The sequence below is a fragment of the Miscanthus floridulus genome, chromosome 8 (genome assembly GCF_019320115.1).
Source record: "Miscanthus floridulus cultivar M001 chromosome 8, ASM1932011v1, whole genome shotgun sequence".
NCBI classification, from domain to species: domain Eukaryota; kingdom Viridiplantae; phylum Streptophyta; class Magnoliopsida; order Poales; family Poaceae; genus Miscanthus; species Miscanthus floridulus.
The window spans coordinates 41,943,920-42,015,446 of NC_089587.1; the positions used below are offsets into that span (position 1 = coordinate 41,943,920).

The following is a 71,527-nucleotide window of genomic DNA, read 5'->3' on the forward strand; positions in this document are numbered from 1 at the left end:
TTATCCTGAGCACATACTTGCTTATGGGAACAAGAAGGCTTGTTGTGCTCTTGTCGTGGATTTCGGCTCTTTCTAGACCGACTGACTCGAGGCGGGGAAAGGTGGAGGTCTAAGCACCACACTGAGACCAGGTCTCAAGTGTGGGGGCTTGGAGTCCAAGTTTGGACGGGTACCTGGACCCCTTGATAGGAGTGGAATGGGTTGGTCTCGTTTGTGCCTGGGGTACAAGCGAGGCATGAGTTTTGGGGTACCCAGCTGGGATACATTGGTTCACGAATCACCATTTCTATGAGACGGTCTGACTTGGCTATGGTCTAGCAGCATAGTAAGAACTAGAATATGAAAGATGGTAAAATGGTTCTGATTGCTCAACACTTGCCTGAAGGTAGAACAAGTGCTTACCTAGAATGGTTAGCTAATAAAGTAATCATGACTGCTAATAAAACTTGACCTTAAGGACACACTAATAGTAATGCTTTTTGTAAACAAAAGAAACCAGCAGACCATATTGCCTATCATATCCTTGAGAGTCAGGAAATTATTCCCACTAGTCGGGTAAGTCTTGTGAGTACATTGTGTACTCAGGGTTTGTTTTACCCTATTGCAGGTGCAGCTTGAGTTAGCTCTTGTGTGGAGGATTCTTCTTGTGGGCACAGATGGATCCATGTATCGTTTCCGCTAGATGATTATTACATTTTCCGCTATTTAATTATCTCACTATAAACTCTGGTATTGTAATAAATAATTTCCAAGACTCTATGTTGTATGAAATGGACTAAGTATTGTAAGTGCGTACTCATTATTGATTCTAGATGTAAAACATGGATTGTTTTGAGTTCTCCCTTAGGGTGTGCTCGACGGAATTGTCTGTTTTAGCCCACTTTTGGGGTGCTTTGTGTCTAGTGGAAGACGAGCGCCTCCAAAAGTGTGTTATTGCAGGCGGTTCTGCCACAATATATATCCACCATATATTCCACACAAATGCACATCTTGATTTGATTGTATGACTCAACTCTCTTTGGATCCATTGTTTGACTTTATAATATATGCATTGCAAGTATGCTCTAGCTTTCTCCTAACCTATGAACTCCACATAAGCCTTAGTGGTAGGAAGAGAAAAAAAGTGTCGGGTTCATAAACCCGGGGTCCCTCGGGGACCGGCTTCCACGCCAGGGCTCGGCCCAGGAGGACGACCTTCTTTTTCTTTTAGACCGGCTCGAGAGTCTAAGTTCAATAGATCGGAGCACTCGCTTCAGGCCCTGGCCGCCTTCGGCCCATCTTTCCAACCGGAGCACTAGCTCAGGCTCTGGCCAACTCCGAACGGCCTCTTTGATCAGAGCGCTAGTTTCAGGCCCCGGCTGCCTTCACATGGCCTCCACTCGGAAAGCCTGACCCGAGGACCGCTTCCAACTCTAACCTCGTGTCTCCGACCGGGGTTCATAGAAAACCCTGCCCATCGCTATTCTCTGACTGGCGCGCCAGAACCGACTGGGGACCATCCGACCAGGGACGCCTGCTTGGAAAGAACCAGAAGGCGTACGAAGGAAGGCAAGACGGGGCTCGCAAGTCAAACCACGGCACCAGGGACCATACCCTATGGAACAATACTTCACAACCGCCCTACCACGAACAGTATTCTAGGTGCCAATATTTACCTCTACAGTATTGTAGGCGCCGATCAAAACACCCATACGGTAAGACCCCCCATGTGCCTCTGGGCATCAATAGTATTGTGGGTGCTGGATTCACAGTACCAGGTGAACGTGGTACAGCCATGCCTCTAGTCGGTGAGACAGCATTTTTGCAGGTACCGACATCCTCTAGTCTTGAAGAAAGCAGCTCAACCTCCCACATATACCTGACATTCTGCAGTAACATCAACAGTATTGCGGGCGGCCACCATTGTCCCATCCCCGTCGGCGTGGGCAATAAGGCTTAGAAACGTCCGTACTCTCTCTCTCCCTCTCACTTGTAAAGCCATCCCCTTCTTCTATAAAAGGGGATGTGCTCCCTCCAAACACAAGGGGTTAACCCAAGTAGACTTCTTCAAGCTTAGACTCACTAGATCGACATCAACACCTTACAACTGCAGGACCACCAAGTTCTGACCGCAACCCTTCCGGTAGGAGCCAACCAAACCTCTTGTACACCCCCCCTTCTTTCTCCTTCTCGTTTGTACCCCCACTACAGACTTCGAGCACCTAGGCTCAGGAATAAAGTCACCGACCGACCCCGACTGGACATAGGGCACGTTGCCCGAACCAGTATAAATTCTATGTCATTGAGCGCTAGGCCACCTCCGATCACAACGTACAGCAAAACTACAAATATTTACTAGTTGGTCACTTTCTGCACCGATAGTTAGCGTCGTCCGTGGGGAAGACGTTGTACGTTCAACACTTTTTTGGTAATCAGATGGCCCATTTCTCTGCCACCCCTGCCATGGCGGGCTCGGGCGATACGATTCACTTTGGCTCGATGGAATTTCCCGCACTCTCGCCCGTCGGGATGCGGGTTCCACCCGTCTTTGAGCCTTCCTAGGCCTTCTGCTTCAGAAGCCTAGACTTCGCCGTCGACCGGCTCGGTGTACTCCACCTCCGTGAGGAGACTCGCAACCCGGCACCCGTTAGAGGGACGTCCTCCATCGACTCTGGGACGCGCGACTCCAACAGCTCGGCATCTGTGCTTCATTCCGAGCAAACTCTCTGCTCAAACCCTGCTGTGAGTAATATACATGCTGTTATTTACTTACTATGTTCTATCTTCCACCGAATACCCGGTGGATTACCATTGTCCCCATTGCAACCGCCGTATGGCTGGTCCCCCTATGGACTCATGTCTCCTGTGGACGTGTACGCCTGGGGGCTCTAGCGGATGCCGGCGCCGCCCCCTCTCATGTCTAAACTCGTGGGGATGGCGGACTATGGTCCTAGCTGTCTCGACTTCATGGACGACGACGTTGGGAGTGACGACTCCAGCATCGGCGACATGGCACCAAGCCACCATCCATCCCGTGAGTGTGCTATGACAGACGCTCTGGAACGACCGCCAGGGGTAACGGAGTCCGCATGGACTCACGCCCCTCCGAGCCCTCATACGGAGACCCCCGAGCTCACGCGCGAGCACGGGGAGGATCTACAACGACAGTGGCCGCATCGGCCACCAACTGCACCAGCGCGCTCGGCGCACCACGCTGTGCCCTGCACGCATAGACCGGCGAACGGCGCCCGGGGTCACGCCCGTCGGGTCTAGCGCAACACCCCAAATAGGGGAACCGATCCCCCATAGTTCGCTCGGGCCAGCCAGAACATTGCCGCCGCAGCAATGCTCCTACGCAGCTTGTCCAAGCCGAACGACCCTCGCGAACAGGCGATCCACTGGAACCTCCAAGCACTAGTGGAGACCGCCGCAGTTCAACAAGCGGAGAGCTCCGTATCGCGACGCCGAGTCGCGACCTCGCTCCCCATCCGGGGAACAGAGACACAGCAGATGGGGCACTACGCCCTATCACCACCACAACCACCAAGTATGGCACAGGAAGCCGCAACGCCACCTCATCTTGACTTGACGACCGCTCTGTGCCAACTGCCCGTCTACGCATGCCTCGGACCAAACCGAGGCACATGCGGTGTCGATCGAAGTCCCAGCCCTGATAGCCCGGGGCCACCGACCTTCGCCCAACACCTCCAGCAAGTGACGTTCCCACCGCGCTTCAACAGAGGCCATGGCAAAGGAAAGGCCAAGCGCCAGGATCAAGACAAGGGCCCCTCCACTCAGAGGGGAAAAAAGAATAGAAAGAATTGCCACCAACCGGCCAACTCTGTGTTAGTCGCCATGGCTGATCATGTGGGCACGCTGCCCCAGCAGGGCCCCTCCGACCACTTCCACGAGCTCATGGAGAGTCCATGCACCAACCACGACTACCCCATGAACCACCTCTACAAGGACTGCCTGCTCCTCAAGCGCCTGCTGAGGTAGGCTGGCAGGCCAAGAAAAAGAAGAAGGGGGCGTAGCGGACAAGGATCCAGACGACTGAAGTGATCCGACCGGACACCTACCGACTAAAGGATAACAATAACGACGCTCTCACCAACAGTGTTTTCCTAAATGCTAAATGGTAAACAGTCGGTCACCTACCATTTAGCCATTATTCGGGCAAAACATCCCATTAAACGGGCTAAACGGCCAATTAAACGGGGTAAACGGGTGATTAAATGGAAACGGCGCACCACCGTGTAGCGTTTACACGGTGTTTAAATGGGCTAAACGGCCGTTTAGGCAAACAGTGTTCACCAAGCACCTTGGAATAGCTAGGTCATTTTCTTTTCCCCTAAGTTTCAGTCTTACCATTATTTACTTAACGTATGCTCCTGTAGGAGCACCCCGACCCGAACATTTTTTGGCTCGGGGCGCTCGGGGGCTCCACTAGGGGCACTACTACCTCTCTGTTTTGTTTACTGATGTATGGAGAAATTCCTTCCTACCCTAATGAAGGGGTAGTTCATTCCTTTAATTTTCCTTACGTAGCTTTGCTTTAAAAATTCTGACTGATCACACCCCGCTCTTTCCTACGATTACGAACAGCTGAGCCTCACGGGCCACACCCCAGGCTCACAAGGTTGCAATCTATGGAACAAATGGGTAGGTACAAGAAAGAAAGAACTAAAAAACAAAATTATGCTAAGGGAAAACTAAGGAACGAAAGGGAACAAGCTTCCCCGAACGGAGTGACTCCATCACAGAAAACAAAATACCATTATAACTATTAAGCACATGAACGTTTTATACGGAGGTTTCCCCCACAAACTTAAAACTATCTACTTCTACTAAACTACTATTATTTTTACATGCTACTGGGCCAGCCCGGCGACATCCGACGACGGTGCAACCGATGAAGGCGCGAGCTGCTCACTTCCCGAAGCCACGGCATCCGGCTCGGCCAAGACCGGGGCAACATTCACCACCGACCCAGGCTCTTCACCATCTGAGAGCTCTACAGCATCCTCTCCACGTGCGCTTTTGACTAGGTCTTCACGACGGACGTCCATCACCCACTCGATGGAGACTTGGTCTACCACCGACCGCGCGTACAGCAGCAAGCTCTCCCCAATGGACTGAATGTTCGCCATGCTCATGCCTTCAGTGTATCCGCTATAGATGGTGGCAAAGTCCAGGTGCGGATGGTATGTTCCCACCACGGTCAGCACTCCCGATGCTCCGTAGAATAGCTCAGACTTGATAAGATCCCAAACCTCCCCCAGGACCTCCGCCAGCTGAACAGCGGGTGCGCTGGTGCTTGGCACCGACCCAAAGATCTCTAAAACAATGTGTTCAGCAATGTTGCGGATCTGGTCAAGATCCCCCTCAAGAGCAAGATGCTCCTCACGGGACTTGGCCAGCTCCTCCGTATTCTAGCCAAGCATCACCTTGGTCGTCTCCAGGTTCTGCTCCAGCACCTCCACTTTTCTGCCCAACTCTACGAGAAGAGCGACGAGCTCAGAAACAGGCTGAGGGAAAAGCCAACACAACAAAAAACAAAAAGGGTACGTACCGATGTGAGAAGCCTCAAGGGTGGAGAGATCCTCTACTTGTCGAGCCACCTGCTCGCGTAGCTGGGCCACCTACTCACGTAGCCGGGCACTCGCATCCTCCATCTCCATCACCCAGCCCTGGAGCGCGAGCACCTCTCGATCCACCTCCGACCGGGCCCTCCGCTCCACCTCCAGGGCCTTCTCCATCGACTCCAAGGCGGCGCGCTCCAGATCAAGGGCCGCCAAAGCCTCCTGAAGCACCACTTGGTGTTCGCCAGGGATACCTGCAACTCCATCTCAGTCTCCGCCTAATGGGCCCTTGCCACCTTGAGCCCTTGCTCGGCCATAGTCGCCTGCTCCTCCGCACGCTACCCCTCCACCCACGCCGTGGCTACCTCGACCATCTGGTCTCGGGCCTCACAGCAAGCGGACTCCGCCTGACGCTTGAGCTCGGCCATCCGGGTGTACTCCGACCGGAGGAAGTGGGACTTGTGGGACGACATCTTCCTTATTTCCTACAAAAGGCAAGCACGCTAAAAACAACCGACAAAGGATGCAAAGGGTAAAGGACAAGCACCAAAAACTAACCTCCGTCGCGAGCTACATGTTGCCCTCAACCAACTGCTAGGCAAACAGAGCCTGCTTCCGGGTGCTTTCAAGCTGCGCGGTCAGCTTGGTGAGTTCAGATACCACGATGTGCCCTTGCCCCTTGAAGATGTCCCAGAGTTGATGCTTCTGGGAGTCCCGGAGGACTAACCGTGTGTTCGCTATGTGCTCAGGGTAGGGCCACTCCTGATCACCCTCTGGCACCTCACAGGAGGGCCCAGCCTCCAATCATACCACTGCTAGGTCCCGTGGTGACACCACCGGCCCGCCAGAGGTCCTAGCCACCGATTGGACCACAGCTAGGCCCCACGACGGCACCAATGGCTCCACCATGACATCACCGGTGGGTTGCCGCAATGGCACCGATGGCTCCGCCAGGACATCCACCTCGTCATCAGACGAGATCTCCACCACCTCGTTGGCCTAGGCCACCGCCGGACATCCCGACCCCGGCCCGGCCACGTCTTCCCCCGACGCCTTCGGCTCTGATGGCAAGGGTGAGCCGTGCAACCCACCACCTAGTAAGGCAAGAAGCTCGGTATCCCTTGCCTCCATCACAAGAGTCACCTCCGACGCCACCGTCGCCATCGGCACTAGGATCGCCGCCAACACCGACGCCATAGCCACCGCCTCATCAACAGCCGAACTGGAGGGCGCCATCCCCGGAACGGAAGGTCTTACCACCGTGACACGCTGTAGAACGGGCTTCCAGGTCTCTTGCAGAGCAGTCGGGGCAATACTCATCCCCGGCATCCCCAGGACACTAACGGAAGGCATGGGTCAGTCACACTCCAACAAAAACCTCAACCAGCAAAAAACCAAAAGGAAACGGAGAAAGACATACCGGGTGGTGAGCGGCACAACTCTGAAGGCCGACCCCGACGTCGACGGGCCTGCACATCGAGGACTGCTTCCAGACCATGACCCGCACTCCTTTACTTCGGCAGGGGGCAAAGTCGTCCCTACCAGCTCCTGCCCAACCTGCGGGTCACCTGACCCCTGGCTCGGGAATCCTCGACTGGAGCAACAGGCGTAGTATCCTCCAACTGCGACTCACGTGGCACATGTGCTCCGATCCGCCCCTCAGATCACCCGACATGCTTGACTACGCCCACAGTAGGCAGGTCCTCCCCCCACCATGAATCATGCATTGGCACCAGTCTGAGCGACGCACGGGTGTCAGTCCGCCCCTCAGCAGACCGCCCGCCTTGCTCCACCACGTCCACGATAGGTGGGGACGGGGTCAGCGACGCTGCCAAGGAGCGCCGTGACCATGTCTGCTTCAATGCTCGCTCACCGACGATGTCCACGCTCGTTGCGCGCTTCTTCGATGAGGGATCCACCCCACGACACATGGCCACCAGCTCGTCACTAGCAGACGACATCATGGTATCACGATGCTCCGCCGAGGTCGCAACGACCCCCCCCCCCCCCCCCCCCCCCCCCCCCCCGCTCTCCTCCTCGCCGGAGAAGACCATATCATCTAGATCTGTAGGATCATCCGATGCAAGTTCTGACTCAACATCGCTCCTACGTTCCCCGGCCCTCGTGCGCCGGACGATCTCCTGCTCCTTCTCCCACTTCTGCAGGATCTCCTTATTCTTTTTCTTCTTCCGAGCCTCGGTCGCCTTCTTCTGAGTGGTCTACTGAGCCACGCCCTCTGATCCCTTGGGAAGGTGCGGTTGGGACTTATACCTCCCAAGCCCCTACGGAACGGATGAACCAGATCAAAGAAATAGGAAAGAGCAGAGAAGAAGCACGAACAAAAACAAGGGAACATACCAATGTGGACGCGATTGAGGCATTGAGCGGTATGGGTTTCCCGCAACTGTCTCCCTAGGCCTCAGCTACAGCACCCGGCCGATGTGACTCCAAACCTCATCATCCGGCAACTCCTTCGGCGACGCACGGTTCGGGTCCGACCGGCCGCCGTACTCCCACATCGGCTGCATCCTCTCCGCCAACGGCGCAATCTAGCGATGGTAGAGGGTGTAGAACACCCGCACTCCATCAAGGCCGCGCCTCATGAGCTTCCGAAGCTCCTCTTTGATGGCCTCCACCTTGTGCCTCTCCTTACGGCCGCAACCCACGACCAGCTTTCCCACTCCTTCGGCCTCCTACCGGTAAACTCTAGGAACGGCGTAGCCTCTAGGTTCCTGATGTAGAACCACTCCCTGTCCCACCCCCGGTTGGAACTACAAGGGGTGTACATGGGGTACGAACCTCCTATGCTCGGCTTCCTCTGAAGGGCAAAACCCCCCATCGGCGTGACCTCAACCGAGCTCCCCACCGTTAAGGTCCTCCTAAAGAATAACCGCCGGAAGAGATCCGCGTGCAGCTCCATCCTGAGGAAAGCCTCACAGACGGTGATGAAACCAGTGATATGCAGCACCCCCGTCGGATTGAGGTGTTGCAGCTCCAAATCCCACTCATTAAGGAGCCCACGTAGAAACCAGTGCGCGGGGTATCCTAGCCCACGCTCAAGAAAGGTATGGACACCACTTCACTAGGCCGAGGTCATGGGAACTCCTCTCCCCTAGGGACCCTCCTGTGTGCCACCTCCTGTGGCGGCAGAAAACCCTTCTCGACGAAAGACTCCAGCACCGACTTCCTCATGGTGGATGACCTATAGTCCGACATCTTGCTCCGGCTTGCAAAAAGGATCAGTGAGTTGTCCTCTTCCCCCTCGCTCTCTCCCCCTTCCTTTCCTAGAAACCTCCACAGCTCTCCGGGATGCTCTCAATAAAGAGGAGAAAGAAAGGCGGCAGCAACAGGCGATGAACAGGCAAAAGAACGAGGCGAACACCCTCTCTCTTCTCCTACTTAAAGGAAGGGGAGTAGCGGTTAGGAAAGGACATGCCGATTGGGAAGGCGAAGCGGCGGGGCGAGAAACTCTCTCTCTCTCTCTTTTCCATTTAATGCAGATGGGACGTCCCCTAACCGATGGGACGTGCCCAGCACGATGAAACGGCTCCTGATCAGGCGGGACGTGACCGGGACATGGCCCACCACTATCGCACGACCAACCACTACCTCACGTCGGGCACAAAAACCGAAGCACCACTGCACGCGGACGACTCCCCATCTCCCTAGGCTAGACCTAGAGAGATCCAACAGTGAAATCTCTACCGGGAGAAATCAGTTGGCCCCCTGAGTGGATCGATTCACTCAAGATAAGCACCTGAGATACCGGTCCTGGTCGGACATTTCTGAACTGAAGCTATCCGAACCCCATCTCTCAGGTCACCAAGGTGAGCATGTGTTCATTAAAACAAAACTGTTCACACAAGGGCTAACCCACGATTAACAAGCACAGGTCCCAGTCAGATTTCTCTGACAAGAGCTCTTTGAACCCCGTCACTCTAGTCGACAAGGCTAGACCTAGAGAGATCCAACAGCGAGATCTCCACCAAGAGAGATCAACCGGCCTCCTGAGTTGATCGATTCACTCAGGATAAGCACCGGGACACAGGTAGGAAGTGAAGGGACGCCCCATGTGGGCCACGCCGACTCTGTCACCAATGACAAGCTCGGGTCTCGGTAGGACATTTCCGACTAAAGCTCTCCGAGCCCTGTCACTCAAAACTATCAAAGGTAAACACTGTAAAACCCCCTCTATTTCAATTTAAAACATTCATATATCCATATGCGCATTTCATTCCATACGCCTGAACCCCCCAGACGGTTAGGGCATGAACTGCCCGGGGGCTCGGGAACTAAGCATCGCACGTGCAGCGAAATGCACCAGAATGCTCCATGTTGCGCCATGAAGCGGTGGCTTGCCTCATTTGATATGAGCAACCCAAACAGAGCTTGGGGAGAAAACCGTAGATGAGCACCATGCGGCCTTTGCCCGGTCTGGCAAATCGGGTCACCTCAACCTTCTCATTCGATCTTGAACCTCTCGCCAAGCCCATAGAATCTCCATCGAGGGGAAACCATTAGGCCACCCGGGTCGGTCTCCGGAACAACCTAGGCATCTGTCGAGCTACATGTAAAGGAGTAGTGGAATGCCACAAGAGGGCTATGCTGACCCCATCATGAATGACGGACCTAGATTCCGCTCGATCACACCCGTTAGCGAACTCACCGAGCTAGTCTTCGAGCCCGAGCGACCGGGACAGGCGATGAAACTCAGCCCCTCCGGTTGTGAGGAACCAGATAGGGTAGCGCAAAATGACTCACACCAACCACCACAAAGGCTCAACAAGGCCCGGGGGCTCAAATGCCAAGGGACCACGACTCCGAACTCGCGTCAACAGGATCGGCGACATCCGACTACGGCTCTTGAGACCGTGACTCCGAACTCACATCGATAGGATAGGCAACATCCGGCTATGGCTCTTGGGACCACGACTCCTAAACTCGCGTCGACAGGATCGATGACATCCGGCTACGGCTCTTGGGACCGCGACTCCTAAACTCATGTAATGGCTTCAAATGGCTTCACTGCGCTCCAAAGAAACCCTAGGACCGTGACCCCGAACTCACGTCGATAGGATCGGCGACATCCGGCTACGGCTCCTGGGACCGCGACTCCTAAACTCACGTAACGGCTTCACTAAAACTAACTCTCTCAATCCATGGTGTGCACCGATGCCATGGTCCGTTCATGACTCTGACTCACTCAATCCTATCTACGGCGCGCACCGACGCCATGGTCCGTTCACGACTCCAACTCATCTGATCCCACGGCACGCAACGACACCGTGGTTAAACAAAATTTTGTCTCAAAACTAAAAAACACGCATACACGCCTACTGAGATAACACCCCCAGCCGGTTTAGCTCGAACCGCCTGGGGCTCGAGGGCTACACCCGCGGGTGCGCTCGCGCGCACCCGCCGACAAAATAGAAAAACATCCCTCGTTGATAAACTCAGAAGCACCCCCTAGCCGGTTCAGCACGAACCGCCCTGGGGCTCGAGGGCTACACCCATGGGTGCGCTCGCGTGCACCCACCAGCAAGACAAATATCCCCTGGACGATTCTGCCTGAATCGTCCGGAGGCTCGGGGGCTCCTGTCAGGTTCATAAACCCGGGGTCCCTCGGGGACCGGCTTCCATGCTAGGGCTTGCCCCAAGAGGACGGCCTTATTTTCTTCTAGACTATCCCAAGAGTCTAAGTTTAACAAACTGGAGCACTCGCTTCAAGCCCTGGCCGCCTTCGGCCCATCTTTCTGACCGGAGCACTAGCTCAGGCTGAGGCCAACTCCGAACGGCCTCTCCAATTGGAGCGCTAGCGTCAGGCCCCGACTGCCTTCACATGGCCTCCACTCAGAAAGCCTGACCCAAGGACCGCCTCTGACTCTGACCCCATGTCTCCAATCGGGGTTCATAGAAAACCCTGCCCATCGCTATTCTCCGACTGGCGTGCCAGAACCGACTGGGGACCATCCAACCGGGGACGCCCGCTCGGAAAGAACCAGAAGGTGTATGAAGGAAGACAAGACAGGGCTCGCAAGTCAAACCACGGCACCAGGGACCATACCCTATAGAATAGTACTTCACAACCGCCCTGCCACGAACAGTATTATAGGTGCCAACATTTACCTCTACAGTATTATAGGCACCGGTCAAAACACCCGTACGATAAGACCCCCCCATGTGCCTCTGGGCATCAACAGTATTGTGGGCACTAGAATTCACCATACCAGGTGAACGTGGTACAACCATGCCTCTAGTCGACGAGATAGCATTTTTGCAGGTACCGACGTCCTCTAGTCTTGAAGAAAGCAGCTCAACCTCCCACATATACCTGACATTCTGCAGTGACATCAACAGTATTGCGGGCGCCCACCATTGTCCCATCCCTGTCGGCGTGGGCAACAAGGCTTAGAAACATTCATACTCTCTCTCCCTCTCACTTCTAAAGCCATCCCCTTCTTCTATAAAAGGGGATGTGCTCCCTCCAAACACAGGGGGTTAACCCAAGTCGACTTCTTCAAGCTCAGACTCACTAGATCGACATCAACACCTTACAACCGCAGGACCACCAGTTCTAATCGCAACCCTTCCGGTCAGAGCCAACCGAACCTCTTGTACACCCCCTTCTTTCCCCTTCTCGTTTGTACCCCCACTACAGACTTCGAGCGCCTAGGCTCAGGAATAAAGTCACCGACCGACCCCGACTAGACGTAGGGCACGTTGCCCAAACCAGTATAAATCCTATGTCATTGAGCGCTAGGCCACCTCCGATCACAACGTACAATAAAACTACAAATATTTACTAGTTGGTCACTTTCTGCATCGACAAAAAGCATAACATATTTATTGCCTTGGTGAGGATCCACAAATACCACTTATATTGAGAGACATGAGAGTGTCATACAATGGAATCTCTGAGTTTTATTTTGAAAATTTATAAAAACTCTAGAATAATGGTGGAACAAAGAACTTGAGACATAGTGCTTGACTTGATCATTCTGTCTTTCAATTGCTCAAGACCTAAGTGAAGGCTAAGAAGCCCCATGGTTGAAGGTAATATGTGTAAGTTTGAAAGTCATATCAGTTTATTCTAATCCGGAGGAGAATTCTTGATTGAACGCCTGTGTACTTTTGAGGCGTGAAATCGTAGTAGCAACTCCTGATCCATTACTAAGTTTGACTTTGCTCAGAGACTAGAAAAGGTTTAGAGTGGGGGAGCTTGTTGATGGTGATGAGGACATGGCACCTTTGGATATGAACAATGATTATAAGGTGCGCTCGTTCCTACATTTGCATAGTGGCTTTGGTTATAATTCACTTGGTTCCACATGTACATGTCACTATTTGATTGTAGGTTCAAATGTGTTTCATAATGGAAGTTCATAAAAATTGAACTTTCGGTTCGTCGGCAGCCCGACAGTGCCTCATTGGGAAGGCCATAACTCATCCATCCGGAGTGCGCTCGAGATCAATGAGCACTTGATGGAAAGCTTGTTTGATAAGCTTTCAAATAGATCTGGTTCCATCTCAATATCACATCGGCAAGGCCTCCAAATCACCAATATATTCTGTCGCTGTTTCTGCTGGGAGCTACACTGTTGTTATGGGCTTGTTATTCATCCTTGGGACCCTGGCCCAAGTGGGAGCACACCCCAAGGACTTGGAGAACCCACCAAGAAAGCCCTTGGACATCCTCCTCCTTGGCCACCACCTTAGGAGCCCAGCAAGGACGTCTAAGCCAAGCCAGAGGCCCAGTCCAATCCGAGTTCGAGTCTGCCTCGGCCGTCAGGACCAGTCTGCAATAAAACGGACGCCCAGGACGTATCCGCACTCCGTTTTCGATGATCCACATATGGATGGAAAGATAATTTGATAAGGAAACCAATCCAAGTGGTTTCAAGTCAAAATCTCTTCAGAATCAATGGGAATCATTGAAACAAGTCAGCATCCAGAATCTGCCAGGGTGCTGCGACACCTTCTTTTGGTCCGTTGGACCGTGTATCGTGTTTGGGCCCATTAGGGGCCGTGTCTAGGGTAGGCGATGACCCTAAGACCTTTATAATCATATGCCGCCGCCGTCATTAGGTTTTGGGTTTTGCTTAGATTATTCTGTCAAGAAACAGTTTCGCCGTTCTTCGGTTTGTGAGACCCCAACTCGTGAGATTAATCATTCATCTGCAATTTGGTTGCTTTCTTTCTCATTCTTGCTTGTGTTCTTCGTTGCGCAGGCAGGGATTAGCCTTCTTGGTGAGGTCAACCTGGTACGTGACTTGGTTGATAACTAGAGGAGCTGTGGTGCTAAGATTGCAGGGTTCGATCTTTCGATCTGAAGCCGGATCGGTGTGTCACTCTCCGCCACAATGATAGTTACCATCACCTGACGAAAGATCGGGATCCCCATCTCCATTAAGTGGTATCAGAGCTAAGGTATACCGTCAGGTTCACTTGTTATTCCCTAGTTTGAGTGTTTCGCATTCATCCCATAGTCCAGTGCCATACTTGTTTTTCCTGTCCTAGAACCTTCCGCGCCATAGCCTTTGCATATTTCAGTTTCAGAGTCTGTCGTGTTGAGTTTGTGTCCTGGTCGAGGTCTTGTTGCTGGTTAGGCCGTGTTAGAGTCCAGTTCGTGTGTTTCCCCCCATCGTTTCCATCAAATCTTGGCTGTTGTGACCAATTTTGCACACATTGTTCCCGTTTTGTCCTCTAATTCGGAGCCAATTCTTAAAACTGATCTAGTTTTCGCATACGAACTCCGTTTTCGACATTCCATATATGCAAATCGATCAGAAAAAATTTTTGGATCCGTCCATCCCCCACTTTGTTGGGGTTCGGAATTTTTAGATTGGCCAAAAAGTGGTCACAAGATCCTCGTTTCGTGGTCACAAGGTTTTTGTCAATTTTCATCTAGTTTTCTGAAAATTCCACAGGCCACGTCTTACACTTGTTTGAGCTCATATTTTCTGTGGTTACTGCTTTTGTGCTCCTAAGTAAAGAAAAAATATCAAAAAAATAAAATAAAAAAGTCAAAATTTCCCAAAAAAACAACGACAGTCCAAAAAATAGAAAAAAAGAGAGGGGCAAAAGAGGAACAATATCTAGAGGAGCACATAGAGAAGCCCAAAGTGAGCTGTGTTTGCGTGTGCTGTCTGGTTCCTTGTTTGTGTTGCTGTTTCCATCCACCATACTTGTTTTTCTCATACCTATCACCTTGCTATCCACCATACTTTTGTCACAACCTAGTACTTGCAACACTTTAGACCAGCAACGAGAACAAGTACTTTAGACTATAATTCAGTATTACTTTCTGTTACTGACTTGTGTGCCAAATATACATATTACTCTTTGTTTGCCTTCCAAGCTCCACAAATTCTTTAGATCAGTACAGACAAAGGGCCTTGCAATCTCGGTACCACTACCTCACAGGTATCACGAACCAGCCGCCGGTTGTACCGCCCACTGCTCGCGTTGGTAAGAACTTGGTAAGAGCTTGGTAAGACGCTTCCACTTGCTGTGAAAAGTGACACCACTACAACCACGTAGTCATTTGGTAGGGATAACTTTCACCTGTTTGTTCCTGTTTTTGTGTTTTCAATGGCAGGAGGTGAACAGACTGCAGATAACAATCCTAAGGGTTTCAGCGAGTGTGTCAGCCAAGAGCAACTACAAGCTGTTGTAGATGATGCCCAAAAAAGGATGAATGAGGCCATCAGGAAGGCCATCACTGACGCACTCATTGAACTCAACAATGGCAATAGCATGGAGAGATTGGACAAGCGAATTTCCACGCTAACCGACAAGGTTACTAAGTTGGAAACCTTCGTGGCGGGCAACAACGATGTTTCCGGCAGCAACACTGATGGTCAAGACACGGTGCATGATGCCGCTGGAAACATAGGTCGAGCATCTATCCGACAAGAGAGATTACGGCAACGTCTACGCCGCAACACGACAGGTATGGGTGGTGTCCACCACCACCGTCAAGGTAATAATCACCGTGTGCCCGATGATCCTTATGCTAAGATTAAGTTCACACTACCATCTTTTTCGGGTCATTATGATGCTGAGGGATATCTTGATTGGGAGATGACGGTAGAACAAAAGTTTAGTGCCCACCTTGTACCTGAGCAGCATAGAGTTAGACAAGCTACTAGTGAGTTTAAGAATTTTGCCATTATTTGGTGGAATGGGCTAGCTGCACAGGATGCTTTACCTGGTACATGGGAAGAACTTAAGGTAGCTATGCGTGATCGTTTTGTTCCTCCTTCTTATCATAGAGACTTGCGTAAGAAATTGATGTGTTTAGAACAAGGAGATAAATCTATACAGGATTACTATGGTGAGCTCCAAAAGGGATTGATGCGCTGTAGTATTGTAGAGGGAAACGAAGATGCCATTTGTCGTTTTTATTCTGGTTTGAGGCGTGACATTCAGGACATTGTTGATTATAAAGAATTTAACACTGTCAACCAGTTATTTCAGTTTGCTATGCTTGCAGAAAAGGAATTGCAGGGGCGTGAACAGCAGGGTAAGAGCAAGGTCAGCACCAGCACATACACGCCATGCTCGGCACCATCTTTGGGGCTGACCAAGCCAACCACTTTTCGGACGCCTCCACCAGCGAGCAAGCGACCAACAGCCTCTAGAGTTTTCGCTACACCTAAGACACCTCCCGCACGACCTTCAGATTCAGGTAAAAATTCTTTACAGGTGCCTACCAAGAGTTCCTCATCCGTTGCATCGACGGGACGCACTTCGGGTATTCAGTGCCACCACTGCCATGGCATTGGCCATGTGCAGAAGGACTGCCCAAGTCAGCGGGCATATATTGCTACAGAAGATGGTTACATCAGCACCTCTGACATTGAGGATGAAGAAGACCAAGATGCAGATGAGGAGGATGGCGAAGTCCTTGGTGACGAGGCCATGGCGTCCTATAGGAGCATTATTGTACAGCGGGTGCTCAGCTCACAAGTCCAGCAGCCTGAGAAGCTACAATGCCATAACTTGTTCCAGATTTTCTTCGTCATCAGCGACCGTCGAGCACGTGTCATTATTGATGGAGGTAGCTGCAACAATTTGGTGAGTTCTGGTTTGGTCAAGAAGCTTAGCTTGACCACACGCCCACACCCACGTCCATATCATATTCAGTGGCTAAATGATTCTGGTAAAGCAAAGGTAACACAAACTTGCAGAGTTTTATTTTCCATTGGTTCTTATGCCGATTCTGTTGATTGTGATGTGGTACCTATGCAAGCTTGTTCACTTTTATTGGGTCGTCCTTGGGAACATGATAATGATGCTACACACCATGGTAGAAGTAATAAATACACTTTTGTGCATAAAGGAAAGAAAATTACTTTGGTACCTTTGACCCCTGCTCAAATTGTACAAGTTGATAGAGAACGCGCTGCTAGTTTGAATTATATTCAATCTGAAAATTAGCAAGTTGCTAATTCTATTTTCCCACCTAAAAAGGATAAGTCTACATCTATTTCTAAGGCTGAGGGGTTTTGCTTAGATTATTCTGTCAAGAAACAGTTTCGCCGTTCTTCGGTTTGTGAGACCCCAACTCGTGAGATTAATCATTCATCTGCAATTTGGTTGCTTTCTTTCTCGTTCTTGCTTGTGTTCTTCGTTGTGCAGGCAGGGATTAGCCTTCTTGGTGAGGTCAACCTGGTCTGTGACTTGGTTGATAACCAGAGGAGCTATGGTGCTAAGATTGCAGGGTTCGATCTTTCGATCTGAAGCCGGATCGGTGTGTCATTCTCCGCCACAACGATAGTTACCATCACCTGACGGAAGATCGGGATCACTTAATGGAGACGGGGATCCCGATCTTCCATCAGGTGATGGTAACTATCGTTGTGGCGGAGAGTGACACACCGATCCGGCTTCAGATCGAAAGATCGAACCCTGCAATCTTAGCACCACAGCTCCTCTGGTTATCAACCAAGTCACGGACCAGGTTGACCTCGCCAATAAGGCTAATCCTTGCCTACGCAACGAAGAACATGAGCAAGAACAAGAAAGAATGTAACCAAATTGCAGATGAAAGATTAATCTCACGAGTTGGGGTCTCACAAACCGAAGAACGGCGAAACTGTTTCTTGATAGAATAATCTAAGCAAAACACAAAACCTAATGACGGCGGCGGCATATGATTATAAAGGTCTTAGGGTCATCGCCTACCCTAGACACGGCCCCTAATGGGCCCAAACATGATACACGGTCCAACGGACCAAAAGAAGGTGTCGCAGCACCCTGGCAGATTCTGGATGCCGATTCCCGTTGATTCCGAAGAGATTTTGACATGAAACCACTTGGATTGGTTTCCTTATCAAATTATCTTTCCATCCATAGTGGATCATCGAAAACAGAGTCCAGATTCATCCTGGGCGTCCGTTTTATTGCAGACTGGTCCTGACGGCCGAGGCAGACTCGAACTCGGATTGGACTGGGCCTCTGGCTTGGCTTAGACGTCCTTGCTGGGCTCCTAAGGTGGTGGCCAAGGAGGAGGACGTCCAAGGGCTTTCTTGGTGGGTTCTCCAAGTCCTTGGGGTGTGCTCCCACTTGGGCCAGGGTCCCAAGGATGAATAACAAGCCCATAACGACAGTGTAGCTCCCAGCAGAAACAGCGACAGAATATATTGATGATTTGGAGGCCTTACCGACGTGATATTGATATGGAACTAGATCTATTTGAAAGCTTATCAAACAAGCTTTCCATCAAGTGCTCATTGACCTCGATCGCACTCAGGATGGATGAGTTATGGCCTTCCCAATGAGGCACTGTCGGGCTGCCGACGAACCGAAAGTTCAATTTTGATGAACTTCCATTATGAAACACATTTGAACCTACAATCAAATAGTGACATGTACATGTGGAACCAAGTGAATTATAACCAAAGCCACTATGCAAATGTAGGAACGAGCGCACCTTATAATCATTGTTCGTATCCGAAGGTGCCATGTCCTCATCAGATGGTCATTAACATCATTTATAAACCATCAATATAACCTGCATATTGTAACACCCTCGATGTTACATCATAAATCATTTACTCAAACATGCCATGAGCATCATGTTTATGTTTTAATGCATGTGATAAAGTGTGTAGATCAATTTCTGTAACTCGAAACGATCAACAAAAATGTGAAATGAAAGTTGATTCAATAGTCATGTTATATCACTTAGGGTTTAAAACTAATTTTTATTGAATAAAAATACTATAGAACATGTATGTGACACCTTGATAAAGTTTGAAATGTGAGATTTATAGATGACAGTGAAATGCATGGTGTTGAGAGATAATGTTGTTAAGTACTATATTCAATAGCTTAAAAGTGCAACTAGAAATAGAAATCCATTTAACACTTAGAAAATTTCATGAACTTTTGGAAGGCTAGGCATTGTGATGTTTAGCAACTTTTGTATAGAAATTGGGTTAAGGAGTGGGGTAGTATTATGGCCACCATGCCACGCAAATGTCCTGTCCCGCTGCCATGCTATGTCGCTATCACTCGCCATGTTGTGCTGCAGGCCGCCAGCCGCTGCTACTCTGTTGTCCCTACCGCTCTGCTGCGATGCCGCCGCTGCTGATACTAAGCTATGGTGTGCTCATCCCCTCATTGTGCTCATGAGGGCTTTCCCCCTCCTCTACTGCCCGCACTGTTGCTTTGCCATTTATGGCACAGCAGCCCCGTAGGCCGTGTCGGTCGATGGCGTGCGTGTGTTGTCCGTAGTAGCGATGCGCGGGTCGGCCGGATCACGACAGATGCATCCTGCCAAGGCTGGTCATGTCGAGCATTGATTCTTTCTCTGCTCTCCCTGCCATGGCCGACTGAGACGCGTGAGTTAATACGGCTGGGAGGAGCCATCTTGGGTCATGGCGTCGTGTCTCTAGTGCCGCCATTAGGTCCTCTAGTCGACCGTCCCCACCCTGCCTTAAATGGCGCCTGACCAAGCTCTAATTTTGGAGTTTTGGCCACACCACAATGCCATTAAGACCTAGCCCACCACCACCATAGCCAGCCACCAGCTCACCACCTCAAGCCAAATTGGGTCCACCACCTGACCCGCCTTGCACCTCTTCTCGCTATGCACACCTAAGCCATACCCCTACGGCTACCCTCGCGGCACTGACACGGCCGTGCCACCACGGCCCACCATAACGCTTGCCGCATGCACTGTTTCTATCACCTCTTTTATGCCAAGGCTCACCAAAACATGGTTACCGCCGCCGTAGGGTGCCCGCCATCGAGGAGAGGCCATCCTACTGCGTCTTGACTTGTCCCACTGTTGCCCAAAGTTGCGTGTTAGCCCATAGGTAAGGGTCGACCCCTAGCTAGGTCTACACGGTTCCTAGTTGGCCGGCATGGCAGCTCAGTGCTGGCTAGTGTCGTGCTGACTAGCGCGGAGGCACCGGGGACCTCTCCGATGTGAAGATGAGATAATACGAGGGCTTCCTTGCAAAGTCGCTGTCTATAAGAATAGTACGCATAGTGCTCGCGCTAATGCCTGGTAACACGATGGTGTTTTTGCAAGAGTGCCAATGTGTGCAGGCAGCCCCCGTCATGGGTCGGCTCGTGTGGGCCACGTCCGCGTGGTGGGCCACGATGGGCTCGTCGCCTTTTCTTTTTAAGTGAATTAGTTAAATGGTTTTCTAATTACATTTCTGAGTTGATCTTTGATAAATCATATAAAATCATGTTGGTATCCAAGAATTGTGAAACCGATTTTGTTAGGTTCCTAAAATCATGACCTATCTGCTAATGTATTTTGTTCATGTAGTTTCATAGAATTTTCAAGAGTAGACTAATTAATTTGAAGCACATAAAATGGGTAAAACATGAACTTGTAGGAATTATTGTGATGAATTGGTAGTAGTACTAGCCCTGAAATTTTTATAGTAGATTCCTAACAATATTAAGTGCTCACTGTAATTTTTGTAGCTCCATAGGAATTAGTTTGTTAAGGTAACTAAATGAGCCCTAGTACGAAAATATATATTTAATCAATCAAATGTCAAAAATAATTGGGGTTTGTAGAACGAAAACATTTTCTAGAAACGAGTCTCACTTGACCACGTGGATACATGGCTTAGTATGTTAGTCGTTAGAGCTAGCTCGTTAGCTGGCGAGACGTAATTGTATTTAGAGTTGCGGTTGCCATTGATCATTTACATTTCTACGTTGCATCCATGTATATCATAATAGGAACAACGATGGATCGCGAAGACATCTGGAGTAGCAGAAGCAGATGGTAACATGATGATCATGCCACCATGATGAACAGCTAACTTGGTTATATTTTACCTAGGCAAGCCCCGGTGCATAACCCCTATTATTTTGCACTTTACCTTATGCTTGTGCATTAAGTTTTAAGGAGTTGAATGAAAACCACTTGCATATATGTATCATTATCCTATGAGTCCTACTAGTATGACAGGATCATGTAGATTGCTATGCTACATGACTCTGATAGAAGTCGAGTGATTACCTGTCACTCGTGAGAGATTGGAAAGATATTACTATTGTTATTATATTACTATCACATGGAATATATATGAATGATAATTGGAGACCGGACGGAATGGTACTTTAGATCTGGACTTAGTTAGGCATTCGAGCGAGGCTTGGATTGCACTTGTTTCGCCTGTGTTGATTGAGGATCGTCCGTTGCATTGGATTCTAGTTAGGTCACAGACTTATTATCCTAAGCACATACTTGTTTATGGGAGCGGGAAGCCTCGTTGCTCTCTTGTCATGGGTTTTGGCTCTTTCTAGACCGGCTGATTAGAGGTGGGGATGGTGGAGGTGTAAGCACCACACTAAGTCTAGGACTCAAGTGTGGGGGCTTGGAGTCCAAGTTTGGATGGGGACCTAGACCCCTTGATAGGAGAGTGGTGGGTTGGTCTTGCTTGTGCCTGGGGTACAAGCCAGGCATGTGTTTTGGGGTACCCAGCTGGGATACATTGATTCGTGAATCACCGTGTAATACAGTACGACTTGTCTATGATCTAGCACCGTAGTAAGAACTGCAATATGAAAGATGGTAAAATGGTTCTGATTGCTTACCACCTGCTTGAAAGTAGCATAGGTGCTTGTATAGAATGGTTAGTTAATGAACTAATGATGACTGCAAATAAAATTGAATATAAGGATGCATGCTTAGTAATGCCTCCTGCAGATACAATAAACTCACAAGCCAGATAGCCTTGCATATCCTTGGAGTCTTTTCTTTTCTTCTGACGGGTAAGTCTTGCGGAGTACAATTGAGTACTTAGGGTTTGTTCTACCCTATTGCAGGTAACAGGTGGATGTTAGAGCTGACACTTGTGTGCGGGAATCTCCTGGTGGGCTCAGCGAGGATTTCCTTAACATTGCGAACATAGAGTTTATTTGAAAATGCCACCCAAAATGTTTTACAATGGAAAAACTTATAACCTATTATGATGTATATAACGGATCATCGTGTTAATATTTAACTTGTCATTAAATCATTTTGTTTCCGCTGAAACTCTGATAACATGGTTATATTCTGTTGTTATAAACAATAAATATTATACTCTGATGTGGCATGGAAAGTGATGTAAGACATGACTTAAGAATGTTGTAAGCTTTATTCTCTCATTTGTGATCCTGATGGAAAAATATGGATTTTTGGGTTCTCCCTTGGGGTGTGCTCGATGGAACTGCATAATTTAGTGTCCTCCCTTGAGTACTTAGTGTCTAATGGAAGTCAAGTACTCTAGGGAGGCATTAGATTAGGAGCTTCTACCACATGTGGTATCAGAGCACAAATGAGGAAATAAAGCTTCAAAATCATTTTCTAAAGTAAAATTTGACAACCTATTTTTGCAAAAGTTAGGGCATTTAACTACAAAATATATAAGTAGCCCTATTGCTATAGTTAAGCATCCAGAATAGGTTTGACTAGGCTTTCTCTAGTGGACTGACTCTCGCGTAGTGTATGATCTTTAAGTCAGTCGTGCTAGTAATGCCTTAGTCATCGTGACCATATTGCTAGTAGATGAGCCCTTTATAAATGTCACATGTGTCATATTGTGCATGACTGACCCATCCTTGTTCTAGAGTTATTACTGCACTGTGACTTCATGCTCCGCGTTCGCCAGTGGTTCACACCTACCATGACCTGTCTTCCCATACTCCTTTCTGTGCTCTTGTCGGACCCTTGCCCTACAGCCATATTAGTCAGTAATGGTCTCGGACATCACTCGCCTTAAACGCATGAAAAATTCAGTCGATTCATTTGTACTAATCCCACGTAGGAACCTTGGTGGACTGCGCCAGGACCACTAACCGCTCTACCATTATAAGTAGGGCTTGGCCTAGCCATTGGTACCACCACTCGGTGCACTCCAGCTCACCTAGCCCTTCCTTTTGAGCAAGCTTTTTGCTCAATCCTTCCCTGCAACCACCACCAGGGATGGCAGGAGCCTATGTTAGCATTTATTGCCTCAACACTGAGGGTTTTCCCAAAATCCTATATGCCACCCTACAAAAGCTCAGAGTCAAAGATTGTCCCGAGTATGAGGGCCGTGAGTATGGAAAGCATGGGACTGAGCGGTATGAAGTTACCATCTATATTGGGAAGAGTGAGGAGTTCCCTAGCATCACTGAAGCCTAGAATGTTTCTACAACTGGGTTTCGCTTTGTCGACACCTACCAAGTTGTGGCCCACAAAGCCTTGTGGTACCTTTACTAGATCTATGAAGAGCCCATTGCTCGTACCCCCATGAGGTTCTTTCCACCTTTGGAAAAGAATCAACGGGCATGGAGGGCTCGCATGGAGGCTTTGCAAGGGTGGGATGCACAAGAAGATAGTCCAACCATGGTGCACTTGACCACGTACCTGCTTGCTCTATAGGAGCAGTACCACCGTCAAGCCTTAGAGCTAAGGAAGTGCCTCCGACGAGTTGAGGAAGCCAAGATCTTCTCCAGGATGCTCCAGGTGCAGCTTGTCGAAGCACATGCCAGTGCAGCAGCCGCAGAGAGTAGAGAGACTGCCATGTCCGAAGCCCTAAAGGAGGCCAAAGATTGGCATGTCCATCAGTTGGGAGAGGCCTACCTTGTCACCAGGGCCAAGCGTAGGACGCTGGCTGCTAAAAGGTAGGATCCCTTGATCTTGGAGGGAATCCCTATCCACCCGTCGGAAAGAAAGAGAACCGGTGTTGTAGTACAGCCAGCACCCCCACCCTTGGAAGTGTCAGAAGTAGAACCATTGCTTCCCCTCACTCAGCCACTGCCCAGAGCGGAGGCAGATCCATAGCCAGGGCGGTAGAAAATCCGTCGAGCCTAGGAATGGAGATGCATGCTCCAACAAAGTAGATTAGTTGCCTTGGGAAGATGTACCCATAGTTAGTGGTGTCTTTCGTCATTGTCCTCTAGTATTGTAATCTTTTCATTGTATTTCATTCGTAGTTGTTGAGATCGTCTGGTCCTAAGGAAGGCGAAGATGTGCTGAGTGGGAGGGTGAGTGCATGTATGTTGTACCATATAAGGACATTTGGAATGTGCATTTTCTTTAGCTCGTTGTGTTTATTGCATCCATCTACCCTTAGGTCTCGTTAGACGTGCTTAGGGTTCTCAAGGATGATGTTAAGTGGGTTACAAGAGAAGCTACTATTCTGATGCAAGCAAGACTAGCCGTGATTGGATAACATAGGACACTGTATCGACTAATTGTGGATGTCCCAGCAGAACACTTGAATCTTTTAAATCAAATCTGTTGTTGGATTTGAATTCCTTGTCCCTTTTTGTGAAAGGAACCCTTGTTGTCTGAATCTTCTCTTGCAATACTCCTCTGATTCTGTGGTCTATGACCCCACCACCTTCATGGCGTGTAAGTTAGTAATAGTTGCCTAGTTAATAGCTTATGGTGCCATGATGAAACTGAGGGCCCCTGTGGAATAGCTGCCACATGGTGATGCTGCTCAACATGCGCTGGTATCGAGATTGTTGACCAAGTACCTTTACCAAGTTACACCGCCGTACCGCTTTTGCAACAAAATATTCTTCTTGGAAATATTTGGATGTTTGAATGGTAAATCCACAATGGGTAGATGAAATAGTGTTCCCCCAAAATAAACAAGAGAATGTGGTTTTGGTGGAAGCATGTATGTCGCGATCTCAGTTCGTACAAAAGGTTGGCGCCTATTGTAGTCAAGAAAAAGAAGAGCAACAAGGAAAAGTTAGTCCCGGGTAGTCGGGAGTAATCAGAAAGCCTGAGTGAACATCATGTCCCATGCTCTACGTCTAGCTTGACTATACTATGCATGCGGGGTCATTTCGCTGCGTACCCTACGGATGCCATTAGTGTCGGGCTCACTAGCACCCTGTTCTCGTGTGGCCGCGACATCGTGCCGCACTCGCCATCCTCGTGTACAGTGCGCTTCCCCTCCTATCGGCTCTCGATCCCACACCTCGTCCCCATACTGGACCCCCCTTCTTGTTTTCTCTTTTGGGGACATGGCCACCCACACACCTCCTCGTCAAGCGAACCCCTCCTCTCCTTTTCCTTCCTTCACTCAAGCTCGCGCTAGGAGCGCACCATGGCCGACTTTATCCCCAGAGCGTGAACTAGCAGTGTCTTCCATCCATGCCATCTCCACTTTTGGTGCACTGTGCCCCACCTCCGTTCACCACTATAAGATACCCTTGGTCCTTGCTCTCTTTCTTTGTCCCCATCCACTCGAATCCAAAGCAGAGGTACATGATACAGTCATCATTCAAGGAACTAGGTTCGCTAGTTAGAGGCGATGCGTAATCTAAGAAGAAGAAAGGATATGGTTTTCATCAAAGAAGTTCAAGCCTAACTTGGGTTAGTTGGTCTTAGTATTCACGATGTTTGAGTTCTCGGTCTCCTATTTCTGGATCTGATGGACATACGCCACATTTTGGATATTCATTTTCTTGTTGTTCCTCCATTGTCCTTGTCTATCTCGACTTCTAGATTAAGCCTTGGTTGTATTAGGTTGCTCTTAACCATGTATCTCTAAATCCCTATATGGTTTATTGTTCGACATCATGTAATCCTCCATGTAATTTCAGATCTACGAAGTATAATCGCATTTTTCCCTTTCTGATTCTCGTTTTGAATCTCGAGACGAGATTCTTTTAAGGGGGGTAGAATTGTAACACCCTCGATGTTACACCATAAATCATTTACTAAAACATGCCATGAGCATCATGTTTATGTGTTAATGCATGTGATAAAGTGTGTAGATCAATTTTTGTAACTCGAGATGATCAACAAAAATGCGAAACGAAAGTCGATTCAATAGTCATGTTATATCACTTAGGGTTTAAAACTAATTTTTATTGAACAAAAATACTATAGAACATGTATGTGGCACCTTAATAAAGTTTGAAATGTGAGATTTGTAGATGACAATGAAATACTTGGTGTTGTGAGATATTGTTGTTAAGTACTATATTCAATAGCTTAAAAGTGCAACTAGAAATAGAAATCCATTAAACACTTAGAAAATTTAATGAACTTTTGGAAGGTTAGGCATTGTGATGTTTAGTGATTTTTGTAGAGAAATTGGGTTAAGGAGTAGGGTAGTATCATGGCTTGCTTTAGTAGCCTAATATACCCTCTAAGGTATAGCAAAAGTGGTTTGGGGATTGGAGCAACGGTTTAGTCGTGGTCGATGCTTTAAAATTTGTGCACGACACTTGCTTCGGTTGCCTGGCCATGTGTGCGTGGTCACCATAGAATGGAGCCTTGGTGTCACTAGGCTCGAATGTGCACACGCGCATTGCCGCGCGTGGTCGGCCATGACCGCCCTGTCCTAGCTAGCCATAGCTGGCCGTCTAGCCTTATTGTGCGGTGCTGCTACCACCACCAGCCCAGTGCCCTAGCCGCCATGCCACATAGACGTCCCGTCCTGCTACCACGCTATGTCGCTGTCACTCACCATGTTGTGCTATCGGCCGCCAGCCGCTGCTACTCCGCTGTCCCTACCACTCTACTGTGATGCTGCCGCTGCTGATACTAAGCCTTGGTGTGCTCGTCTTGCTCTTTGCGCAGTTGGGCGACCGCCTTGGTGTCCAGTTTCGCCCTCTGCTCTAGGGCCACGGACCTCTCCTTGGCTCCTAGCCTAAGATCCCGCTCCTTCTTGGCCTCGGCCAGGAGGTCGATGATCCGCTGACGGGTCTCGGTATCCTGCTAGAGCAGCTCGTCCCACTCCTTCCGCACTCTAGCGGCCTCCTCCTCATCCCACCATGCCCTCTCCGATAGTTCATCAAAAGACTTCTAGGCATCCTCCGCATCTCAGCGGGCCTCGGCCTCCCTCTGTCGAAGATTGTCTGCCTCTGTGGCAAGGGGAGTCAACTCGGCCACCCTCTATTAGAGCTAGATGGTCATGTCCCTATGCAGCCATGCCTCATCGATGAGGCAGTCCCAGTCCTCCTTATGTTCATGAAGGAACTAGGATTTCTACCGGCTGTGAGCAATAAGAAACTAAAAAAAGATGGTGGTCAGAAAACAAAATAAATGAAGAAAGAAGAGAGCGAGAGGCAAGACTAAGTGAATACCCGGCCGGTGGGAATGATGACATCTTGTAGGGCGCCTCAAGCCTAGTTCAGAGCTTCCAGCGCGGCCATGATCCCCTCGTTGAGACTCTCCCGCTCTATGCCCTCGACGGCATCATCGAGGGTGAAGAGTTATGACAATGGATCCCATGGACTCACCCACCGAAGCAGGGGCTCATCTAGCATGGGCGGGCAATGGCCCTCTGATGTCAAGACAAGGGACAACTCCCTACCGGTCTCCTTGGCAACCGCCGCGGTGTCCGGGGGTCCCTCGGCCACGACCCCCTCCATCCTACCCACGACGGGCGTCGTCTCTGAGGCCGCCGGTAGCACGAGACACGCCACTACCTCGAGCGCCACCCCTGTAGCTTCTGGCTACGACCCATCCATCATAGCGGCCATCACCTCCGCTTCCATCAGTGGGACCTCGTCCAGCTGTGCCACGCCCTCTGTGGTCGACGCAACGAGTGCGGCCGATAGCTCTGTCCACTCCGATGTCGGTAGCTGAATCGCTTCTATCGCCGGATGCACAGCAACCTTCGAGGGCACCCCCTTAGCCTCGTCGACTGCTTGACCCACTGAGGGCTCGGGCAGCACCTGACTGGCCGAGGAGGTTATGACGCCGGCTCCGCTCCCGCCAAAAATGGGAGCGACGTCAGGCGACAGCCCCCGCCTTACCTGAAGGGCGACGCTCTTCTTAGGCGCCAGCATTAAAGAAGTGCCCTGTCTGACCCATCTCCTAAAGCTACAAAAGAAACAAAAGGTGTGAGTCATGATGAAAACAAGCGAAAGCAGAGAAAAATAGAGAAGCTGGTGACTTACGTTGGCGCTGTTGGGCGGTGAAGACATTTGGGGGATGAACCCCTGGGACCCTACTCCACCTTGTCGAATCAGGACAATTTTGAGCTCGCCCCCTGCTCCTGGGCAGAGGGGTCCGCCTCCCTTGCGTTCGAGGGCATAGTAGCGGAGCCACCCCCCTCCACCGACACCTCGGGCGCGGTGACAGATCCGCCCGCCTCTAATAGCTCTTGAGGTGCGGTGGTTGGGCCGCCCCCTACACTGACACCTCAGGCACAGCAGCAAACCCACCTGCTCCTGCTATCTCTTGGGGCAGGCCGACGGTTCGGCCCGTCTTCACTGGCCCCACGGATGCGCTTTCCCCCGTGTGGAACAAGAAAGGCCCCTGCACAGACGAGTGGATACCTATCAGCGTATCCTCACTCGCTAGGTCATCCCACTCAATGTTGGCAACTACCTCATCATCCCCATCATCGCATCGCCATCGTCATCACTGTCTGTCTCCTCTCCTTGCTCCCGTGCCCATAACTTTTGTTGCTTCTTCCTCCTCTCGTCCTCCTTGGCCTTCTTCTGCCACTTGGCCGCGGTGTGATTTGCCACCACCATGAGTGGGTCCTTTAGCAGCGAGGTTGAGTGATCCATAAAGATGAGTCTCTTTGGCTGGTCCCCCTATCTCAATATTAGCATCAAGGGGTTGGGAGTTCAATTAAAAAGGAGGCATGGGGAAAGAGAACTTACAAAGTCAATGTACCCTGGTTTTGGCCACATTGGGGGATGCCCTGGCACCGGATACACAAAATCAAGAATGGCACTAGCGTCATCCCATGAAGGCTCCATCGCCTCCTTGATATGTTGTGCCACTTCGGAGGGGGAGAGCGCTCCATCGGCGAGCGCCATCCCATCAAGCACCGCCCCAGCCACCATCATGTGCAGGGGAAGCACGCCCCTCATCAGCGGCACCACTCCCTGCATGTGGTGGGCGCTGATGATCCCTGGCCCCTTCATGCCCCTCTCCTTCAAAATGCGGATGGCGATGAGGTGGTCCAGGATTTTCTTCTTGTCTTTATCCGGGACCCCCCATTTCCTCCATGATTCTAGGACCTCTTCGATGAGGCGCCCGATGAATGCTGGTAAGGGGGTGGCTACGTCGTCCTTAACATAGAACCAATGCGAATGCCACCCCTTGTTGGAGGTCGATAGACGCATCGGTGGGTATTCGTTTACCCAGTTGTTGTGGAGCTGGATGTCGGTGCATCCCATCGGCATGTTTAGCTCTTGCCTCTTCTCCCGCTTCTTCAGGAGGGTGATGGTGAAGAAATACTACCACTGGTCGAAGTGGAGACTAATCCCCAAGAACCCCTCACACAGGGTGACGAATGCCACAATGTGCTGGATCCTATTGGGAGTAAGGTGCTATAGCTCCACCTTGTAGTAATGCAGCAACCCTCGAAGGAACTTGTGGGCGGGGGTGACGAACCCCGCTCATGGTAGCGAGCAAAGGACACAACGTAGCCTTCGGGCAGCGACGACGCGTCCTCATTGCCATGCAGCCGCCACTCCTCGGTGGCGGTCCACGCGCAAAGAAAGCCACGGCGAACGAGGCCCTCCATGCACTAGAGGGTGACATTGGATCTACACCACAGCTCCATTAAATGATTGGGATGGATGGATGCGAACTTGACGGTGGCTGAGATGCGAATGTGGGAGGCTTAAGCAATTGGCAGCGGAGGTTGTAGATGCAAAGGCAAGGAGGCAATGTACGAAACAATGGGGGCGAACCCTTTGGTTTTATAGGGGCGACGGATGCGAGGAAGGCATCCGTCCGCCTAGATCTCCGTGCCTACCATGATTTGCCACCATGTCACCACGCAGGATATGCGATCGCAATCCCTACCCTTTCCCTCCGAAGATGTGCTGGGTGTTTCACCTTGCCGGGCAGACTAGGACTCTTTACCAGCAGAAGAGATACGGGTCAAAAAGCATTCCTCTAGCCCACCTAGGCCCAAGAGTTCGAGAGCTGGCCCATCAATGGTTTCGACGACCATCCCAAGGCAGCCTTACGATGAAGGATGGGCCCACGAGCGGCCAAAACCCAGGCACACGAGTGTCACAAGCATCTTGACCCACGATTGAGTCTCAGCCAGGCTGACTCTTGCCAGATCCCCACAAACAGGATACCAGGACTCTAATCGAACTATCCAGTTATCAAAACACCAAATCTCATAGCCATACCCGCGATGGGTCCAAATTACCCTCGAGTGATTCTATCTAAATCACCTAGGGGCTCGGGGGCTACACCCAACGGGTGCGCTCACATGCACCCTCTAGCGAATCAAAATACCCCCTAGGTGATTCTATCTAAATCACTCAAGGGCTCGGGGGCTACACCCGTCGGGTGCGCTCGCGCGCACCCTCTAGCGAATCGAAATACCCCCGGGCGATTCTATCCAAATCACCCAGGGGCTCAGGGGCTACACCCATCAGGTACGTTCGCGTGCACCCTCTGGCAAGTCAAATCACCCTCCAAGCGATTCTATCCAAATCACCCGGGGGCTCAGGGGCTACTGTCGGGGACCGAATACCGGGGTACCAAAAGAGGAGCTAATAACCATCAAACATTGATGCTTTAGAATAGACAAGAACGCAACCACACTTCTTGCCCAAACGATCGAAGGTTGGCTCTGCCTCGCCCGACCCCTGAGGGCTAGCTCTGCATCGCCCGACGTCCGAGGGCTGGCTCCACCTCGCCCGACCCCCAAGGGCTGGACTCCGCCTCGCCCAACATCTGGGGCAGGCTTCGCCTTGCCCGACGACTAAGGGCTGGCTCCGCCTTGCCCGACGTCTAAGGACAGGCTCCGCCTCGCCCAACGACTGAGGGTTGGCTCCGCCTCACCTAACGTCTGAGGACAGGCTCTGCCTCGCCCGACATCCGAGGGCTGGCTCTGCCTCGCCCAACGTCTAGGGGCTAGGCTCCGCCTCGCCCGACGTCTAGGGGCAGACTCCGCCTCGCCCGACGTCTAGGGGTGGACTCCACCTCACCCGACGACTGAGGGCTAGCTTTGCCTCGCCCGATGTCTGAGGGCAGGCTCTACCTCGCCCGATGACCAAGGGCTGGCTCTGCCTCGCCCAATGTCTGAGGGCAGACTCTACCTCACCCGACATCTTGGGGTAGACTCCGCCTCGCCCGACGTCTATGCGCTACTCCTTCATAACTACGCATGCAGATAAGGTGGGCACTCAAGTCAACCGTAATACCGAGGACCATACCCTGCACGCCTGTAGGAAAGTACCATCAAGATATGACCAGATGGGCGCTTTAAGCCCTTCCAGGCATGTCAGAGCCCGAACAGTGTTGTGGGTGCCGATATTTGTCCTACAGTGTTATGGGCGCCGGCATTTTCCCATGGACACGAATCCTGACAGAAACATACGACAACCACTACAGTGCAGGAGGAAACTCATGTCATCTACAGTAATGAATGTGGGGCCTCTATGCCGTCTACTCCCCGTAGGGTCACGACTCAGCACCCTGGTGCGTCGCGCCACCCGTCGGGGCGGGATGGGACGTGACCACTTGCTGAACAAAGCTAGAGCATAGCCCTATCAGGATCACCGAACGTGTTATCCCTAGCACCGTCTGCCGTGTCAGTAGGGCAGGCTCAAAGGAAAAGAAAGATCCGACACCTTCGAAGGACCTTCTTTGCCTCTGGTTTTTCTTCTTTCTCCCATTTGTAATCCCTGCTCTCCCTTGATCTATAAAAGGGAGGGCAAGGCACCCCACTAAAGGGACGGATGAAATTAAACACACCACACATCACATAATACACAGTTGAGCAGCAACCAAGCTCTTAGTGCCCTTTCAACCTTTCTATCAAAGACTTGGGATCTATCCCTCTCTTGACCATTTGTACCCCCTACTATGGACTTTTCAGTGCTAATAACACGAGCAATAGCCACAAACTGGACGTATAGACATTCTGCCCAAACCAGTATAAACCTTGTGTCTTTTAGCACACCATTCGGGCCCAATGCGCAATAAATACAAATTTACTAGTTGGTGTTTATTCGAAACACCGACAAACTCCTTCATCCAGACTCCGAAACACAATGGTTTAGTCCATCCTCACTTCAATGACTTCATAGAATGGACAATTTTGGTTGTCAACAACAATCTCCCCTCATTCTGCATACTCACATTGCAAGACCTGCAATAGTATAGAGATAAGCATCATATTTTCTAACTGCAACAGAGATAAGGTATATGACAACCCTCCAAGTTGCCTACTCTACACAAGCTGCAACAGGTTTCATATTTTCTAACAATAACAGATGACTAGGTAGCGTGCCCGTGCGTTGCTACGGGATAACTAACAATTTATACTAAAAACACACGGATCGCAAGATAAGATAACAATACTGTTAAATTAAATACCAATGTTAAAGTGACATTTAATCCAAAAGGCAAAGTTTATGAATTTAACAAAGTCACGGAGTGCGCGGCGTCGCAGGTTCACAAACTCTAGAGCTTCTAGAGATTGGGTTGAATCCAACCTAGAGCCTCGGAACCCTGCATCTTTTCCTGGACGGGCTTCACTTCGGATGCGCTGGTACCAATATCAATGATCTCTAGTCGATGGACCAAGTCATATGGATCCCCATACAATGGCTCAGACATGTAGATTTTGTTCTCCTTGTACTTGGATACACTTGTTCCACTGAAGCTTTCATTGAAATGTTTAGACACGAATAGTGTCTGATCACCAATGTCCCTCACCCTGGACCACTCCAGCGTACGGTCGTGGAGGTTGCACTTGTAGATCACACTGCTGTAGGTGAAGCTCTATGTCTCGTGGAACGTGCTCACCATGGCACCCACAATGTGCAGCTCACCGTTTGATTCTAGATAGCTACGGTGGCAGAGCCCTGCTGGTGGCGACAGCGGTGGCAGCAGCGTCGCGGTTGGAGTAGCGCCGGTGGCGTTGCTGCTATAGACGGAGATTTTTCCAGTGCAGTCGATCACCAAGAACTTATCTTGTCAGTGGACGATGGACCCCACGGAGAACTCTAGTTTGGTGTCGAGCAGCGTCCATGCGCTGTCGACTCCAACCCGACAGAACACGGCCTCCGTGGAGCACCCAAGCATGGCCATGGCCACGCACTCGCGGTCGGCGGCGTCAGGCGGCGTCGAGAGCACGATCTCACGGAAGAACACGTCCCTCATGTCTTCTAGCTTGATGGCTCTGCCTACGGCATCCACGTCCCCATAGTCGTTGGTGGGATGGAGGACCCACAGGCCATAGACCCTAGACACGTGTTTCGATGAGGACACCGCCTCGACGTGTTCGCCTGCTGGCGGGAGCTCAACACGGGGGGCACGGGCACCGGCGAATGGATTCAGCAGCATCACAGACACCGCCTCGTCCATGAGCGCCAGCCACCCACATGAGGAGCCGCACGCCACCTTGCCGTGCACATCGGGCAGCGTCTTGGACAAGACCTTCTCCGGGATGCAGTAGAAGGCGACGCGGTCCGAGTCGGGGTCGAACGGGAGCAGCAGGAGCGGCCCGAAGGTCGCGAACGGGACGGCGGCGCGCCATGGGGAGCAAGCGGATCGGAACGACGCCGCATCGTGGCCTGATGCGAGAATCTGCCCGATGGACTCGAGGAGATCCTCTGGCAGGCCAGATCTCTAGTCAGGGAGAGGTAGGGACCTTCTCTTGGGATTGGGAGGCTGAGCCATGGAAGACAGATGACATCAACTATGGTTCACACAAGAAACAGCAAGCGAGGGCGTTGGAACACGTGAGCGTGAAACCAAATGAAAGGGGGAAAATGTTGTCCCTTTTGCAAATGCAAAGAAGGAAAGTAAATAAATGTAGGCAGATTTGGCAAGGTTCTTAGAAATGCAAAGAGGTTCCTTTTGTCTTAATTCTCTTTTCTTTTGTGTTAATTCTCTTTCCTTTTGGTCATTGCCATGTATGCTGGTGCATGCAAACATGCAATGTGTATATGGATAGCACAATAATTTTCTACTTCCTATTTTACCGTGATTTCTCTATCACATGACAGGCAATATTCAATCAAGAAGATGTCATGGGATCGCAGTACTTCCTATTTTGCCGTGATTCCTCTATCACATGACAGGCAATATTCAATCAAGGAGATGTCGTGGGATCGCAGGCGTGGGCAGACGGACGAACCAAAACAAATGTCGCACCAAAAAATGTCCACACTTTGTTCTTTTTAGTTGTGTAGGAGATAAGCAGTAAGCATAAGTGTCAAGGCATTACCTGCTGTAAATGAAAACCGAAAAGTATTATGATCCAACAGGAAGCAGTTGACATCAGTGCTTATTAAGCCCTAGGCAAGAACCAGGAAGAACATAATGAAATTGCTTGTGACGTAATGCTCAATATGTACTACTTAATATTCATGGGTAGTGATGAAACAGTGATGAAGTCATGGTGGTCAATCAGCAGAAGGATATAGGATAAGACAAGGGTGTGTCTCGTATCACCATGCAGCAATGAGCCCTATAATAAACTGAAAAAATAAATTGATAGTTGAACCAGAGAACTATGAGGAAGGTGTGTCTCGTACTCTTGTAGACCTAGCTAAACAGAAGCCCTCCAGCAAGCTTCAAGCCTGATGTGAGAGTGCAAGCCTGAAGAACAACACTCCTTGGGGCACCTGAAATTTGTGAAATTGTAGAAGATAAGCTGAAACTTGCTACTTGACCTAAGAAGATAAGCTGCAGCCATGTAACTTATACAACCAATTTAGAAGTTTGTGAAATTGTATCTGCATGTCTGCACGGTACACCCACAAAAAAACAACATGTGATGGGATCAGGGACGAAGCTAGGAAAAAATTTAGGAGGGGCTAAACAACGGCAATTAGCAAGAAAAGAGGTTCAGCAAATCTCAGTCCCTCCTACCTGTACATCTACAGCTGAAATTTCAGACGGCGGCTCTACGGGGCTTCGCTTGCTCGCGAGCGGTAGGGGGGCTGGAGCCCCCCTAGCCCCACCGCTGGCTCCGTGCCTGGATGGGATCGATTTTGTATTTTACCTTGGAGAGGGGGTGTTGGCCGTCACTACGGGTGGAGGAGTTGGCTCTGCTTCGCGATGGTGCTGCTTCCTGGTGGGTGGCTGGAGAGGCCGGCGCTGCTCCTAGCGCTGGAGCAGAGGACCATGACTGCGTCAGAGGATTAAGCGTATGGGGATTGGAGATTAACGGTGTGGGATCTGGTTCAGCAGATGGGGAATTGGGGATCGCCACCATCGAGGTGCAAGGCACGGGGGATACCTTGATGTCGCATAAATCCAAGGAGAACTTGACCGGGGAGGACGCCATGGCCAGCCCTGCGCGCATCACACCGCCCGAATCCGTGCCAGCGGCAGCGCTGGCATGGCCTCCCTCGAACCCTAGCTTTAGGGGGCACTCGACGTGCGACCCACTCGAGGGAATCCCTGTGGAGACGGCAGCGGCATCAGGTTGATGAACCACCATGCAGTGGAAGGCCCACCTCCGAACCCTTCTAGATCTAGATCTGAGAGGGGAAGCGACGATGGAAGAGGAGGGGGTGGTGGCCGCACCGGTGGAGGAAGGGGTGGTGGCCACGATGGTGGAAAAGGAGGGGGGCGGTGGCCGCGACGGTGGAAGGAGGGGGGCCATGGTGTCGGAGGAAGAGAGGAGGGGAGACGACGGGAGATGTGCTGTCGGTGGTAGAGAAGAGAGGGGGCGAGCGACAAATCGAGGGGGTGGGAGGCAGACGCGGACTTGATGTGAAGTCCATGGGATTGGATAATTTTTTCGGGTCTGGGAGCTTAGTATGTGTAACGCGTGTTTACGAGACACGTCTCCCATAAAATATCTTTAACATAGACGCGTCCTATTCCTATATCACAGACGTGTTTTCTTGGTCCACGTCTGTAGTAACAAGTTATCACAGACGTGTGTTGACCCGTCGATATATTACTGACGCTGTAATAACGAGTTATCACATACGCGTGTTGACCTCGCCGATATATTACAGACGCGTGTTGAAACGCGCGTTCGTTCCTGCATCTGTAGGGGACGCTGTTGGATATTACAGTTTTTTACGTAGTGAAGCAACCAGCGTGCATATGCCTTTGCAGAACCCCTTATGTTTCTCTGTGTTCCATGCTCTCTTCTCCCCGTCTTCCAAGCGTTGGTTGCTGCCATGTCGTCGCCACCCAGCAGAATGCCTCCGTGTCCACGTCCACGAAAAGCACGGGCTGAGTACTCCTATGTCCTATATATGGGATCGGTGACACTAGGCAATGTTGCCAAGATCAAGGAAAAAAAAACGCCAAGTACGTCTCTTGACCCCAAGTTTCATAACAAGATCTGCGCCTGCTCTGACCTTGGCAGCCACACACTGCTTTACACTGTCGATGCATCCTAGCATTGTTCTTTTTTTTCCCCAAATCACAGCTAGCTAGGCCCCAACCAATCAAACCTCCTGCTCCAATCCATGGAGTTGGCAGCGATTGATCGAAGTTGAGGTGGTGCACAGGAAAGGAAGGGGACGAACGCAGCAAAACAGTGCGTGCTCTGTGTGGACTCGTTGCTCGCGGCGCTCGTTGCAGGGTCCCGGCTCTCTTTGGTCTCGCACTGCACATGGGCGACTCCGCCTCCATTGCTGTGCTCGTCACCATGTCAGACTACAACACCACGATGGCAATGTACCAGCCCTCCTTCACCCTGCCGCATGCGCCATCTTCCAGCAGCTGGCCTGGTGTCCTCCCAAGGTTCGGCGGCGCCATCCGGCGTCATGAGCAGGGCAGTAACGGTCAGTAGTACACTAGTAGTGGTAGTTAGGAATGGTCCAGGACATCCACTGCATGCCTTGGTCCCGGCCATGTTCCTTCCGCGACGGTTCGGTCACGGGAGCAGGTGCGGACGCCCCTTGCTGGGGCATCGCGCACGCCGTGCTACCGTCCTCGCCGCAAGCAAACAACGAGCCACCTCCTCCCCCGGTGGCCTTTTGTGCGTGCCCGTCCGTGATCCCGGATAGTCCGCCGCGCTACAGCGGTTACAGTGGTCTCGTGCTCGTGCGAGCATGCATGCTCGTTCAAGCAGGGGCTAGCAGTTACTGGCACTGGCAGGCAGCAGCGTCCGTCTATATATCCGTCTCTCTCATGCACACTACTCACATTCCCTTGTCTCTTGCACACCCCCGCTTCCTGCTTGGTCGTTTCACTTCTTCCGATCCGTGCCACTGCCAGCCAGCTTGCGTTGTCAGATCTATCTATCCACCGTACCACAGTCCACGGCAGCGCTAACAATGGCGGCCGCCGCTCGCCTTCTTCTTCTTCGCGTCCTTGCGCTTCTCGCCGTCGCGCAGGCGGTCGTCGGGAAGAGCGCCGTGCTCTCTCTGCGGGAGTTGGACGGACGACGGGGTGCCGCGACGGAGACCCGGAGCCGGAGCAGCCGCTACGCCGACGCAAAGCTTGCGGAAATGCTAGGTACAGCACGTACCGTACTGGTGCTTTCTCAGCTCTGTGTAACAGAAACTTTGCATGCATTTGGAATGCTTGTTTAGTTCAAAAAAAACTTTCCCAAAAAGTGCTACAGTAACATTGTGTTTAGTTCGCGAATTTTGAGAATTTGGCTACCGCTTTCGTTTTTATTTGGCAATTATTGTTCAATCATGGACTAATTAGGTCCAAAACGTTCGTCTCGCAATTTCCAACCAAACTGTGCAATTAGTTTTTTTTCGTCTACATTTAATGCTACATGCACATAGCGTAAGATTCGATATGATGGTTACTGTAGCACTTTTTGGGAAAGTTTTTTTTTGAACTAAACAAGCATTCAATCAATGAAATGAACTCATGTGTTCGCATGCAGTTGCTGTCACATGCATGCTCACTTCCGCTTCCCCATTGCGTGTCTGTCATCTTCTTCAGGAGAGCACAAGAAAGCAGGGGCAGCAAGAAGAGCGACCACCGTGCTAGAGCTCAAGCGCCACTCCCTCATTGCCATCCCTGACGACCCCGCCGCCCGCGACCGCTACCTCCGCCGTCTCCTCGCAGCCGACGAATCGCGTGCCAACTCATTCCAGCTCCGCGACGACAACGACAGGGCAGCGGCAGCGGCCACGCGGTCCGGCTCGGCAGAGGTCCCGCTGACCTCCGGCATCCGGTTCCAGACGCTCAACTACGTCACCACCATCGCGCTCGGCGGCGGCAGCTCCGGCTCCGGCTCCCCCGCCGCGAACCTCACCGTCATCGTGGACACGGGAAGCGACCTCACCTGGGTGCAGTGCAAGCCCTGCTCCGCGTGCTACGCGCAGCGCGACCCGCTCTTCGACCCCGCGGGCTCCGCCACCTACGCCGCGGTCCGGTGCAACGCCTCCGCGTGCGCGGCCTCCCTCAAGGCGGCCACCGGCACGCCGGGATCCTGCGGTACCACCGGCGGCGGGGGAGGCAACGAGAGGTGCTACTACGCGCTGGCATACGGCGACGGGTCCTTCAGCCGCGGCGTGCTCGCCACGGACACGGTCGCGCTCGGCGGCGCCAGCCTGGACGCGTTCGTGTTCGGGTGCGGGCTCAGCAACCGCGGCCTGTTCGGCGGCACGGCGGGGCTCATGGGCTTCGGCCGCACCGAGCTGTCGCTGGTCTCCCAGACCGCGTCCCGGTACGGCGGCGTCTTCTCCTACTGCCTGCCGGCGGCCACCTCCGGCGACGCCTCGGGCTCGCTCTCCCTCGGCGGAGACGCGTCGTCCTACCGCAACACGACGCCCGTGGTCTACACCCGCATGATCGCCGACCCGGCGCAGCCGCCCTTCTACTTCCTCAACATCACCGGCGCGGCCGTCGGCGGCACCACCCTCACAGCGCAGGGGCTCGGCGCCACCAACGTGCTCATCGACTCCGGCACGGTGATCACGCGCCTGGCGCCGTCCGTGTACCGCGCCGTGCGCGCCGAGTTCACGCGCCAGTTCGGCGCGGCGGGCTACCCAACCGCCCCGGGGTTCTCGATCCTGGACACGTGTTACGACCTGACGGGGCACGACGAGGTGAAGGTGCCGCTGCTGACGTTGAGGCTGGAAGGCGGAGCGGACGTGACCGTGGACGCGGCCGGGATGCTGTTCGTGGTGAGGAAGGACGGCTCGCAGGTGTGCCTGGCCATGGCCAGTCTGTCGTACGAGGACCAGACGCCCATCATCGGCAACTACCAGCAGAAGAACAAGAGGGTGGTGTATGACACGGTGGGGTCCAGGCTAGGCTTCGCCGACGAGGACTGCAACTATGTATAGATAGAGGAGGATGTGGAGAGGATAAGTGAAAATCGGATGATGTCTAGTTATTTGTTGTATAAGCTATGTCCACCTAACTACTGAGTGTAGTTTGATGAAATTCCGTAGTTTTAATAAGACTTATAAATCCACACAATCAGGTGGCTCCAATTAGAATAGGGCATAATATACCGCAGAATATCATGAAAAACTTCTTAATAGACCGAAGGAAACAGCTATAGACATAGAGTGAAGAGAAAGAAATATGTATAAGATGTTACACTATTTAGTACTTGCACTGATATTCACTAAGCTTAGTCCCTAGCCAACATATCCTTTATAAGCTAGATAGAACAGAAGTTTATGTCCATTTGACCCCTTCTCCAGCATCACCCTAAAACAATATTCAGGTAGCCCTTGTGAATTCTATCTTCTTGGCAGATGAACAAGAGGTCTTGCAGATGATGACTCTAAATAACTTTGTCAAAGTTTGGCAGCTGAGAGTGAGGGTTTAACTGAAATTTCAATATCTCCAAATGTCTCTTTCCCTTGTTGGACATCAATGTAGTTGTAACTCTTCAGAACCTATAGGAAAAAACAAATAGATCTTATAAATAAAGTTCCAGATAACAAAAGAGACTACCTGCAGCCGCAACGTAAATGTAGAAATTGCATGTCAGTTATGTTACCGTTGTCTCAAAGAACATCCTTGCAGCTTGTTTTCTTGTTTTCCCTTCCAAAATTTTGTTCAAACTGAATTTTCCAGGCTGCTCATCTGATGATGGTGAAGTCACATGATCCTTAAAGAACAGTGCGACAGCCCTACAATACCATAATGAAAATGTCACAACTTCTACTCAAATAAGAATGGTACGATCAGCTCAAACACATCTTATTACCTTGTCCTAGTAGACATGCTTCCTAATCCGGTGGTTCCAGTACCTACACTAGATACCCCTCCAGGTGTACTCATGAGACCAGGGATCTCTGGTTGGTCATCATCTTCATTGATTGGAAAGAGGAAGGACATATTATCAGAGTCACGAGTACTTTGTCCAGGTAATGAATACTTCCCATCAGTTGATGGTATTTCAGAAACAGCAGTTCCTCCAAGCCTCCCATCAGTTGATGGTATTTCAGAAACGGCAGTTCCTCCAAGCCAAGATGGTGGAGTTCCACCGGGAGTTTTGTAAGGAGTGTCATTTTCTCTTATTGGAGATGGCACATCTATTGGCGAGAATCGGGGCAACTCGGGCAACATATCATCATCTGGTGCTGCACCTGCAGCTCCTGATGATTTTAGAGTTGGCAAAGGTTCAGGCTGTGCCTCTGCATTTCCTGGAGACGTTGGGGCGGGCTCATGGTAAGGCAGTTCCGCAGTTCCAGGAACATTTGGGCTTAGCAGCCGTTCAGGTGGTGCATTCTGACCATGATTTGCTACACCAGCCACATTGCTACACTCAGCATCAAGGCCACTGACACAGGGGAAGTTTCTCTCATAGGTTTCTTGAAGATTACTGCACATCCCTGAAAAAGGAACAATTCAGGGTATGAAATGGTTTCTTGAGATTGAACAAACTATACACCTCCAAGAAAATCAAAGAGCGTATAAGCTTACCATGCAGCAGAGGTTCAAGCAAGAAGCTGCCCTTTCTGTTAGTCCTGCTGAATCTCCACGTATCAAGGCTTGTTTGGGGTAGTTTTCTCCTCTTGCAGATCAACTCATCTAGTTCAGCACCACCAATTTGCTTACTCATACAGCTGCGCAAGAGAAGATGGAATTACCACAGGTACCAAAGAGTAGCTCAATTAAAATAACAGCATACTGAATTTATCATACCAAATGCACCATTTTAGATGGTAAAAGTATATGGATGGTATATTTTTGTAATGGAACAGGTCCTAAAATGTTCACCAGTAAGAGTAACCCAATTTCTAAATGAACATGTGAAATCAAATGGTAATGATGGGTATTGAGTTGTAGTGAATAAGCTGTTTAAGATATTGCTGATGGAGACAGTGTAGAACCTATACAGAATTTCCCCCAAAAAAAAGCATCCATACAGTGATACAGTTCCGTATATGCTAAAGAACCAAGCAGAGCCGATGCAATTAAGTGTGTAACTACATGTATGAATACACTTCTCTATAATAAACCTTGAACATTATTTTGTGCACCCCAAAATAGCTACCCTACATGCAGGTGTAGAATAGTGCCAACAACTACATGTTCCGTAGACCACAAAACAACATAAAAAATAGAACTTTGTTTCATAAATCATATAGATGTAAATGTATAAAAATAGAAGCCTGATCACTGTTTGTTCTTTGACTTGACTGCATCTCAAAGGTAGCACTGTGTATCATGAAGTTTGAAGTATCATGTATGCAATGCATTGGACATCAAAGACTATGGGGACTCAGGCCCTGCCTTAAGAAGGCCAGCATTGGATATTAGCATGCAGACTTTCAAGAACATAGGTACATCTTTTGACCAACGAACAATTCAAACTGCAAGCAATTGTTTTCTCTCAAAATAGAAATCACATTAATCATTGTTCCAAGTTATTCCACTGAAATATTGCTCAAATCATGTAAGAATCTTACATGCCAAAATTGAGGCTCAATTAAAACTTACTCATTGGAGAGCACAATTTCATAATCAAATTTCATCCCTCTCTTCCTCTTTCTATTGTTAACTTGTGTTTTTGGCCTTCTATTATGCTCATTCTCTTGTACTGGAGGTGGAGATGGCTGAAGCCCAAATTCAGGTAATGGAATGTCTAAAATCAGAGAAGTAAAACGAAATATGTATCAAGAGGAGTTGGACAAACAAACAAATACTTCAGGCACATAATGTGTCAGGACAAATACTAACCAAAATTTAGGGGCCCATCATCTACAAAAGCATCAAATGTGCTTGGTGTCCGTAAATTGGAAATGGATCTCCCAGGTACTTGTCGACCAGCCAAAGTTGTTTCGTCAATAACTGGAGGGGTGATAGCCTTGTTTTGCACAAAAGGTGAAGAATCATGGTCCAAATCCATGGGGTCATCATTTCCAAGGATTGACTCTGTTAACTTCAGGTGAGGAGACTCATGTGGAGCTTCACGCATTTTTTCGGGTGGATCTAGTGCTCCATCTGTCTGATTTGCTATGTTGGAATTTACCGGTGAATTGCCTATGGGAGGATCTATGGGAGCTTCTTCATTAGGATTGTTATTAGCTCCAAAACCATCATGAAATGGAGGGGACGTCCTGAACATGATTGCAAAGGAGACATGAATCCACAAGTAAAAAAGAGAGAAAGCATATTAAGAGACATACTCATCCAAAATTGCTGTAGGCCCCATGTGTAATGATGGACCAGGACCTGATTGCTCTACTCTGGCATCCTGCGCAGTGAAGTAAAATATTAGTGAACAAGAAAAAAGGAAAGAAAAAAAACAGTAGGATAGTATGAATACCTCATCAAGTTCTATCATCACATATTCTCCTTCTGCAAAACCAATCAGCTAGTTAAACGCAGAAGCCATGGTTGAACATTGTTTATCAATCAAAATAAAAACTAAGTTAGGGGTTCGACGCAGCTGATTGCTTCAAAAAAAGAATAAACAAGCATTCACTATAGTGAACTTTCCTTACCAGGCAAGGTAATCTGGTCACGAGTCTTCTGATGATTATCTGGTGTACTGCAGAGAGTTTAACAAAAAAAAATATTACATTGGTAGCATTTGCATTACATGACATAAAACAATGATGAAGAACATCAGTTCTTACTCCATCAGAGAAATTGCATCGTCCAAGTTTAGGTCGTCAAGATTTAGTGTTGGTGGTAATGTAATGGACTCAAATGGAGCACGGTCTGCATCAATTGGAAGATCAACTTGGACAGAAGCGAATGCAGTTCTTATTGTAGTTAGCATTCGATTACAATCTTGAAACAGGTATTGCACCTTCCATGAATAAATGCGAACTAGACCTAGAAGAAGATGCCCTGATAATCTTAGAGCAATTGGAACTTCAGGGAACATTATACTTTCTGAAAAGGCAAAAGGTATTCATTAGAAGACTAGGGAAGGATTTACAGAATAAATCACAGGGAAATGACAGCAAAATTCCCGAATGTAGGATAGAATCAAGAAGGTAGATACTGAGTCAGAACATACTAAGAAACAACTTTTCTAAGGAAATTATAACAGGACATGGTCATTTTAGAATAAATAAATCCAAAGAATAGAGTGAAATGAAGGCTGCTAACTTGCAGCAACCACAACTGACAAATCACTCAGTAACTTCCACTCTTCCCCACACCCAACCTAGGGCTCACCAAATCACAAGGATTTTGCTAATTGCCTTCAGTCCAACTAAATAAATAAATAAATAAATAAATAAAGGATGATCTTCCTCTTACAGACAAACACGAACAGCTACAAATACTACATAACTTCACGTGTTCTGTTCCAGGACTAATAAATGAGGCAAAAGATACATTAGTTTGCCTAATAATCTCACAAGTACATGCCTGGCTCAAAAGATCGTATCTTTGGCTATAAATAAGCCATATCGTCTGACAAACAGCCTATTGTAAACAATTGCAACAGGCTATGCCCCAACTTCCTGAGGACATGACTAAAGTACTTTTTTTCTTTTCTTTTGTGTTTCTGCATAAACTGTGACAAGAACCGTTCTTTACGTGAAATTCATAATGACTAACCGAAATACCAGCAGCGAACCGTAATTGGGAATATCATCTACACAAGAGTTCTGAACCAAAACCCAAAGAAGCCCCTTCTCCGTTTAACTTGCGGAATGCCAGTTGGGGACCAAATCCTCGCACAATTGGCCTTGCGTCGCATGATTCCACCGCATTTTCGCCGAAGGCCACAGGGAGCACCGCACCTTTAAGCCTCCGCCAGATGCTTCCAAGAATCCCTCGCCAAAGAAACAAAGGGAGGAGAAAAAGATCCTGCTTTTTTCTACCGGCGGTCCACAGAGGGAAGGGAAGGGGAAAAAAACGCGTCTTTGGGCGAGCGAGGGGCGGAGCCGACGGACCTGCATAGGTGGGGATGTCGATGCCGTCGATCTGCGGCTTCTTGATCTTGCGCTCGAGGTGCGCGGCGATCCACACGGTGCCCAGCGGGCTCTTCCGCGCGAGGATCGTGTGCGAGTAGAACATCCTCGGCAATCCCCTGTGCGGCTCACCGATAGGCGCTGGGGTTCAGGTAGCGGCGGCGGTGGCGCGGAGGAGGGCGACGCGACGGCGAGAGGATACGGGATGGGATTGCGAATTTGTTTTGTGGGGGGAAAGGTTTTGAGGCGAAGCCGGGAATGGCAGTTTCCAAATTCCATTGGATGAGGAGGCGGGAAGGCGGCTTTTGGCGCGCGGTTTTCGGGCGTCGTGGCGGGATGGATGTGCAACTTAGGTATGCCCTTGGGCTTGGGCCTTGGCTGAGGCGGGCCACACCGTCACGAGATGCCATATACTCCCTCTCTCGCTAAAAGACAGTGATTCTCCCTTCCTAAAAAGACAATAACTTTTAATTTTGACCTAACATATTTAATAAAATATTAATATTTATGGTACATAATTAGTATCATTAGGTAGATCGTTAAATATACTTTCATAATAGACTTATTTAGAGATATAAATGTGGCACATATTTTCTACAAACCTAGTCAAAGTAGAGAAAATTTAACTAGTACGATTCTCATAGCGACTCTTTTTTAGGGACGGAGGGAGTACTCTCGTTGCTGGTTGATGAGACATGCTCTCGTCGGCCCTGTTTGATGACACAAACATTTTGGATTCTCAAAGAAACATTTTTTTGTGTTTGTACTATGAGATTTTAGGTATTTCGCAGTGATTCTAGTTCATTTCAAGGAGAATCTGCATCCATAGCCAAACGTTTCACCGATTCTTACCAAGTGATTCATATCTCAACAAAGAAAAGTTTCTGGAGAGAATCTGTGTAATGTCTAGTTTTCCAAAGAAAACCAAGCTCGCCATACGTGTGCCCACGAAATCCACACATACAACAACAGAATGAAAAATATCAAAAACAATGTTATTAAGTAACATATACATAACTATATTAACACTTACATTAGAGTATCGCGGAACGGTAACTAATCCTCAGGCTCCATTCTCCATGGGACGGCTGACTAGGGGTGACATATGCCTAGCACTCATGTCAATCTTTAGGGAACCTCCATGTTTTTATCCATCTTTTGAGCAACTTTTGCTAGAGACTGGGGAGTGGGGGGAATAGCAAGGGTGAGCACATGTCGTACTCAACAAATATAACATGGCCAAATGAAGGCTCAAAGGCTCGACTGGGTTGAACTGTAGTAGGCATTTTTAGTAGACCAAGTTTTAATATTAAAAACTAAGTTGCTAAGTTATGCTTAAGCACCAATCCTCACATGATCATAAGCAATAGCAATATGACAATAATGATTAAATACGAGCATCAACATCATAGTACGCAACAAAGAAGGGATTTGGATGATGAACTCATACATAATACATTTTTTACCCTAGCTTAAACTAAACATAATAAATTTTATCCAAATATTAAAATCAATTAGTTTATTTAGTGTTTTCTAAATAACCAATGTATACCAAAAACAATAATTATAAGTGAGCATTTGTATCATCAGTATTATTAGTGTTCATCATCTATTCAGTGAGGAGCTCAGGCTGCTCTTGACCATGAGCACGGCTATTATAACAGTTTTACACTCTGTAGAGGTTGTACACTTTCACCATGAGTCATGATTTACCCTTTTGCCCGAGGCGGCCAACCTCTTGACCCACTTCCAAGGAAGGTCGGCAGGGTTCACTATGAAGTCTTTCAAAGGTTCGTCTAACAAGTATAGCCCACTAAGGATTCCCCATCAACTAGTAACATCCCTCCCCCAAGGTGTGACTAACTAAAAGACAAAGAAATCAAAGTGCACTCCCTTCGCAGGTCGCGGGATCAAACCAATCAGAGCCTCTCTTACGCCTTTCGGTAAGCTACACGAGCTGGAAAAAGGTCCTCATACTTGACTAAAGCCAGAGCCATGTAGCACTCATGGTTATACTGCAAGTCCCGGAGGAATCCACTTACAGATAAATCCTTAGGGAGAGGAACTAGAGCAACATAAAAACCCAATGCTCCAGCCCTCTTAACTCAAGTTGCTAAAAAGCATATTTTAACATTTATTGCATGTACCATTAGTCAAGTTACAGATCATGGTTATTTAATTGAGCGCTAGAATAAATACTACCTAGTGCATAATCCCACAATGTCAAGGTACAAGGTACAAAAGCTAGGATATTCTTACAGGAATCAAGATAGACACACGCATATGAATTAAGTGACGTTAGAGTGAATAGATAACAAGGATGAACCCATGATATACTTGCCTTTCACTTGCTTTACAACTAATGATAACCTCCTTGTAGAACCTTTGATCTTCTTTTCTACCGCTTGTGGCCTCTGGCGCTTACGTATGGTTCTCTTCTACTCGTAGCAAACACCAAACATAGAGAAACATACAAATAAGAAATAAAAAGCAACTAAGAACAGTACATCAATCATAGCAAAAGCTTTTAAAACAACTTGCTAAAAGAGGGCTCATTGCTACGATCATGAGAACAAAAGAAATGCCAAAAACGAAGCTACGGTTAAAAAGAAACGACTACCGAGACTTTTATCTCCTACAACTAAAAAGAACAAAGTGTGGATATTTTTTTGTGCGACATTTGTTTTGGTTCGTCCGTCTGCCCACGCCTGTGATCCCACGACATCTCCCGCATGCTATCCATATACACATTGCATGTTTGCATGCACCAGCACACATGGCAACGAGCAAAAGAAAAGAGAATTAACACAGAAGGAAAGAGAATTAAGACAAAATGAACATCTTTGCATTTCTGAGAATCTTGCCAAATCTGCCTACATTTAATTATTTCCCCTCTTTGCATTTGCAAAAGGAATAGTTTTTTCCTCCTTTAATTTGATTTCATGTTCACGTGTTTCATCGCCCTCGCTTGCTGTTTCTTCTACAACTAAAAAGAATAAAAGTAAGATAATTTTTTGGTGCGACTTTTTTTGGGGTCGCTCCTCCCTTCCGGCCATGCGATACCCCGCGCGATAGAAAAAGAAACTGCCATCCCTGCGATCCCCGCCTGCTTTGAAGGAAACAAATCGATCACCTGAGGCCACATGCATGGAAGGAAACAATCATGCGGTGCCCCTCTCTCGCTCGGTCAGATATCTTTCATCTCCACGTAAACCGGATCATATGGTATTGTTCATAATTTGGAGGGTATTAAATTTAGGCTGGGTGCATAGTAGGCCACCTAGCTTTGTTCTTGCAACTTCTACCTCTTTATGTGTTAGTCTTTGCCAATGGTATAATTTGTTCGCAAAGCTCAAGCAAGACAATTGGCAAAGATCAAGCAAGACGACTCAATGAGGTTGACTCTTAATATTAGTGTTTCCAGCATGTAGACCTAAAATTAAAAAGTGGCTGCTCCTTGAGAACATCAGTGGTGCCAAATAAAAGATGTGCAGGTTATATATGGTGAGACTAGTGAACCTTATGTAATTTCCTAAACGAATATTCACACCATTAGTATATAGGTCTATTTCCCTGTGTTTCTTCGTGCTCCCATTAGCATATAATATGAAAGTATTGTTGTGTTAATCATGACTTTCAGTAGACTACTCCCATTAGCATATACTTCCTCTGTCCTAAAATATAAGTCGTTATGGGATGCGTGTAGGTCAAACTTTCTCAACTTTGACTAGGTTTGTAAAAAATACATATAACATTTATATCTCCAAATAAGTTTATTATGAAAATATATTCAATGGTCTATGTAATGATACTAATTATGTATTATAAATATTAATATTCTTTTATATATAATTGGTCGAAGTTAAAAAAAATTGACTTCTCGGGAAGCGAGAATGAATTCTATTTTGGGACAAAGGGAGTATATAAAAGCAGTGTTGAAAATATTTTAACAATCAAGTTCGTCTCTGTCTGATTGGTAAGCTTAGACATTATAATGGCATAAAAAATTTCGACTCTCATGGACACCCTCATGGATCAGTGTAAAGCATCCTAATCCTACATCATACACAAATGGCAACCTTAAAGTTATGATATTTTCAAAGGGTGGACAATAAAGATCATCGTAGACGTTCTGGTATTAGAGTATATACGTGCAGGCACATAGACATGGTGGTGCAAGTGAGCAGCCAGCAGGAGTCAAGAGTTAGGGGGTGTTTGAATCCCAGGACTAAACTTTAGTCTCTGTCACAATGAATTTTTAGATATCAATTAGGAGAACTAAACATGAGGTAATTATAAAACTAATTACATAAGTTGTGGCTAATTCGTTTGCCAGCGCCGTATACAGGATGGTATGGATATGTGGTGGAACTTATTCGTGGATTTATTGGCGCATGAAAGAAATGGATATCAGAAATCTCTTCCTATCGGTATAAAAATGATCTTAGCCGCATCATGGAAAGATCTACACAGTAGAGTTTGTGAGCCTGCGACGCCACGCTCTCTGTGACTGTGTAAATTTCACGAACTTAGCTTTTTGGATTAAATATCACTTTAACGTTGGTCATATACTTTTACAGTATTGTTATCTTATCGTGCGATCCGTGTGTTTTTAGTATAAAAGTTTAGCTGTGCCTTAGCAATGCACGGACAAGAACCTATTTATATATATACTTGAACCTATGTGTACATGATTATATGGAGATGCAGCAAAACTTATTAATGGATTTATTGGCGCATGAAAGAAATGGATATCATAGAATTCTTTCTGCCGATATAAAATATTATCTTAGCTGTATCATGAAAAAGTCTATACAGTAGAGTTTGTGAGCCAGCGGCGTTACGCTCTCCGTGACTGTGTTAATTTCACGAACTTTACTTTTTGAATTAAATGTCACTTTGACGTCGGTATTTAATTTAACAGTATTATTATCTTATCGTGTGATCCGTGTGTTTTTAGTACAAAAGATTTAGTTGTTCCGTAGCAACGCACTGGTACGCTACCTAGTATTATATAAAAGAAAAAACATATATGCTTGATTTATTTTAATTAAGAAAAAACATGTGAAAAGTTGTTAAAACCATATTAGTCAAAACATAATTTTAATTCAAAAGCTGAGTTAAAACTACTCATATTTTATCCATAAACAATGCCAAGTTAAACTTTATCTTTACAAAAGAAAAAGTGTATGTGAAAGGACTAGTCGAGTTTATCACATATGCAACGTGTTTAAACTAAAGTAACTTAGAATTTAGAAGCAAATAATCACATTAATATTTTATGTATAAATTATCAAGTTATAAATCCTATATAGCTTTTAATTATAAATCCAATTACACAAGCATTAATCAATTTAGCATTTAAATTAATAAAATAAAATCATAAACACATCACATGAAAGACATTGCTGCTAACATATGAATAGTTTTCAAGACTTAAATAGGCCTTTAGCAAATTAAATTGTGCAAAAATCCATTTCAAAACCCTTCTCTGGAAATGGAAAAGCTTTCTTTTTCTTTTTTCCTTTTTCTCCTTGCTTGGCCTGCCTCCGCTTCCAGCCCAGCAGCGGCCCAGCTCCGCATTAGCCAGAGGCCCAGCTCCGCATTAGCCAGAGGCCAGCCTAGCGTCGCTCCCTCCTCCTCTCTAGCTGACAGCCGGACCTCGCCTGTCAGACACGCTTCTATCGCTGACGAGTGGGCCCCACTCGTCAGATCCTTCTTCCACCTCCGTCGGACCCGTTCTTCTCTGCTCTGCGCGTAGGAGCCGCCTACCCAAGGCTCCACGATCGATCCTACCCTCACCCTAGCTGGTCAAGGAAGTCAACGCCGTGATCTCCGCGCATCACGACCAGGCTGAGCCCCTCCTCTTCCCCATGCAGTCAGCACCGTCCTCTCCGGGCGCCATGGCCGGCATGTGCCCGAGCTCTACGACTCAGCCCTTCCCCTCGCCTCCTCCCCAATAAAAGTTGTCCTAGGGTTCCTCTCGTCAAGCCACGGCTGACACACCTATAGCTGGCCATTCGGGCCACCCAGCACGGGCTCGTGCCAGGCATGGCCCGGCACGGTAGAGCATGACGGGCCGCCGGGCCATGCCGCCCTAGTCCACCATGCCTAGCTGACGGCCCAGGCACGGCCCATTGGGTCACTTTTCGTGCCGGGCCGACTCGGAAAGCAGGGCCTTTTTAACAGGCCAGGCCGGCCTGAGGCCTGCATCAGCAGGGGAAGGGAGAGAGGGTAGGCCGGGCGCTACGGTCGAGGCGACCCGGGAGGAGAGCGCGGCGGAGGCCCTGACGGCGAGCGCGGCGACCTCCTCGCGCTACAGGCCACGGCGGTGCGCGGCGGCGGGCAGCACGAAGTAGATCTGCCCTGCGCGGAGCACCTTCGCGTCCCGCACCGCGGGCACCACGCCCTTGATCCCCATCCCATCCGCGTCGCATAGGAACCCATCGCTTTCACCGTCGGTGGGGAAGGCGTCGTAGCCGCCGGTGAGGGAAGTGGCTGCCGCAACTGCTGCTATTGGTGGGGAAGGGGCCACCTCCGCCGCTGCTGGTGGGGGGGAGGGGCCACTGCTGCTGGTGAAGAAAGGGGCCGCCATGTGTGCCGCGAGCGTGCCTGGGGTGGGGATTGAAAGTGCATCTAGCCCTTTAGTGGGTTTTGGATGATTGAATGACAACGTGATTAAAGGACTAACCCGTTTGCTAAGTGTGGACAGGTAATAGGTTATCTCACAGGTACTTAATGAAACCCAAAATGATGTGTTGTTGTGTAAACAATCTAGTTCAAGCATAAGACAACAATGCAAATGGAATTCATGCAAAGGCTTAATTATTGTGGGATTTCCATGTTCTATGTGAAAGCAAGCTTGTAAGAATTAATTAATGAGGCATAAGGGATTGCATATGGATTGGTCTCATATTTAAAGCTTGCTAAATTAAAATGAAAAAGATAACAATACATGAATGGATGATTCAACACAAGATGTGACTTGATGGCTTGAGATGGTGAAGATAGCAAGGAAAGGCTTCGAGGTACTAAGCAAGGGTGAAGGGCAAGTGATGGCTTGGCGGCCGAAGAACCTAGCTAGGGTGAAGAAGGAAGTACTTGCATTTAGTTGAGGTACTAATCAAGCTATGATGGCCACGTTTATGCGGAGGATCAAATCACTATTGGAGTGTTTGATGGAAGTGACTTGATACATTTGGGATTATTCAAATTTGATGAATGGAATCAAGTCACATGCTCAAGATGGCTATGCTCAAGTGAAAAGATCAACATCAACATGTTAGCACCCTTACTTGATGAAGATTGGAAGGGACGACATCAATTCAAAAGAGATCAACTCAAGTGGTATAAATTCATTTTTCCTTTGATCTTGAGTTTAATAGGTATGCCGTACTATTAAGAGGGATGCATCATGTTGATAGATAATGTTTTATAAGTGTTCAAGCCAACCCATGTGAGTCTTGAGTATTTGAGCGACAAAAGAGCTAACTGATTTCTTGCTGGTCTGGCAATACCGGACGTGTCCGGTATTCATACCGGAAGTGTCCGGTATTTGTCCAACAGCTGTGTCTAATTACAATTTGAGAATAAGCTATGGGCATGTATCTAAAATTCTATGAAAATCTTTAGATACAGGACAGTAGCCATGAGTGGACGACGGGAGCCGAGGTCCAAGCACAGGCATGATCCTGCACTTGAAAAGTATAAGAAGGCGAGACAGGAAATACATCCTGGCTTTAAGCCAACCAACAGGAGGACTACCAGAGCTGCCTCTAGTGTAGCAGCTCAGTATGCAGAGGGATCAGGGAGCTCTTCTTCTGATACTGACACTAATGAGTTCATAATGGAGTCTAGAGAAGAAAGAAAGAGGAAGAGTACTGATAGAGGATCAGATGGTGATAGCTCAGATGAGGAGTAGGAGATTAAGGAGGAGGAGCCAGTTCCTCTAGTTCAGCATCAACCTAGTCAGGGTATGCATTATGGTCTCCTTGAGACACGTTTGCCCAATGTGCCCTCTTATGTTCCCAGAGTTGACTATAGGGGAAAGGGTATGACCAGGAGAGCTAGAGATGAGCGAAGGGTTGATCCGGGGGGCTTACCTAAGGTTCAGTACAATCACTGCTTCCAGACAGCCTTTCACCTAGACTTCTACTCCAGTGTGATTCTCACCAGGAACCCAGTGATTGCCAGGTCTCAGTGGATTGACTAGCAATATATTAGAGAGTTGTAGAAGGCCTCAGTTGATCATGCCATTGCCATCTGCCAGAGCACAGGAGTTTATGAGATCATGGAGTTCTAGCATGACTGGAACACAGAGGTGGTAGCTCAGTTCTATGCTACTCTGTTCATTGAGGAGGATGAGAGGAGGATGCACTGGATGCTTGAGGGCCAATGGTACAGTGTTGACTATAATGTATTTGCCGCCCACCTTGGCTTCTCAGAGGATGATCTCCAGAGGGACAGGATCCACACCGAGCAGGTGTTACCTCCTGAGCAGCTCACCTACATGGACCCTCCAGGTGGTGAGAGAGAAGCAGTGGGCAAGGTTCTAGGTATTCACCCTACCTACAGATACCTGGACAGGATGTTCAGGAAGACTATCGACTGCAAGGGTGGAGACAAGGGCAACATTGTAGATTACTCCAGGAACCTACTCCACAGGATGGCACCTAATGCTCGGCCTTTCAGCGTATTTGACTTCATTTGGTCTGAGATCAGGAGTGTGGGAGAGAGGCCCCTCAAGGGCTGTGGTTTTGCTCCTTATATCATGCATATGATTGAGCAGGTGACAGGGCCAGTGTTTTCCTAAACGCTAAACGGTAAACAGTCGGTCACCTACCGTTTAGCTATTATTCGGGCTAAACGGTCCACTAAACGGGCTAAACGGTCAATTAAACGGGGTAAACGGACGATTAAACGGAAACGGACGGAAACGGCGCACCACCGTGTAGCGTGTACACGGCGTGTACACGGGCTACACGGCCGTGTAGGCGAACAGTGGACAGGGCACACATTCGAGTATGACAAGATTCACAAGGCCCTAAAGATTGTTGTAGATCTGCCTAAGACAGGGTTACCTCCGGTAGGACCAGGAGGAGCAGCAGTAGCACTAGAGGCAGATGCACCTGGGAGTGGTGCACCAGCAGGAGCTTCACCTCCACCATGTGCTCCTTCACATTCTATTTCACGCCGTGGCAGTCCTCCCTCGCCTATCCGCGGGCTTTTCAGCTCCATATTTGGGATGTGCCGAGACATCCAGACTGGGCAGCAGAAGGAGAGGGAGGCTAGGAGGAAGGACACTCGAACCTTGAAGCAAATTGCTTCTAGGCTTGAGCTTGATCCTCCTAGGTCTCCACTATCAGATGAGGCAGCTAGTGAGCCGGAGACTGAGGAGCAGTAGCAGGCCAGATATGATAGAGAGTATGCTGAGTTCCTTCAGAGACAGCAGCAGCAGGCACTTGAGCACCCTGACACTCTACCACTTCAGGCTCATGTGCCTACTCACTCTCAGCCATGTCAGAGCACTACATACGACTATGCTATAGACTGGTGGAGTGACCTCACTGGTGGTGGTGGCTTCTACGGCTCTGGTGGCTATGACCCATCTGGTGCGGGTGGTTCTCGACCAGCTGGTGTTACACGCTCAGATGACGAGGATGCTGGTGATGATGATGATGATGAGTGATCTCAGCTTTCAGTGACAGCTTGTAGCCCCTTTGTCCTTAGTATGTCATTGTTGGACCTTTGTGGTGATAGATGACAAAGGGGGAGAGAGACTGATTAAAGCTTCAGGATAGTTTCATTTGCTTATCTTTGTACCTGGAGATATGTACTGTAGGCCGTAGTTTCTTGTTTTTGAGTTTCATTGATGTATCTTGAGTTTGAGACAGTTTGTATCATGTGAGAGATGAGACTCACTTATGCTTTATCTATGTATCTCTTGAGACATGATCTTTATTTATATATCAGTGGTTTCTGGACTTGAGAAAATTTGTAATGAGTGCTATGTGTGAATTACATGTGTTATATTTATTTTCATAAGGACTATGCATGCTAGAATGAAAATATTTGATGTGATGCCTTTATATTTATTCTTGTGTGATATATCTTGTCATATGCATCACGGGTTCACTTTGTCACACACACATGCACCCCATAGATGCAATGATTTAGGGGGAGTCTCCTATATGTTTTAGTATGTGCAATTGACATTTGAGGTCATCTTGTGAATTCTAATCATAAGCACATATTAAGGGGGAGCCTCTCATAAATCATTGAACCCAAAAGTTTAAATGTTTATATCCTTGTGTAAGCTTTAATCAAGTTATCATCAATCACCAAAAAGGGGGAGATTGAAAGTGCATCTAGCCCTTTAGTGGGTTTTGGATGATTGAATGGCAACGTGATTAAAGGACTAATCCATTTGCTAAGTATGGACAGGTAATAGGTTATCTCACAGGTACTTAATGAAAGCCAAAATAATATGTTGTTGTGTAAACAATCTAGTTCAAGCACAAGACAACAATGCAAATGGAATTCATGCAAAGGCTTAATTATTGTGGGATTTCCATGTTCTATGTGAAAGCAAGCTTGTAAGAATTAATTAATGAGGCATAAGGGATTGCATATGGATTGGTCTCATATTTAAAGCTTGCTAAATTAAAATGAAAAAGATAACAATACATGAATGGATGATTCAACACAAGATGTGACTTGATGGCTTGAGATGGTGAAGATAGCAAGGAAAGGCTTCGAGGTACTAAGCAAGGGTGAAGGGCAAGCGATGGCTTGGCGGCCGAAGAACCTAGCTAGGGTGAAGAAGGAAGTACTTGCATTTAGTTGAGGTATTAATCAAGCTATGATGGCCACGTTTATGCAGAGGATCAAATCACTATTGGAGTGTTTGATGGAAGTGACTTGATACATTTGGGATTATTCAAATTTGATGAATGGAATCAAGTCACATGCTCAAGATGGCTATGCTCAAGTGAAAAGATCAACATCAACATGTTAGCACCCTTACTTGATGAAGATTGGAAGGGACGACATCAATTCAAAAGAGATCAACTCAAGTGGTATAAATTCATTTTTCCTTTGATCTTGAGTTTAATAGGTATGCCGTACTATTAAGAGGGATGCATCATGTTGATAGATAATGTTTTATAAGTGCTCAAGCCAACCCATGTGAGTCTTGAGTATTTGAGCGACAAAAGAGCTAACTGATTTCTTGCTGGTCTGGCAATACCGGACGTGTCCGGTATTTATCCAGCAGCTGTAAAACTATTGTTCTCGGGTTGGTTCATCGGGAGTTCCGATGGTTGGGAGTCCCGGCATAGGTCGGGAGTTCCGACGTCTCACACTTTAACTGACTTGGAGGGTTCACTGTCTTGGTCATACCGGACATGTCCGGTATTCATACCAGGTATGACTGACCAGAAGCCAACGGCTAGTTTTCAAAAACCTTGAGGGTCAGGAGTTCCGACGGTCGGGAGTTCCGACACCTCACTAACTTTAACTCAGTTACATGTTTTTCAAATTTGCTGAGGGTCAAGAGTTCCGACGGTCGGGAGTTCCGACGCCTCACAACTTAAATGTAACTTAGTTACCATTGGCGCAGTATAAGTCATACCGGACGTGTCCGGTATTGTAACGGCTATAAAACAGCTAGTTTTCCAAGGGGGCTATAAATACCCCCAAGCCTCCACCTTTGGAGGCTACTAATTCTGCTGACATACACACACGTTTTTGAGTCTTGCCAACTCTCCTAAACCCTCTCTAAGTGAGTGTGTGATACAAATTGCAAAATCCATTTGTGGGTTAAGAGAGAATTTGAAAAAGAGAGCAATTCAACCACTTGAGCACTTGTGCATATTGTCAATCTCATGATTCGCATTTGTTACTCTTGGACTCTTCGGTCCTAGACGGTTAGGCGTCACCGAAGAGCACCCAAGAGCTTGTGGTGTGCCACGGAAAAGTTTGTAACGGTCGATTCCGCCGCCTCGGAATCATCTAGTGGAAGGAGGAAAAGGAGTTGGAAAAGACTCCAGCTAGAGTGACCTTTGTGGTACTCTCTAGGGCTGACCTTTGCTGGGTCGCCCACAGCCACCTCAATGGAGAGTAGGACTCGAACGAGTCTGAACTTCGGTAAAATAAATATCATGTCTCAATTTGCATTTCATTCGATTTTTTTGTTGCTCTAGCTCTTGTGCAGGTTCTTTGTGTTTACTGATATCTCTAGTAGGTACCTATAGTTTGGTTTGAAGATAGAAATCGAAAGGAGCAAGTTCAGGGCTGTTCTGCAGAAACCGTGCATACCGGACACGTCCGGTATTAGAGCTCTGCGCTGAAAATATTTATTTTCAGTTCTAACTTTGTGTTGCAGGGTTATAGCTTCTAGATACATTATTTATACCTTATATACTCTGTGGCTAACTTGTGAGGGGTGGTATTACTCTTATTTGGAGTTTCCAATTTGGAAACTCCCTTTACTAATTATTTCTGCATTTAAAGGTGTTAATTTTCAGAAACGCCTATCACCCCCCTCTAGGCGGCATCCTAGGTCCTTTCAGGATGAAGGAGGCGCCGTGGCCGTTGGGTAAGCAGATCAGGGCCGCCCAGCGCCAGCCATGCCTGATGCTGGAGACGGGGAGATGGGGACGGGGAGCAGATGGATACGGGGAGATGGGGAGGCGGAGGAGATGGAGACGGGGAGTTAGGGTTCGGGGGTGGGAGCGTCCAAGCGTGGCTGCGCGGGGGAGCCATCGCGGCCGCGACGTGCGGGTATGGCTCATATATGAGGCGGGGACGGTGGTCCAGGAGGGGGGAGGTCGGCCAGCTGGGCCACGGGGATGGTGGGCCGGGAGGGGAGGAGTGGAGTGAGGAGGGGGAGGGGGTGGCCGGGCCGCTGCCGGGCCGGCTAACGTAGGCCGGGCTGGGCCAGCCCACGGGCCTGAGCCGTGGCCCAGGCATGGCCTACACCCTCGGGCCGGGCCAGCCCGGGCCCGCATGTCATCGGGTCATGCCGTGCTCGTGTTGGGCTAAAAAAGCGAGCTTCATGTCGTGCCGTTGTGCCCCAGGCTACATGGACAACTATAGACACACCTCTTCCCGATCTCCCACCCTCGCTCCAGCACCCGCATCAGATGTCGTCGCCGCTATGGGCGAGCTCGGTTCGTGCTCATCGATTTCCTTCGAGGAGCCACCTCCGCCCTCACCGCCGCTTCCTCACGATTCGTAGAGGCAAAACACATCCGTCGCACCACTCCTAGACGAGAATCCGCGGTTGCATTGCCACCTTGCAAAGCTCCCCTGAGCGCCGGCGACCCCCGTCCGCCCCACCGCCTCGGCCCCCTTCCCGGCGCCATGAGCCCCGCTGGTGAGTTTGTCGTGGGCCTCTCCCCCTCCGCTGCCTAGCCGACCGGGCGGCATCTCCTGCCAGCCACGGAGCCCCTAGCTGAACCCCTTCCCTATGGTCACGTTCACATTGAAGATGACGCAAGGTACAAGATGAAGTAATTACGAGTTTGCCACTGGTCATAAAATAGCCACAACTTATATGTTTTAACTTCGATTTGCTCCGTTCCAGTTGCGTTAAATTCATATTGTGCTCTATATGTTAGCAGTAATGTCTTTCATGTCACGCGTTTATGATTTTATTTTATTAATTTAAATGCTAAATTGATTAATGCTTATGCAATCGGATTTATAATTAAAAGCTATATAGGATTTATAACTTGATAATTTATACATAAAATATTCATGTGATTATTTGCTTCTAAATTCTAAGTTACTTTAGTTTAAACACATTGCATATGTGATAAGCTCGACTAGTGCTTTCACATACACTTTTTCTTTTGCAAAGATAAAGTTTAACTTGATTAAATTAAATGGCATTGTTTATAGATAAAATATGAGTAGTTTTAACCCGGCTTTTGAATTAAAATTATGTTTTGACTAATCTGGTTTTAATAACTTTTCACATGGTTTTGCTCAATTAAAATAAATCAAGCATATAGCATTTTTCTTTTATATAATATAAAAGTCTCGGTAGTCGTTTCTTTTCAACCATAGCTTCATTTTTGGCATTTCTTTTGTTCTTGTGATCGTAGCAATGAGCCCTCTTTTATCACGCAGTTTTTAAAGCTTTTGCTATGATTGATGTACTGTTCCTAGTTGTTTTTATTTCTTGTTTGTATGCTTCTCTATGTTTGGTATTTGCTACGAGTAGAAGAGAAACTATATGTTGACACCGTGGAGGTTCTACCAGGAGGTTACCATTAGTTGTAAAGCAAGTGAAAGGCAAGTATAGCATGGGATCACCCTTACCTATTTACTCTAATGTCACTTAATTCATATGCATGTGTCTACCTTTATTCCTGTAAGGATATCCTAGCTTTTGTACCTTGCACCTTGACACCGTGGGATTATGCATTAGGTAGTATTTATGCTAGCGCTCAATTAAATAACCATGATCTATAACTTGACTAATGGTATATGCAATAAATGTTAAAATATGCTTTTTAGCAACTTGACTTAAGAGGGCTAGACCATTGGGTTTTTATGGTGCTCTAGTTTCTCTCCCTAAGGACTTATCTGTAAGTGGATTTCCCCAGGACTTACAGTACAACCATGAGTGCTACATGGCTCTGGCTTTAGTCAAATATGAAGACCTTTTTATAGCTCGTGTAGCTTACCGAAAGGTACGAGAGGGGCTCTGATTGGTTTGATCCCGCGGCCTACTAAGGGAGTGCACTTTGATTTTTTTTGTCTTTTTGTTAGTCACACCTTGGTGGAGGGATCTTACTAGTTGATGGGGAATCCTTAGAGGGCTACACTTGTTAGACGAACCTTTGAAAGACTTTATAGTGAACTCTGCCGACCTTCCTTGAAAGCGGGTCAAGAGGTTGGCCGCCTCGGACGAATGGGTAAATCATGGCTCATGGTGAAATTGTACAACTGTTGCCGAGTGTAAAACTGTTATAACAGCCGTGCTCACGGTCAAGAGCGGCCTAGGCTCCTTACTGAATAGATAATGAACACTAATGATACTAATGATACAGATGCTCACTTATGATTATTGTTTTTGCTATACATTAATCTTGTTTACATGATCATGTGGTTATTTGGGGCTTATATTGAACTTGTTGCTACTCAATTGCTATAATTATGATTCACTAAAAGCTAACCGCAGTAAACCAGTGTCAGCCTTTTGAGCCTCATGAACCCTATGTTATATTTGTTGAGTATGACATGTACTTACGCTTGCTTTATATTCAAAATTTGGAAAAATCCCGGATGGATAATAGAAGATGAAGCTTGGTTAAAGTTCTTGAGGAGTGCTAGGCATATGTACCCACAGTCAGCCGTCCCTGTGGTGTTTGGAGGCTTTACTTGAAGATTAGAATGTTTAGTTTCCGCTACTCTGATAAATATTTGTCCCTATGTAACACAATTGTTCGTTATATAATAAAGCTTTATCTCTTGATACTATTGTAATTTGTCGTCATATGTGTGAGATTGATCTCTGGGCACACATATAATTCTACATCCGGTTTGTCTTTAAAATCGGGTGTGACAACCTAAAATTTGGAAATTTTGGGGTGTGACAAACTACCCCACTTAACAGGAATCTCATCCAATTCAGAGAGACTAGGGAGAAAGATGAAGTAGATCTTCATGCCTCCACACTATTTGAGATTTGTGAGATGAAGGAACTCGTATTTTAAAGTGAATTCGGGAGTTGCACAGGATAGCAAGGAAGATAAAGATCAATGATGATTCGGAGAAGATGCTATCCCACTTAACAAGGGCCTTGCTTGACTTTGAAAACTTCCATATGATCATCCTTTGTTGGAGCAGTCTTCCGTTCTTCTAGAGGTCACACACTCAAACAATACACCAAGCAACACACCAAGCAAGACAAGCATTCATTGACTCTACACGTGCTTCTGTAGCAATGGCAGACGTCCTAAAAGGTAGATTAGAGATGATGAAGGCCGTTGAGAATTTTGAACAAGGTGAGATTAGAAATTTTTTAGTAAAGCCAAAGAAGCAAAAGATCATGGAGACAAGAAAATAGTAGTTCAAAGGAAGCTATCAAGGAGGAGAGACAATATGACAAGGATTAGAAATAGTCAAATCAATGGTCAAGGAGGTAGAAAATAGTTTTATAGCAAAATAAGCTTTTGCAAATCAACCATTGCTACTAGGCATACGTCCTACAGTCAACACTACTCTGATACCAATCTATAACGCCGAGTTTTCCAAAGAAAACCAAGCTCGCCATACGTGTGCCCAGGAAGTCCACACATACAACTAACAAAATGGAAAAATATTAGAAACAATGTTATTAAGTAACATATACATATCTATATTAACACTTACATCAGAGTATCGTGGAACGGTAACTAATCCTCAGGCTCCATTCTTCACGAGACGGTTGACTAGGGGTAACATATGCCTAGCACTCCTGCCAATCTTCTGGGAACCTCCATGTTTTCATCAATCTTCTGAGCAACTTTTGCTAGAGACTGGGGAGTGGGGGGTAGCAAGGGTGAGCACATGTCGTACTCAACAAATATAACATGGGCGAATGAAGGCTCGAAGGCTCGACTGGGTTGAACTGCAGTAGGCATTTTTAGTAGACCAAGTTTTAACATTAAAACCTAAGTTGCTAAGTTATGCTTAAGCTCCAATCCTCACATGATCATAAGCAATGGCAATATGACAATAATGATTAAACATGAGCATCAACATCATAGAATAACAATAAGAACCAATAATTCTGTGAGTTTTTCAAGCCGCTCGTGACCGTGAGCACGGCTGATATACCAGTTTTACACTCTGCAGAGGTTGTACACTTTCACCATGAGCCGTGATTTTCCTTTTCACCCGAGGTGATCAGCCTCTTGACCCACTTCTAAGGAAGGCCGGCAGGGTTCACTATGAAGCCTTTTAAAAGTCCCTCTAACCAGTTAGTAGCCGCTAGGTTTTAGCAGCTAGGCGAATGGAGCCCTTCTAACAGAGTGGCACATTCCACGTAGGCTATACACACCCTAAGAGACAAGAAGCCATTCTGCAACCTAGGCCTATCCTTTTGCGTGTTAAGGTAACCACTAACAAGCTAAAAAAGCTTAGTTTACTTAGCTAACGCCAAAGCTAGAGCCATAGCTCTCATGGTTGTACTACGATTCCTGGATGATCACTTATAGATAAGTCCTTAGGGATTCCATGTTGCTAAAAGCATATTTTAAACAACGTTGCATTTGCCATTAGTGAACATTAAGGAACTTTCATTTATTAAGTAGAGCAACTAGCAAAACTACTCATATGCATAAACCCCATAGATATCAAGGATCAAGATAACAATGTGCCAGGATAAAATCCTTAAGGGTTGATCAAGTTAGACACATGCATGGATGTAGTGGCATTAATGGTGAATAGGTATCAAGGAAAGCCTCATATTATACTTGCCTTACACTTGCTTTTCACCCAAAGCAACTTGCTCAGAGAATCTTCAAATTCACCTTCCATTCTTCAGCTCCTGACACTCAGCTCCTGGTCTCCGGCGCTTACGTACGGTTCTCTTCTACTTGTAGCAAACACCAAGTATAAAGAAAGATACAAAGCAAACAAACATAAATATCTAAGCACAATACACCAATCATAATAAAAAGCGTGCTAAAGACAGGGCTCGTTGCTATGGTCATAGGAACGCAAGAAACGCCAAAAACGGAGCTGCGGTTAAAAATAAACGACTAACAAAAGATTTAGTATGGTATAAAAGAAAAGACTATAGGCTTAGATTGATTTTAACCAAACAAAACAGTATAAATATCATTAATTCATGATAGTCAAATTATTTTTTTAATTGAAAAAAATCAAGTTAGTCATGTTTTATTTATATAGCCTGTTCGCTTGGTCGTATTCGGCTTATAAGCCATGGCTTTTCTCTCATACCAAATCAGCCAACAGTACTTTCAGTCATGGCTTATAAGCCAAATAAGCAAAAACGATCAGGGCGATAAATGTTAAATGCTATTTAAGCCAATTAAACTTTATTTGTGAAGAGATAGTAATTACATGAAAACATCTAACGGATTTATTTATGACTCGTATTTAAACTAATCATGTTATAACTTAGAAACACATTAACGTTGGAATTAATCATGTTAATAACATTTATAAAATAACGAAGTGCCAAACGTATATTACATTATTACTTTTATTTATTGATAAACTAGTTGCATAGATATTAATCAAATTAAGATTTAAATTATAAAACTCAGATATTAATCAAATTAAGATTTAAATTATAAAACTCAGAAACTTTTAACATGTTAAGTGTCTTTTCTAACACGTAAATTGCGTTGCTATATACGAGTCTAACACAACTTGAATGGACTTGAGCCGAGCTATAATAGGAAAACATGGCAGAGGATTGAAGGTTTAGGGGTCTACTGGAAAGGATGCATAGACTCAATGTTCAGTCCATGCAGGTAAAGTATAGTTCAATGGCTCATGTGATTTATCCCAATTTAAAAAGAATTAGGAGTGAACACATAAAGATGGATTACTATGCAAGGGTGAGGTAAGCATGGCGTCAGCCATATATTTGATATATGGACTGAAGGTGCGGATGGCTTGTTAATCGTGGACGTACGTTCTGCTCTCCAAGCCCGGCAAGACTACGCTTGCATCATGCTGCACTTGCTCTCGATGTGAGTTCTGACTTTTTCTTGATAGACGGCTCAGCTTGGCTTGGAAATCCGGAAGTAGCAGCAAGCAACGATCGACAATGTACTCTATAGGTTCGGCATGCTCATCGGCTCTATCAAGAGAAGCCGTGTGCTAGTGTAGGCGCATAGAGACGGGACGGTTGGAAAACAAAAGGCTACGGATACCGACGATGCTTCAAAGACAACACGTAAAAGCAAACTAGAGAGGAACATGCAGAGGGTCTCACCGGTGACGGAAAACAACTACGGCAGCCGGTGCTTTGGTCCATTAATTTTCACATCCGACGGTGCTTTAGGCCTCCAGGATCGGGCTTCTTGGCAGTGCTCGGCTCAGTGTGCTCGCGGGGCTGTTGTCTTGCCAATCAGGAAGCGGCGGGCGGGATCTGAGACCGCGCAAGATGAGCTTGTGGCGACGGCGCTGACATTGCCAAGATCACGAGGACGACAGGATTATTGACGAGGATGAGATACAAAACTGACGAGAAGGGAACGAGGAATGTAACGGTGTGCTCACCTTCATCGTTCGGTTATGGGCGAACAATGGCAACAAATCGGTGGATGGAGAAGAAAGCAATAACAGAGGCTCGCTGAGTTGGCGAGCAGTGACACGACAAGAAGAGAAAAATCTAATTTAGGAATTCCCAAACTAGAGGCTCTCCTATATATATATATACTGTGCACCTGTGTATTAATTAGTAATATGGCATTAATTGATGTTGCACCGCCTCCACCTACTAATAGGCCTCAATAATAATTAAAGCCTATTAATAAATAAAGACATGGGCCTTTAAGATTCTTTAGGATTTTAGAATTATTTTAATTTCGAAATTAAATAATTTCATAAAATAAAAATAATTCTAGGAAATCTAGAATTACCATTTATATCATGAAAAGTACTCTGAAGCTTAGAAAAATCCCTAGAGAAATCATGAAGACAGATTGAAGGATGAAGAACTCAAATAAAATATTTGAAGCTCATGAAAGATATTTTGGAGCATCTAAAAATTACATTATGCTCGCAGAAAAGCAGGAAAGAATTCCAAAAAGAGCTGAAAAAACTTCCGAGACGTTCTCACAGATAGTTGATGGATGATGAACTCAAAGGAGTGATTTGGAACGAAAGAAAAGTATCTTGAAAAACTCCAACACAAAGATTAAGATAAAAAAGCAATGATTTTACTACATAAAAGATAGAGACAAGACCGAGAAAGATAAACGACTTACTAAACATGTTTTTAAAAAAAATTATTCATTCACAGCACTGAGTCAAGCAACAAGCAACATCACATCATGCAAAAGCCTGTCAAATTAATTCAGAAAAGTCTGAAAATTCGTATTTTTTTGCAACTAAATTTGCGCTAGCTTAAACTAAACACAATAAATTTTATCCAAATATTAAAATCAATTAGTTTATTTAGTGTTTTCTATTCACAACCTAAAATTTGGAAATTTTGGGGTGTGACGATGTAACGTTTCTATGAGAATTTGATCCCTACCAAACGGGCCTGTACTAAGGGCCTGTTTGGTTCCAGGTGACTAAAATTTAGTCACCTAGTTTTAACCTCTTTTATAGTCACTAAATTGCCAAACAGGGTAACTAAAAAGTGACTAAACTGGTTTAGTTCTCTAGTCCCTTAGAGGGTGATTAAAGAAGACTAAACCAGCCAAAAGACACCCTTTGCCCCTCATTAATGCACAAAAGGAGAGAGAGTGTGAGAAGAAGGGCATTTTGGTCTTTGTATAGTAGCTTTAATGGCCTCTAATTTAGGGACTAAATGGAACCAAACATACCATAACTTCGAAGATCTTATAAAAAAACTTGGAAGATAAAAAACATATATTTTTTTCATTGCAGCTTTGCCAGGGCTATTTGGTTTGCCTCACCAATCGGACTTAGAGTTGATGCCTTGCCTTCATGGGACCATGGAGGCATGGACTACACACTTACTACTATATATGCAACAAGGACCCTCGCATGTTACCATAGGTTTGATTTTTCTCTTTCATGTGGTATCTTTGGAAAGCACGCAATCCGGATTCAACGACATAAATTGGTCGGTTTGTAGAGTTCTACATGAGGCAAATACAATTGACAAAGCTTATTGCATGGCTATTAAGGAGGATCCTGTTACGCATATTACTCCACAACCGAGGCCCTCATGCTTACATATTTCAGTTGGTCCTAGAATTTTTTTGTGATGCCTCTGTAGGCAGACAAGGTGCCACCACGCCAAACCAAACAGGCATTGGGATTTTCATTCTTACAACCCCTGCATGAAGTGTTTCCCATGCATCTTTTTTTTTTCAGGTAGTCATTCCCCAGGTAACTCCCACCCTCCTCCTCGGTGCCAAGCTGGCTATGGCACTCAACTTGCATGATGCAACTCTCTGTAGTCTGTACTGACAATCAGGTGCTAGCAATGGCTGCTCGTGCTGGTTCGCATCGAACTCATCCGGCCTCTACTTTCTGAATTGCAGGAGATCAGTCAAGTTAGAAACCTCTCATTCATCAAGATCGGAAGAGAGTCAAACAAAACGGCTGACACACTTGCGAAAAAAGCAAGGTGTGCTAGAATCCCAAACTCTTGTCTTCTCTCTTGCTAGGCATTAGCACATTCACCGATATGTAACGTTGCTCAAGCTTTGGAACATTTCGAATGGGGCAATCTTAGGCCCCGTTTGGGCAGGGCTTCACTTCACTAGTGAAGCTATTTTTTTTTTCTTCAGCTCCACGAACAGTTCCACCGGTGGAGCTGAAGCGATTTTGGTAAATCATTTGGCAAAATGGCTTCCCTGTGAGAGCATGTTTTTAGGGGCCTGGAGGAGGAGCCGGGAGAAGCCACTTTTTTTGGCTCCATCCCACCCCAAATCACTGTGAGAGCATGTTTTTAGGGGCTTCACAAGTGAAGCTATTTTACTTTACCTCGTTTGGTAGAAAACGGCTCCAAACGGCTCCTGAAGCCGGTGGAGAAGCCTTGACAAACGGAGCCTTAGCCCTATATCTGTAATTTATTTGTGACGCAATGAAAATTTAAACTTTTTTTAAAAAAATCCACTCCTTAGTCTTATTTTTTAGCAATGAACTTATTTTTAAGAGCATTTCTAAGAGTTTTCAAAATTCACTTCCAATCATTTTTTTAGCAAGATTAAAAAAATTGCTCTCCAACAATTCTCTATCTCAACTCCTAATCTTTTCACGGAAGAACCTATAGCCTAGATTTTCCAAGATTTAACTACGTCGTGCTTTTCAGTGATAGGCGACGTTCTCATCTACAGCAAGGCGCCGGCCAATTTGGGGGTGGAAGTACATGGAGTAGGACAAGGTTTCCTGTGCAAATATATAATATATAAGAGAGAAATAAAACATAAAAGTGATTTGGAAATAGTCTGTAAAATTGATTTCTATATTATAGAGCGAGATTTTTGTAAATTGCTAGAGAAACCCAACAAATATGCTCCTAACGTTTTTAGCCACTTGAAAAACTTATCAATTTACTATTTTTAAACTATTGGAGATGCTCTAACAGAGCACATATCATGTGCTGATGTACCCGATCTTACCGTACGCTTAAACACATATAATTAAGACTAAAAAACCTTGAAATACATGTACAAGGCACACGTACACATATACACTCCCACACACACTGCCTCCTCGGTTCCCTATGCGAACAAAGTCCTAGTCTATTAACACAGGTACTCCCTAAACCAACTTAGACCCTAGACAAATCATTTACAGTATGAGCTAGAATGAGTTTCTTATGTTTATTTGATCCATTCATCACATGGCTTGGTGTGAGTGTTGACAATAGCACAGGTTGAGAAAAGGCATCTCAAATCTGAACTGAACCAGTGACGGAGCTTGTCATTCCGGATGGATGCTAAACATCACGAAATTCCATCCGCGGCCTCATAAGAAAACAGATGATAACAACATTAGTAGGTTCACCAGCTACTCGTCATTGCATCCATTGGTCGGGTACCCACAGCACATCCTACCAGTCTTTCTACGAGCAGATGAAATGAGAGGTCCTCTCTGCTGTGATTCTGAATTGACTTAGTTAATGTTTGGCTGCTGCGAGCGAGGGTCTAATTGAGATTTCAATATCACCATATGGTTCTCCTTGTTGGACATCAATGTAGCCACAACTCTTCAGGACCTGCAGAAAACAGGCACACCAACCAAAATCAAGACAGGGAAAGTACCTGCTGCTGAAAAAGTAATACAGCAATTGTATTCCAAGAAAGAACACCAGAAGCAACTCTAACTATACCATTGTCTCCAAGAACATCCGTGAAGCTTGCTTTCTTACTTTCCCTTCCAATATTCTACTCAAACTGAATTTGCCAGGCTGCTCTTCAGGTGGGGTTGAAGGCACATGGTCTCTGAAGAACAGTGCAACAGCCCTATAGTGCCATATAAAAAGTCATCACAACTTGAACATGAATAAGAACGATAGGATCAGCTCAAACAGATATCATTACCGTGTCCTAGCAGACATGCTTCTTAGTCCGGTGGTTCCAGTACCTGCACTAGATATCCCACCAGGAGTACTTATGAGCCCTGGAATCTCTGGCTGATCATCATAATCATCACTGATTGGAAACAGGGACACCATACGATTAGAGTCAGGAGTACTTTGTCCAGGTAATGAATAGGTTCCGACAGAAGAAGGCATTTCAGGGACACCAGTCCCTCCAAACCCAGACTGTGGAGTTTGATGGACAGTTTTGAAAGGAGAATCATCTTCTCTTATTGGACATGGCATATCTACTGTGGAGAACCGGGGGAACTCGGGAATCATATCTTCAGCTCGTGCTGCACCGACTCCTCCTGGTGACTTGGGGGTGTGTTGAGGTTCAAGCTGTGCATCTGAATTTCTTGGAGATTTTAGGGTCAAATCATCTTCAGGCAGTGTATCTTCATTTCCATGAGACGTTGGGGTGAGCTGTATTTTAGCAGGAGCATCCTGACTACCACCATAACCAATCATCATGGGTTCACAAGAGGCAAACTCAGCATCAGGGTCACTGACACAGGGAAAGTTTCTCTCATATGTTACATGTAGGTCAGTACATATCCCTGAAAAGGAGTAAATTCAGGGCATAACTTTTGAAGTGAAGACAGAGTAAACCTTTGAAATCCAAGAGCATACTAGCTTACCTTGCAGTAAGGGTTCAAGCAATAAGTTGGTGTCATTTCTGCTGGTCCTGCTGAATTTCCACATATCCAGGGCTGTTTGAGGTAGCTTTCTCCTCTTGCAGGCTAACTTATTTAATCCAACACCTTTACTTTGAGCCTTCATATATCTGTGAAAGAGATGCACAAATGTATCACTGTTAACAGAAGAGGCTATCAAGTCATGTTTTTATCATACAACTTATCACTACCATATGCAGGTGAAAGCACCTTTTGGTGTTCAAATTCCTGGTGTGCACAATTAAAAAAAAAAAGGGCTATGTAGATCCCTAGTTGGTGCAGAGGCCAGATATTAGTCACCATTATCTAAAACTACCATATGCAGCATTAGTGATGGTAAAAAGTATATGGAGGATTGCATTTTTGCATCAGGATGGGACCTGGGTCTATCCATAGCTCTAGAGGAACTATTTTCAACAAATAAAAACAAGAGGCACACGATTACCATGAATGTGTTTATATAGTATGGCAACGTTCAAGGGAGGCCGTGCAGCACAATACGACACTTTTCCTTAAAATATTCATATGGCACTGTGGCTCCACATATATAATTATATACTAAGAATAACTGATACAATAAAGCGTATGGCTACAGGTTCAGTGTTCCATAAACTGTAACAAATTATATAAAGAACATAATTTTATCCTTTGGGTTGGACCCTATTTCAGAAGGCATTGTTGGAATATGAGAGTATGAGTGTATTAGGCCCATGAGGCCCATGTATGACTAATATACATTGCTACCCTTCTAGGGTTAGCCGGATGATGAATCCACACAATTCTAGCATGGTATCAGACTAGGTTTTCCTCCCTCCCCTTCCCCAACCAGCCGCCAGGCGCCGCCGGCCGGCCTCTTGCCGCCGCCATGGCTGGACGCCCTCCCCCTCCCTCCCCAACCTACTTCCACGTTTTCCCCTCCCTTCCCTACCTGTCGTGGGCCCAGCGCGCGGGCGCCGGCCTCCTTGCCGCGGACGCGGATGGCCCGGCCGCCGCCGCTGTCGCTGCGGGCGTGGGCGCGGGTGCCGGCGCGGGCGCGGGCGCGGGCGTGGGTGGCCCAGCCGCCGCTGCGGGCGCGGGCGCAGGCGGCCCCGCCGCCGCGGGCGCGGGCTCGGGCAGCCTGCCCACTGCCGCCGCCGACACTGCTGCAGGGGCGGGCGCAGGCGCAGGCAGCCACGCCACTGCCGCTGGGGGCGCGGGGGAGACCCTGGGGCCTTTCTTCTTCCCCGCTCCCCCTCCTCTGCCGCCCCCTGCCCCTCTCCAGACGGCAGGGGCCAACTCCGCTCTCGCCGCCGCTCTCGTGGCTGCACGGGCTGCTGCTGCGGACAGCCAGGCCCGGGTGCGGGCGGCCGCCCTCGCTTTGCAGCGCGAACGCGACGCGGCTGATGCCCTGGCCCGCCAGATCGCTGAGGCGGAGCAGCTCCTCGTCCTCCCTACATCCTACGACACCGCGGCCACCTCCTCAGGCTCGACGGGTCACCGCGCGTCTCATACCACGGTCATCTGGCACGACCCGGCCGACCCGCACGTGGCTCAGCTCCACTACCAGGCCGGGGGTGTCCAGAACATTCGACTCCTCGTCCCGGTCGTCCTCGAGCCTGAGTCGCCCTCTTACGCCCGCTGGAGGGACCTGGTTCTCCTCACCCTCCGCCGCTACGCCCTCGACGACCACGTCCTAGTCGACGCCTCGGTCGCGGTCCAGACCCCATCGTGGCTGCGCCTTGACAGCGTCGTCCTCTCCTGGATCCTCGGGACGATCTCCCTGGACCTCCACGACCTCGTCCGCAACTCTGCTGACGCTCCCCGGGCCTGGCTTGCGCTCGAGGGCCAGTTTCTGGGCAATGCCGAAGCCCGGGCCCTGCGTCTCGATGCGAGCTTCCGCACCTTCGTCCAGGGCGACCTCTCCGTTGGCGACTTCTGCCGGCGCATGAAGAGCATGGCGGACTCCCTCGGCGACCTTGGCTGGCCCGTGGAGGACCACATTCTGGTCCTCAATGTCCTCCGCGGGCTCAGTGACCGCTACGCCCACCTCCAGACGTGGATCACCCGGCAGAGGCCCTTTCCCTCCTTCCTGCAGGTCCGTGACGACCTTGTCATGGAGGAGCTCACTCAGGGCGTCCAGCCAGGGTCCACCTCCGCGCCAGGGTCCTCGTCTTCCTAGACTGCCCTGGCCGCTACTCCTCCGGCGCGTTCGTTCGCTCCACCGCCGTCGTCGCTTCTTGGTTCTCCTCCCCCCGGGCCGGGCGGGGGTGGGGGGGGCCGTGGCGGCCGCCGTCGCCGCGGAGGGGGGCGTGGGGGCCGCGGGGGCCACCACACACCGGTGCCTCCAGGGAGCCACCAGTCGCCCGCGACTCCACGGGGTGCAGCCTGGCCCTCTTTCCACAACCCGTGGTTGGGGCGCATCTCCATGTGGCCCTTCCCGGCTCCAGGCGGAGAGCCTCGCCCACCAGTGGCCTTGCTCACTGCAGCTCCTCCGGGGTTTCACTCCCCGTCTGCATGGGCTACACCTTCCGGCGCATCTTCGTGGGTGCCACCTCCCGACACCTTGCCCGGGCCTGTCGGTTGGAACCCGGCGGCCTTGGCCAGATCCTTCAGCACCATGGCCCTGACACCGCCTGCCGGTACCGACTGGATTGCCGACTCGGGTGCCACTTACCACACTACTCCAGACCCTGGTATACTCTCCTCTATTCACCCTCCTTCTTCCTCTCATCCTTCGTCCATCATGGTCGCGAATGGTTCGTGTATTCCAGTTACGTCCGTGGGTGCCGCCGGCACTCATGGTTCCTTTCTTCTTCCTGACATTCTTGTTGCACCCTCTATGGTTCACAACCTTCTTTCTATTCGTCGTTTTACAGCTGACAATTCCTGTTCTGTTGAATTTGACTCTTCTGGTCTTACTGTAAAGGATTTGGCTTCCCGGCGTCCTCTTCTCCGATGTGACAGCACGGGACCCCTTTACACCCTTCGGTTTCCGACGTCTGCTTCCTCTTCGTCGCCGTCTACTTTGTCAGCTGCCTTCGCCGCCACTCCTTCTTCCACCACTTGGCACCGTCGCCTCGGCCATCCTGGACGTGATGCTCTGATGCAGCTTAGTCGCAGTTCCGACATTGGTTGTACTCGGGCTCACGATGAGCACTTGTGTCATGCGTGCCAGCTGGGCCGTCATGTTCGTCTCCCTTTTTGTTCTTCTTCTTCACATGCTACGCATGTGTTTGATCTTGTACACTGCGACCTATGGACATCTCCTGTCATCAGCATTTCTGGGTATAAATACTATCTTGTGGTGGTTGACGATTTCTCGCATTATTCGTGGACTTTCCCCTTGC

The 71,527-nt window shown here is 48.0% G+C and overlaps 4 protein-coding genes across 7 annotated transcripts in view; 1 reads left to right on the forward strand and 3 right to left on the reverse strand.

Moving 5' to 3' along the window:
* Positions 1-32,955: 32,955 nt before the first annotated feature.
* Positions 32,956-35,275, reverse strand: LOC136468935 (uncharacterized). The gene is made up of 3 exons (XM_066467328.1): positions 35,228-35,275; positions 34,211-34,213; positions 32,956-33,609 (listed from the first exon to the last, which is right to left on the reverse strand). The coding sequence occupies exons 1-3, from the start codon at positions 35,273-35,275 to the stop codon at positions 32,956-32,958; spliced, it is 705 nt and encodes a 234-aa protein (XP_066323425.1).
* Positions 35,276-37,117: 1,842 nt separating this feature from the next.
* Positions 37,118-39,352, forward strand: LOC136471759 (aspartyl protease family protein At5g10770-like). Its single transcript, XM_066469514.1, has 2 exons — positions 37,118-37,413; positions 37,858-39,352. Exons 1-2 carry the CDS (start codon positions 37,233-37,235, stop codon positions 39,207-39,209), a joined length of 1,533 nt encoding a protein of 510 aa, XP_066325611.1. The 5' UTR covers positions 37,118-37,232; the 3' UTR covers positions 39,210-39,352.
* A 280-nt stretch (positions 39,353-39,632) lies between these two features.
* LOC136471758 (sister chromatid cohesion 1 protein 3-like) lies at positions 39,633-44,477 on the reverse strand. 2 transcript variants are annotated; one of them, XM_066469513.1, is made up of 12 exons: positions 44,244-44,280; positions 43,145-43,230; positions 42,969-43,053; positions 42,834-42,880; positions 42,656-42,687; positions 42,516-42,583; positions 42,067-42,446; positions 41,827-41,971; positions 40,807-40,949; positions 40,088-40,715; positions 39,878-40,010; positions 39,633-39,773 (listed from the first exon to the last, which is right to left on the reverse strand). In XM_066469513.1, the coding sequence occupies exons 2-12, from the start codon at positions 43,149-43,151 to the stop codon at positions 39,672-39,674; spliced, it is 1,770 nt and encodes a 589-aa protein (XP_066325610.1). In that variant the 5' UTR covers positions 43,152-43,230; positions 44,244-44,280; the 3' UTR covers positions 39,633-39,671. The 2 variants fall into 2 exon arrangements, with proteins under 2 accessions (XP_066325610.1, XP_066325609.1); XM_066469512.1 differs by having other exon boundaries at positions 42,969-43,230; positions 44,244-44,477.
* A 22,109-nt stretch (positions 44,478-66,586) lies between these two features.
* Positions 66,587-71,527, reverse strand: part of LOC136476241 (sister chromatid cohesion 1 protein 3-like) — an 11,637-nt gene continuing 6,696 nt past the window's right edge. For all 3 annotated transcript variants that reach the window (XM_066474007.1, XM_066474008.1, XM_066474009.1), the window contains 4 exons: positions 68,166-68,311; positions 67,487-68,084; positions 67,276-67,408; positions 66,587-67,161 (listed from right to left, as the gene is read on the reverse strand). In XM_066474007.1, coding sequence (XP_066330104.1) covers positions 67,063-67,161; positions 67,276-67,408; positions 67,487-68,084; positions 68,166-68,311 — 976 coding nt within the window. In that variant the 3' untranslated portion in view covers positions 66,587-67,062. The remainder of the gene's footprint in view (positions 67,162-67,275; positions 67,409-67,486; positions 68,085-68,165; positions 68,312-71,527) is intronic.

Bases quoted from the DNA above. Each gene is read 5' to 3' on its own strand.
- LOC136468935 (XM_066467328.1), bottom strand. From the start codon at position 35,275: ATGGCGTCCTCCCCGGTCAAGTTCTCCTTGGATTTATGCGACATCAAG.
- LOC136471759 (XM_066469514.1), top strand. From the start codon at position 37,233: ATGGCGGCCGCCGCTCGCCTTCTTCTTCTTCGCGTCCTTGCGCTTCTC. The intron at 37,414-37,857 runs GTACAGCACGTA...CATCTTCTTCAG, and splicing joins AAAGCTTGCGGAAATGCTAG to GAGAGCACAAGAAAGCAGGG.
- LOC136471758 (XM_066469512.1), bottom strand. From the start codon at position 44,367: ATGTTCTACTCGCACACGATCCTCGCGCGGAAGAGCCCGCTGGGCACC. The intron at 42,881-42,968 runs GTAAGAACTGAT...AACTCTCTGCAG, and splicing joins GATGCAATTTCTCTGATGGA to TACACCAGATAATCATCAGA. The intron at 40,950-41,826 runs GTAAGTTTTAAT...TCTCTTGCGCAG, and splicing joins GAAATTGTGCTCTCCAATGA to CTGTATGAGTAAGCAAATTG.